Source organism: Ipomoea triloba, chromosome 9, assembly GCF_003576645.1.
Source record: "Ipomoea triloba cultivar NCNSP0323 chromosome 9, ASM357664v1".
Lineage (NCBI taxonomy): Eukaryota > Viridiplantae > Streptophyta > Magnoliopsida > Solanales > Convolvulaceae > Ipomoea > Ipomoea triloba.
The window spans coordinates 29003866-29075954 of NC_044924.1; the positions used below are offsets into that span (position 1 = coordinate 29003866).

At 33.6% G+C, this 72089-nt stretch overlaps 7 protein-coding genes, 1 long non-coding RNA gene and 1 pseudogene across 8 annotated transcripts; 7 read left to right on the forward strand and 2 right to left on the reverse strand.

The window, feature by feature from the left end:
* The window catches only part of LOC116029883, a 21989-nt pseudogene extending 17866 nt beyond the window's left edge, over positions 1 to 4123 (forward strand).
* Positions 4124 to 5836: 1713 nt separating this feature from the next.
* On the reverse strand, positions 5837 to 6970 carry LOC116028586 (eukaryotic translation initiation factor 1A). Its single transcript, XM_031270345.1, has 2 exons — positions 6609 to 6970; positions 5837 to 6217 (listed from the first exon to the last, which is right to left on the reverse strand). Exons 1-2 carry the CDS (start codon positions 6861 to 6863, stop codon positions 6035 to 6037), a joined length of 438 nt encoding a protein of 145 aa, XP_031126205.1. The 5' UTR covers positions 6864 to 6970; the 3' UTR covers positions 5837 to 6034.
* Positions 6971 to 12263: 5293 nt separating this feature from the next.
* LOC116030501 lies at positions 12264 to 13786 on the reverse strand. Its single transcript, XM_031272760.1, has 3 exons — positions 13536 to 13786; positions 12822 to 12954; positions 12264 to 12674 (listed from the first exon to the last, which is right to left on the reverse strand). Exons 1-3 carry the CDS (start codon positions 13694 to 13696, stop codon positions 12618 to 12620), a joined length of 351 nt encoding a protein of 116 aa, XP_031128620.1. The 5' UTR covers positions 13697 to 13786; the 3' UTR covers positions 12264 to 12617.
* Positions 13787 to 18783: 4997 nt separating this feature from the next.
* Positions 18784 to 19844, forward strand: LOC116030914. The gene is made up of 2 exons (XR_004100464.1): positions 18784 to 19528; positions 19641 to 19844. It is a non-coding gene; the product is annotated as an uncharacterized LOC116030914 (long non-coding RNA).
* Positions 19845 to 27433: 7589 nt separating this feature from the next.
* LOC116029884 (RING-H2 finger protein ATL80-like) lies at positions 27434 to 27892 on the forward strand. The gene has a single exon (XM_031271928.1). The coding sequence runs from the start codon at positions 27434 to 27436 to the stop codon at positions 27890 to 27892; it is 459 nt and encodes a 152-aa protein (XP_031127788.1).
* Positions 27893 to 36603: 8711 nt separating this feature from the next.
* LOC116030589 (RING-H2 finger protein ATL33) lies at positions 36604 to 37567 on the forward strand. Its single transcript, XM_031272890.1, has one exon. The coding sequence runs from the start codon at positions 36729 to 36731 to the stop codon at positions 37245 to 37247; it is 519 nt and encodes a 172-aa protein (XP_031128750.1). The 5' UTR covers positions 36604 to 36728; the 3' UTR covers positions 37248 to 37567.
* A 4398-nt stretch (positions 37568 to 41965) lies between these two features.
* On the forward strand, positions 41966 to 42556 carry LOC116029885 (protein PXR1-like). The gene has a single exon (XM_031271929.1). The coding sequence runs from the start codon at positions 41966 to 41968 to the stop codon at positions 42554 to 42556; it is 591 nt and encodes a 196-aa protein (XP_031127789.1).
* Positions 42557 to 43266: 710 nt separating this feature from the next.
* On the forward strand, positions 43267 to 47319 carry LOC116030896 (beta-glucuronosyltransferase GlcAT14C-like). The gene is made up of 4 exons (XM_031273262.1): positions 43267 to 43853; positions 46072 to 46147; positions 46268 to 46383; positions 46613 to 47319. The coding sequence occupies exons 1-4, from the start codon at positions 43343 to 43345 to the stop codon at positions 47125 to 47127; spliced, it is 1218 nt and encodes a 405-aa protein (XP_031129122.1). The 5' UTR covers positions 43267 to 43342; the 3' UTR covers positions 47128 to 47319.
* Positions 47320 to 58098: 10779 nt separating this feature from the next.
* LOC116028777 (dof zinc finger protein DOF5.1-like) lies at positions 58099 to 59728 on the forward strand. Its single transcript, XM_031270593.1, has 2 exons — positions 58099 to 58312; positions 58543 to 59728. The coding sequence occupies exons 1-2, from the start codon at positions 58259 to 58261 to the stop codon at positions 59569 to 59571; spliced, it is 1083 nt and encodes a 360-aa protein (XP_031126453.1). The 5' UTR covers positions 58099 to 58258; the 3' UTR covers positions 59572 to 59728.
* The last annotated feature ends 12361 nt before the right edge of the window (positions 59729 to 72089 follow it).

A 72089-nucleotide genomic window follows, 5' to 3' on the forward strand; every position in this document is an offset into this window, starting at 1 on the left:
AAACGATCGGCGTGCTCACGTCTCACTTTAGTTTCCATTAAGAACAAAAACATTGGCTTCAACTTGGCATCCATAGCCAAGATCTCTTGAACTGTGCGTGGGTTGCCAAGACCACGACAGTTCCAGCATAGAGTACTCATAATGATTGGCGGGCCTGGGACACACCAGGACCCGCCACCAACAAGTTTTTTGAAAGATCATTGGAATTTCCATCAACCTGCATATCAACAGTCAAACTAGGGCTCCCTGTGTCCATGCGTTTACGTTTTTGATCAATCACGGTAATGGCATCATCCATATCGTTAGTATCTGTATGGTCACAATTCACCAACTCAGCCCCGTCTTCACTGGTTTTATTAGGTATAGGAACCTGTCTTGCTATAACAATTGCCGAAGGCTCCCCCAAACCCACAGGAAGTTGTTCATTCCCGACACTCCCCGTACCAAATTCATCTGGGCCTTTCCACGTGCTACGCTCGGCGGTAGTCTCAGGCGCAAACCACCTTTGCCCAGCAGTCGGAGTAGAACGTCTCACACCTGCCCTCAATCCCGGCCCAAAAGGTTTTGTCACCGTGTCTGTAGTCTCTAGGGACTTGGGGCAAAACTTTTCACCATGACCAAGAATTCCACATAGGAAGCAAAAAGTAGGCAACCGCTCATACTTGAAATCCACTGTAACCCAACCACCATTATCAACCTTCAGGCGCATACCCTTCCGTAAAGGCCTATTAACATCAATTGCGACTCGAATACGGAAAAAGGATCGCATGGATCCATCAAAGTTTCGCTCATCAGATTTTACCAGCGAACCAATGAAATTACCCATAGCACTTAGAACAGCTTCAGACCTAAACCCCACCGGGAGGCTATGAATCTGGACCCAAAAATCGGTGATATTGAGAATAACCGATTCAGGATCCTCCGGCGGAATAACAGGCTTCAAAACCAGCAGGCTCTGCTCGAAAGACCATGGACCGTCGTCCATAACACGTAAAACATCCTTCTCATGGAAGAATCGAAACAGATAGAGGTTTGGTTGAAGTTCCTTAGCGTTCATACCCTTCATCGGCCTCCAAACCGTCGCCATAGTATCCTTCAGAAAAGCAAACTTCGCTGGCTTGCTCGAGACCAAGCGGCCAGCAATGTAGAACTCGACTTCAGCAGCGGATCGGTCGACAGGTACTTGCCCCAGATGCTGTACCCCTTCCTCATCATCAAGATCAGCAAGAGTAAGGTTAGCCAACGACCATTCGTAATCGTGGGACGCCATGCAGAAAAACAGAAACAAGAACAGTAAAAAAACCGACGGACAGAAGACCAGAAAACTCGCGAAAAACCTAGCGAGAGAGAGACTCGCGAAACCCTAGCGAGAGAAAAAAATTTAGAGGTTTTGTTTTTAGTTAGTAATAAAAAATTTTGCTTGTATTTATTACGTGGGATTTGTATTTTTTATTTTTTTAGTTTTTATTTATTATTTTTTTATTTCTATTCAAGTATTCAACTACTATGCTTGTTTAAATTGTATTATTTGGATTGTTTGATGTGTTTAGCCTCATTAAACTAAATTATTATTATTGTTATTTCTAACTTAGCAATATGACTTCAACAAATGATAATATGGATGGACGATTTGTGGTCTAAGTTATTTGAAGATAGCTATGCAAATGGTGAAGGTTGTGTTGCACCCACTATGGATCCTCAATTAGCTATGGCCACATTTGCACTACATAATTATATTCGAAAGAATTCACAAGATGACATGATGTTTAATGTGCTTGAGCAACATCCAGATAACATACCGCCCGATGAACTTCAAGATTCAAGTAGTAATATCGCCATCAACGAAAATTTAAGTCAGACCTCTATTAAGATGAAGGAGATTCGCAACAATATTGCTACTTCATTATGGGATGCTAGATCATGACTTGCTAATAGTTTTATTTCAAAATGTTAAATTTTAATATGTAAACAAACTAATTTAAATTTTATGAAGATGTCATTTTTAGATTTTTTACATTTATCAGCTTGTCAAAAAAGCTAATTTTACCAAACACTTTTAAACATAACAATTACTTGTCTACACTGAGGCTCGAACCCACCACCTCCCGTATAAAGGAAAGAGTTTAATGCCACTGGACTACAAGGTCCTTGGCAGTCACCTTATATATTAGCTTCAAACCCACAATATATAGATTGAGTTCACAAATATTAATACCAATTGTGAAAAAAAAAAAAATTGAATGCTTTGATGCGTTGATTCCAAGTTTGAAGTTGGCATTGTGGTCAAGCGGCATACCTTTGACTCTCCTAAGTAAGAGGTCACAGGTTTGATCCCTAGTGGAGGCGTCAATTATCACGTATTGTCCTTAGTTTGGCAACCTAGCTAGCTAGCTGTTCATCATGAGTGTTAATGACTTTGTGATCTACGCTTCAATATATACCATCAAGAAACTGCATCCACAAATTTATTTAATAATTTTAATGTGAGGAATATGAGATATTTTTGTGTAGTTTTCACCATTTGGATCTAAAGTAAGCATCAATTTATTGTTCAAAACGCTGAATTTAATTGAGTTGAGTTTAGACAAATGTTCAATATCAGGTACCTGTTCAAGCAAGTGGCAACCATACGCAGAGCTCTTCAAGAAGGGGCATTGCACCTTCCTCCACCATTATCCATTTCAGTGCCGTGAAGCAACTAATAACCAAAAACTTGAGCTTTGGGAACTTTCCAGCCTTGAAACACAAACATTCCCCTTCATAAGACTTAAAAAGTAGAAGATGTACTAACATGGGCAGATCTTGGAGAAACGGTAGTGAATCTTCAAGAACACAACTATTCCACAACTTTAGTTTAGTTAGGCTTACAAGTGAAGATAACCATTGAGGGATACTCTCTAAACGCTTATCCAATTTTAATGTCCAAAGACAAAGAGGAACTGTAGATAAAGAATGTTGGATATCAAGGGTCCCATTTGGTCCAGACGCCTCATGTCAAGCCTTAAAAGAGATAAGGGTTTTCAACTTTTCAATGGATGAACATAATTCTTTTCCATTTTCTTGTCTCAAATCTATAACTTCAAGTTTTTTTAGTTGTGTTAGATTCCCTATCTCAGACACCACTCTGTTGCCATTAGTTTCATTTGCTTGTATATAATGCAACTTTTGTAAAGACAACAATCCCCCAATCTTAAAAGGAGCATTAAAACCATTGCCCCAATAATAGCCCCAATGAGATGTTGGAGTTTATGAAGTCTTTCAACCTCAACTGGTAAACTTTTCACGGCAATCCGTTTCAGGTCAAGTATCTCTAAGTTTTGAAGACGTCCTATGAATTTAGGAACATTTCTTAACATTGTGTTCCTCAAACTCAAATGGATTTAGGAACATTTCTTAGCTTTCGATTTTTAAAGATACTTACATATCGATTTTTTAAAGATAATTGCAGACAAACGAGTCATATATTATTCAATTAATTGAATAATACTTTTACACTAATCTTATAATCAAATAAATTTACACTTTCAAATATTAGAATTGTTTATAATTTCATCTTTAATTTTATTATCTAAGTATATAATAAAAAATTTCATCCCGCAAAATAATTTTGAGTCAAATTTGTAATCAAGTGGTTACCAAATCAACATTACGTAGAAATAGTAGATTAAAATTGAGTGGGCGTCTAAAGAGGATCCCTCGATGGTTATCTTCACTTGTAAGCCTAACTAAACTAGAGTTGGTTAATAGTTGGCTTCTTGAAGATCCACTACCACTTCTCCAAGATTTGCCCATGCTAGCACAGCTTTTTCTTTCCAAGTCTTATAACGTGGAAGGGTTGTGTTTTAAGGCTGGAAAGTTCCCAAAGCTAAAGTTTTTGCGTATTGATTACTTCTGGGCACTGAAATGGATAATAGTGGAGGAAGATGCAATGCCCCTTCTTGAAAGGCTCAGCTTGTGTACTTGCGAATTGCTTGGACATGTACCTTTTGGTATTGAACATTTGTCTAAACTCAACACAGTTACATTCTGCCAATTGAATGATACATTGATGCTTTCTTTAGATCCAAATGGTGAAAACTACACAAAAATATCTCACATTCCTTACATTCATATTATTAAATAAGTTTGTAAATGGTGACAATGTAGTATGTGTAAATGTCCATGTATGTATATATGTACACTTTGGTATTCGTAAGGCAATAATATTAAATTTGATTATGTATTTAATTGTATTGAATTTGATTTTGATATTCAACATTCTTTATTTAGGGTTCATCTTTGTCTTCGTACATGGTTCATCTTTGTCTTCGTACATTAAAGTTGAGTGGGCATCTTGAGAGGATCTGATCCGATCCCTCAATGATTATCTTCACTTGTAAGACTAAGTAAACCCATGCATATTACTCTGTGCATTCATGTAGTACTTGATTGTTTGCATTCATGTTATATCTCACAATTTCACAAGATGTTGTATCATTTGATTATATATATATATATACACACACACACACATTTACACATATATAAAAATTAATCTAGAAGATGTCTCACTAGAATATATATGAATGCAAGTTAGTTATAGACTGTTTTTCTTCCCTGCTCTTTTAGTCGTTACTACCCTGAGCTTCATGAAATGCAATAGATCTGTTCAGGCTTTCATAGGATGAATGAATTAGGTCATATGACATTCAGACATTCTAGCAGGTTTGAAACTTGAAGGACCAAATGCTTGGAGGTTAAAAACACTATCATTTGGCAAACAAAACATGAATTTCATAGTTTTCCTAATTAGCTTATCCTCATCTAACAACAATGGCATTGCTTCAATTCATCAGCATCCCGGTTTCAGATGCAGACAACTAATTTCTGTTAATATAACGTAACCTTGCAAAATAAAAACCATAGACACAGGCACAAAGCAATTAATAGTCTTAGGTAAGCAACATGCCTCCTGTATCATATGTTGTCTCTATGGACATTAACAATTCCCTCATCATATCCAAAAACTAAGCTTTTTACATAAGCAGACACAGATTTAAGACTTAACACCCACATAACAAACTATGATTGATACGTTTTAGCAAACAAGAAAAATATTGAGCTGACTCTGAATACTCTACTAGGAAAACTATTTATTACAACTACTTATATTGCTTGATAAGCTGTAGAGAAGACCAACAAACAAAACATGCATGTGCCTCAAATATCAAATAAACATCAAAGTTTCAAGTTCAACTCCCTTGGAGCAACCTATTGGCCTTCTTGGTTTGAGCCAATCAACTATGAGCAACATAGGCTAGTTTACCTCCTTGTGGAGTTGTGATCCTTTGCTGGCTAGGGTCACAATGCCGGGTTTACCCGGCGCATACCCTCGGGTAGTGGCTGCAGGTTTCCCTCATCGCCCAAAAAAAATAAACATCAAAAGCCAAAAATATGCCATTGCAGAACAAGACTTAATGGCCTACTCACCTCCTTTAACAAGATCATAAATCTGTGTTCTGAAAAATACATACTACGAAACACCAAATTCTTGATTTCACATCTAAGCAGCCTCCTTAAATGAGGTGAAGAGGATAGACTACAGAAATAACAAGATCATAAATACGCATTCTAAATCATACATACAACAAAACACCAAATTCTTGATTTCACATCTAAGCAGCTAAAAGATAGAACGAATTCACTAAGCACAGCAAGTGTACTTTATGAACTTGTTCCTAAAATCATCTTGAAGAAAGCAGAAAAGGGCACATCCAAGAATTACCAGTCCACAAATTGCACAGAAGACAATCACGAACACGCATACAGTTTTCCATGTCAACCACATAGATAGATAGCTTATAAAGGTAACTCAGTTTTTATTCCATCCATTTTATCAAAAGCTTAACTTCATACTTGAAATTCAATGCACAAGGCGTCATCATATCATTTAAAACATTACAAATTAATTATCCCAGTTCTATGTATATTGAAACCAAACTCCACAGAAATATAACTCAAAGACAAATAAAAATACTTGAGAATTTTCAGCTTTTTAAATCTTATCAATATCCTCGTCCTCAAACTCCAGGTAATCATCAGCAGCACCCTCATCCTCTTCATCCAAACCACCAGCAATACCCTCATTGAGCCTAGTGTTCTCAGGCAACTCTCCATACGCCTTCAACAATCTGGCCTCGTCCGGCATATATTTCAGAATTACATCAGCCTTATCATCCTGTCGTCAGATAAAAACAAAGTTAGAAGATAAACACCACAACATGCCCAACATAGTTAATTCAATATAAGACTAATGAAACAAGGTCATCTGAATCAAATCAGATACTGGAGGAATCATGAACCAATTTCCCCTAGATACAATTCAATATAAGACTAACAAAAATTCATGAACCCTAATAGAATTGAATATAAGTATCCCAGCATAATAGCATCGAAAAAGAGATTTTTCTTCAAATCTCCCTAATACTCCAAACCTTCAGCTCACTTAACATGTATATTGTATAGTAAGGAAAAAAATATTAAAATAAATAAAGAAAACTCGTTTGGGGAAAAGAGGACGGGGTGAGATTGTAATATTAGGAGAAATTTTCATCGGAAATTGATCTTGCCTGATAGTCACGGAGGCCGACGAGGATGATATCGCCGGCGGCGATCCAGACCTTCTTGTGCATCTTGCCGCGGATGTGGCAGAGACGCTTGGTGCCGTCGATGCACATGGCCTCACAGCGGCCGTTGCCGAGCATGCGGAGGACCTGAGCGTACTCCTGGCCGTCCTCCTTGAAGACGAGCTCTCTCTTCTCATCATCGGCTTCGTTCTTCCCTCTCTTCCTGTTCTTACCTCCCTTACCCTTGTTCTTCGGCATGCTGACTCGAGATTGGAAACCCTAACCCAACAACTCTGGTTTTCGTTTCGGAGGTTTTGGATGCTTTTAAAAGGAATAAGGTGTATTTTGTTTATGCCCTAAAATTGTTTTGTCTATAATCTATAATCTATATATATATACATAAAAATAAAAAGTCTTTTCCTAATCATCTTAGGAAAAAATAGAAGTCATTTTCTACTCATCTTAGGAAGATAAAATAAAACTCTTCTCGCCCATCTTGGAAAAAACTTTTGTTTTAGGATTAAATAATAATATATGTTGGCAAAAATTTGTGTGAGGCCGTCTCACCGTGAGACGAGTCAGGTCAGGTCATGCCAAGATAAAAATGTAATATAATACTTATACGCACAAATGTCATACTAATATGCTCAAATGTAATACTAATTAGATATAAAATTTTTGTTACTTATAAGGGTAAATGCAATACTTTTAGGGTGTTTTTGGAAAGCAGGAAAATGACTTCTAGAAAATGTTTTTCGGAAAAATGAGTCATTTTTCGGAAAACAGTTTCATTTCCGGTGTTTGGTTGCATTCTAGAAAACTGTCCTTGTGTGTTTGGTTCATTTTTTGGAAAATAAATTAAATTGTATAATTTTACATTTTCATTATTTTTTAAAATATAAAATAATAATAATAATAATATATAAAATAATAATATTTCTTTTAAAAAGTAACCCCAAAAAAATTGTTGAAGCCAAGTCCGAAAAAAAAAATCCGGAAGTCATTTTCCAGAAAAATGACTTCATTTTCATTGGTCAACGAAAATTGTTTTCCGTTGACTGCATTTTCCAGACACTACCAAACACCAAAAGCCCGGAAAATGATTTCCAAAAATTATTTTCCGGGCTACCAAACACACCCCTTAAGGAAAAATACAATATTTTTACATTTCGATTTAAAAGTATTATATTTTTTCTTATAAGTAAGGGGCACTTGTCAACACTTATTACGGAAAATATGATATTATATTTGAACATATAAGTATGACATTTGCACATATAAGTATGACATTTGCATGTTGCTTCGACCCAACACGACTTGATCCGTGAGGCGGTCTCACATAAGTGTGACCCATATATGTTATATGTAGTAATTTAATTTTTTATGCATGAGTTATATTTAAAATAATGATAATGATTTATGTTTTTAAAAAAAATGACTTGTGCTCAAAATATCTTAAACTAACTGAAATTATAGTAATTAATAAATTATGTTCAAAATAATGGTAACGTATGATTAATGCTCATAATATAATAACAATTTATGTTCAAAATATAGTTTGACATTATCAAATTTAAAAGATTGTTAAATTTAGTATTACTTTACGATTAGTTATAATGATTTCAGTTTAACAATATAATAATTTTTGAATATTAATTCAAATACTATAAATACCCAATTTGGGTGACTTATGAATCATGTTAATCCCCACAATTTCATATGACAATAAAACTTTTTTTATTTATTAGTTACTTATAAGTTAATCAACTCCACTCCATGTTAAAAAAAAAAAAAAATTATTCAAAAAAAATTAATTATCTATTATCACGTTAAATAGGAAAAATGATATACTTTTACTTTTCTCTTATTTAGATTTTTATTATTATTTTAATGGTGTTAGTTGCAGGGTTAGATAAAGAATATATGCTTACAACCAAAGTTCCATTTCAAAAGCAAAAATGTCAAAACAAGCAAGGGAAAAAGTTGGAATTGAAAGATTCTCAAGTAATTCAACCACATCACGTATCCAGTATCCTTAGAAGAACCAAATTCCTAAAATCCCACTTGGCAACCATATAAACACCAACTAGATCACCAAATCTTAGGAATACAAACTTAAGAAAAATGGTACATGTAGTTGTCTAAAATCCCACTTGGCAACCATATAAACACCAAGGAGATCACCAAATCTTAGGAATACAAACTTAGGAAAAATGATATATGTAGTCGTTTAAGTTATATCCGAAATATAGATTCATTCCCTCCATTATTATCATATTAATTATTCTTAAAGTACCATTTTGAGTTTTTATTGAGATTCTGTTAGATTTAAATTTTAAAAAATAATAATAATAATTAAAAAAACATTTAAATAATAAAAGTAAGAGCATTCCCAATAGTTGTAATTTTTAATGAGTTTTTGCATGTGTGATTAGGAGAGAGAAAATGAGAGAGAAGAAAAAACAAAACAAACAACAAAAAAAAACAAAAACAAACAAAAACAAAAACAAAACAAAAAAAAACAAAAACAAAAAAAAACAAAAAAAAAAAAACTGAAAAAAAAAACACACACACACAATTTTTTTTTTTAAATGTAGAGATTTGCGCCTCATGCGTTTTCAATGGCACTGTTGTTGCGCTGTGGTGGCGTCCACTTCACTGCTAAAAACTAAATGCTTGCAGGAGAGCCCAAAATCTTCTCTCTCCTCACTCTCTTTCCTCCACATGGACACCCAAGCCTGCAAAAACTATTGAAAATCTACTATTGGGATGACAAACATGAATATTTAATTACATCTTTCCTCTCCAATTAACAAAAAAAGAACAAAACTACAACTTTAAAAATAACTAAGAGACGAAATAAACAAAAAAGATAATAATTGAGGCTGAATCTATAGTTGATTTATTACTCAAGGACCGAATTTCATTTTTCCACAAACCTATTATTAACATTGCTCAAGTACAAACCTATTAGTACAACTTGCCTACACAAAATGCATTCCAACAAATTCACCAAATCAAAATTTTCCAACTTACACAAACTTGATTTGCATCATTCCATACCATTCTCTAGTCCGACAAAAAGAGCTCTAGATATACAGGGTGCATTTACAATTCGGAGCAATTTTTCATTTCTTGGAGAAATGAAAACTAAAGAAAGGAAAATAGAGAAGTTTACTTGTACATTAGGAAAACAGAAAACAGAGAATGGATATTTCTTAAAAACTGAAGAAATGGAAAATATAAGATTGAAGAAACATAGCCACAACGTTTACAACTCTAAACTAGATGTGCTAGTGCTTGTTACCTTAGTTTCCCTTTTACTTGCTATCCTCAGGCCATGGAAACAAGATTGTAACTTAGGAAAGAAGAAAACAGGATAACAATTTTTTGAAAGTAATGAATGAACTGTTAGTGCTTAACTGAAAGCTTTGCACTAAGATGGAGTGTGCCATTGATGAAGTGTGGTTGTCCACTTGCCCTCATGAAAGAAATCCATGCTATGCCAAACAAGTTCTGATTTCCAACCGCCTTTCCACCATTATAGATATAATAATGGCGCAAAACCTTTTTCCTGCATCCACAAACCTTGTTGATCCATGTTACAAATTTACAGTGTGTGAAATTCTATAAGCAAAATAAAGGGAATATCTTTACTGGCATAGAATCACAAAACTCTAGCAACAGAAATTCTATAAGGCTCTAACCAATATGAACAACATTTGCAGCAAATGTATCAGGACCATGATGGTCTGTTAAAAATGCAACTAAAGTCCAAACATACAACCAAAATGCAATTGACAATGAACATTGACAGCACAATGAGATATAAAGCAGAAATGCAAAATCAATATGAACCCTATAATTCAAACAGATGCATTATGTTACAGAACAAAACCTCATTGTATCAATACTAATTCGTAAGTAGGAAACCCCAGTATGAAACCAAAGGGCATGAATGAGCATGATGTCATACACACCAGTACCTGGAACTTCAAAAAATGAAGACCAGCACAGACATACTACTATTCATCAGAAAGTCTTTGACTGACATCTCCATCAAAATTCTATTACAACAATTGTGACTAGCAGGACTCAACAAAACAGAAGAGTGAAAATGAAAGACTGAAAGAGATACATAACTCTTGGGGGTGTTTGCCTCAAGGGAATGTGAGATTCCCAAACTTTGTTTTTAGTTCATTTTTGGTAGCTTTCATGTGAATCACATTCCCCTCGCACTCTGTTTATGTGAGATTCCCAGAAATGTAATATTACCTTAAAATATCCCTTGAACCAAACACTTAGGAGTTGTATTCTTGTTCCAGTGCAAAAATTCTTTCCAGTATAATTCTGTTGAAAATGACCAAGTTATATTCAGGCCCAAAACTTGTCAATGACTTTCTTGAGCTCACCTGTAGTTAGATGGACTTGATGATTTATACATAATTGTACAGTGTGTAAAGTTATAACATATGGCTACTGATAACAATTGTTGGCAGGTATCCAGACTCAGAAATTATTGAATTCCATTTCCTTCTACTAATGTGAAGAATTTAGAGTTTTCTATTTTATTTTTAATACTGTATAAAAATAAGCTTAAAAAATCAATATTTACTCTTCATTTCTCTCCCTCTTCTTTTTTCCTCCCCATGTCCGATATCCAAGGTAAAGCACTCAATATGTTATGAGTCAGTTTCAGTCATTGTTATATTTGCATTTCCATTAGTATTTGTTTGTCACTTATTTTTTCAGCAGTTAAATTTTTTCATTTTTACATGAAGAAAGAAATGCACAAAGAATAGGTTTTCCAATTACTTGTATGTTAAAATAAAATAAAATAAAGAAAAAATAAATAAAAAGAAGAAGCCTAGACATACTTTCACACATACAGAGGAGATGGAGAAATACGAGACAAACCATTTATGCTCTTGGTATCCTCATTCCAGTGCTTGCAATGTTAAGCCTAATCAGCAAGGCTCTGACAGCCTTAGGAATCATAAAGCTGGTCTGCTGAATCGGCAAAACTCTCAATCCACATGAGGTGGTTATAAAAGTCGCTATCATTGAAGACAAAAGTGAAATCAGGGTGGTGGCTACATGTATGGCAGTACCCCATTGCTGCCACTCTCAGGTAGAACATGTCTAATTCCTATCCTTGATAGTATCCTCTCACAAAAACCTAGTTCTTACTGCTAATGATGAGTAGAACAACTAATTGTTGCTAAGCTGCCACGAAACTAATCAGAGAAGACAGAGATATAGAGACTAAAACAAGATACATAAGATTCCAGTCTCAACTCTCATCTCATCAATAAGAGATAGGGAAAGAGGACACAAATTTTAGTTTCACTACCATTTACCTTAAATTTAGAAAAAGTGCATGTATAAAACTAATGGTTAAAATTCTTTAAAATGAAAATAAAAATTAAAAACAATAATATTTTCAAAATGCAACACCTAAAAAATTTATATTTGTCATTGTTGTGGCTTGTGCCTGGTGATTTATATACTCTCATGTGTTCATTCATAATTGTGGCATAATGTCTGGTCACTGGTTCAAATACTCTCTTTTCTTTGTTTTTGTCTTTTGGCAATAATTTTCAAAATAATTTAAATAAATTACAGAAAACTTAAATGCTAAAATCGCCATCATTCTTGTATGATAATGATAACATCAATAATAATAATAACACTAACAATAATCTACTAATGCTCTGCAGTGAGTAATAACAAATTAACAATGATTCAATCACAGTACCCCAACACAAAATTGTACTAATCCCTAACAACATGATTCAAATGAGATAGCTTCCAAAGAAAATCTCAGATGTTTTCAAACATCTAATACTCCCCGTGTTGTCTTCAGGTGCTGTCACATTGAAGAAAATATAAGATGTAAAAGCTAAAACTACATTTTATTTTTATCAGACCAGTACTTTATCCAAAATGCCATAATCAGTTTTCTCCTTGTGTTGCTACTAACCACATGCTATATGCTCTTATTTGGCAACCTCAGACAGGCTCATAAAGACCTACCATGTGGCCATCAACACACTTCACTGCAGCAACCTAATAGAGCCAGAAAAATGCATTGGCATTCATGGAGATCATCACATGAATGGAAGCAAAGAAACAATCTTTCAGAAAAAGAAAAATATATATTTCAAGGGCTCAAGGCCAACAACCAGAACATAGTCAGTGAGCAGCTGACAGTACCTTCCCATGAATCTCATATCTGATGGGACCATCCAACTCTGCGCCTAATGCTAACAGCTTTGTCACGGTATTGTTTATGTCAGATACAGTAAAGGATAGGAGTGACGAATATCCCTTCTGCTCAACATGATTGCTGTAGAAAACAAATATTAGAGTGCTGATCTCTATAAGCACAAATGAATAACAATTGGCAAGTATATACTAATGAGCACTCACTGTCAAATATTTTTTTAAAAAAAAAAATTTATAGGTTCTAAGTCATTTCCTGAATGAGGATCATAAAACCACACAACTGAACATCATCAAAGCATATAGAATTAAATTCAAAATAACATAATATGAGCATAGATGCCTAAGTTCAAGTTCATAACAGATGAAATGTCTTGTATCTCAAAATTTTTTATTTTTTTTAAATTACTCTTTTGAAAGTATATCTCAGCAAATTAAACCAAAAAAAAAAAAAAAAAAAAGATGCTTGATCGACAATATGATCATTGAAATTATGAAATTATAACACAATGAAATAGCAAAAGTAAAAAATCATAATAAACGTCTTAATATAACACTATCAGGTTCATAATTTAACGCAATGAATAACAAACTAGTGAATTTAAGCGCGAGCGCACACACACAAAAGTAATAAATTGTATATTTAAAATTTGGATTCATAGATGGTCAACGAATTAGGGCAGATAGGTGTGGATAGAGAGCAACCTGGGGGATTGCATGAGAGCGAGTTTGAGAGGACCGGATTCGAGCTCGGCCCAACGAAGAGTGCAGACATTGACGGTGAGGCCCAATCCTTCTGAGTAGAGCTTGGCAGCTTTCGGGACGTCCTTGTGCAGCTGCAATATCCATCTGAATGAGGCCGCCATTTCCGTCTTCCCTCAGAGCTCAGTAAAACTATGCCTCATCAGCTTCCGCCGTCGTGCGGCGGTTTTTGTTCGTCTAGATGGCACCGAATGCTTGTGGTCAGTCAAAATGGGTTTAACATTTTTAGGAATTACGGAGTATTACTAATTTACTTTTACTCCATAAATAAAAATAGGAAATATGTCAAATAGACCAAAATTCTTACTTTTGTGTAATTGTATCATTGAACTTAAAAAGTGTGTAATTGAACCATCAAACAAATAAAATTTGTGTAATTAAAACATTTTTTGAAAATTTTTCGATAAATCTGATTATATTACTTACATGTATGTATTAAGAGCATTTTCCTTTATCATACTTAGTTGGGAGTCAGTATTTAAATGTTTTTTTAATTCAAATTAGATTTTAAAAAAAATTAGAAAAATATTCTAATTGCACATATTTTACTTGTTTGATGGTTGGATTGCACAGTTTTTAAGTTCAATGACCCAATTGTACAAAATCGATAAGTTTAGTGACATATTTGACATTTTTTTCTATAAAAATAGGTTAAGGATCCGTTTGGAAATGAGTCATTTTTCAGAAAACATCTTCCCTTCCCGTGTTTGGTTGCATTCTAAAAAACTGTCTTGGTGTGTTTAGTTCATTTTTCTGAAAAATGAGTAGAATTGTATAATTAAACATTTTAAATATTTTATTTAGAATATAATAATATTAAAAAGAATAATATCTATCAAACTTTAAATTTAAAAAAAAAAAATTGGTTTCCACCGAAAACCATGTTTTGAGTGTTGGCGGAATTCATTTTCCGCCAAAATGCATTCATTTTTCCCGGTCAACATAAAATATTTTTCGTTGATTGGATTTTCCTATTGTATACGAACACTGAAAACCCGGAAAATATTTTTCATAAGTCATTTTCCGGAGTTTCAAACAGACCCTAAATGTTTTCTACGCACACTGATGTGACAAATAAGATGATATGTAATATTCAGTAAGTTCCCAAGCGCAATTATTTTCTAGTCTCCCAAAATACCCTCACAAACATTATCCGGCATGTAGATCACAAACTTATATAAAAGTCTGGAGGAAACACATGCAAGGAATCCAGCATGTAGATCACATGTCCTCCATTCACCGGTCACGATGAGAGCAATCCATATAGTTCCATGTGTTCTAAGATTTCTGACACCAGCATTATCATGATGTGCTAACGTTTTATTAATCCTTTAGTAATAAAGTTCGGTGCTTAGGATGATCTTCCTAATCAAATTTGATCGGGAATTTCATCTTAGAGTGCAAAGAGTGTCTTCCACTAATCACAAGGGATCATATCTCGACTAGGCTCAAGTCAGGTAAAACACAAGATGCATGCTCGGATATGCTCAGGAAATGGACCTCTCATTCAAACCCAGAGAAAATCGCTACTCTCTCCCTCTTCATCCTCATCGCCATCATTGCGGCTACCAATCTAAAAACTGAAAATTGTTTGCTGCCTCCCACTAGTTGCATGTGTGCCCAAGTAACCTCACAATCAGTGTTGTAAAAATCAACCTAGTGCCCCTTGTAATACACATTTTTTTTAGAAAAATAAATATACTTATGTTTATTAAATGAAGTCAACAAGTCAAAGCTTCTTAAATTTGACATTAGAAAAAATTACCAAATTACCCTTCCTTACCCTTAAAGGTTAAGGAATCACATGGCCTTGGATAAATACCTCATTTGAAAGAAAGTAAGGAGATTGACTAGAGAGATAAGGAAAGGAAAAATCTTGAAGCTTTGATCTCCATCATCTTCAAGCTTAGGTCTCAAGTTATTGGAGTGTTCTAGGTAATTTTGACCTCCATATTTCACTCTTTTTGAGTGGGGTTTATCATTGGAGCCTTAAGATTGATGTTTTGAAAATATTAGGGATTTTGACAATGAGTATTTGGGTGAGCTAAATAGCTAAGATTTGGATGTTTTAGGTAAGTGGTTAACTCTTCTCTCCTTATTTTGCAAAACTGCTAACCTATTTTGAAATATCTACTACTTTGAATACTCATTTTAGGGTTAGTTTGAGTTATAAAAATATTTTGGGCTTTTGATATAGTATGACTCAAGCTATTTACGATTGTTAAAGTGTGATTTCACTATTATTTGATGTATGAGTTATTATTATTAATTATTAAGTATATGTTTGAAGAATTACTATGATATGTTTTTGGAAATATTAAACTTGATTAAAGATATCATTGGGCATGCCTAAGTATGGATTTTATGAATAATCAAACATGATTGTTTTTATTATAATTGTATGTGTGATTTGTACTAAGTGGTTTTGCTCTAAAAGAGGATCAAGTAATTTATTTAACAATTATTAGTTTATGATGTCATATTTGTTTTGTCAAGTTACGAGTTATATGAATTTTATATTACCTTTGCATAGGTACTTTGTTATGTGATTTTAAGGAAATGATTTTTGCTACGGTGAGCTATTTGATTATAATAATTATTTTGAATGTTTGACCAAACTCATGAGGCATCCTACATTTTATTGTTTGTTTTGTTTGGCTTGGAACGTTCTTAATTGCTCATTCCGAATCGTCGAGCTTGACTCAATTCGAATCGTCGAGTTTTTACTTTTGAATTATTTGTTGGAGCGTTTCATCCGATTCATTCTGAATCGTCGAGCCTGACTCATTCCTAATCGTCGAGTCTTTTTAGACCATTATACCGACAATGGCCTGTGCCACAAGGTATAATGGTGGTTGTAGGTTGTCAATGAGTCATAGGTTAAAGAATGATTTGAGCTTTTGAAAGTATTGTGTTATGAAGTAATATTGATGCCCATGTACCTAAAGCTAAAGTTTCTATTTTGGAGAACCTGTGTATAGTATGATGGAATTATATTATGACTTCGATATAGTTTGAAGTTCGTAATTTGCATATATTAATTACTCTAAAGCTTATTGTATTTTGTTAAGGTTACTTGATCCGGGGTTGAGAAGAGTATCACCTACTGGCATTAGCTCATTAATTTTATTTCCTAATGTTTCAGAGTAGTTAAGGAGTACAGTTGTGAATAGCACAAGCACAAGTGGTGGGGTCTTGAAGGTGACTTTTGAAACTAGGAGACTTAGTCCTAGTATTGAAACTTATCATGGATCTTTGCTTGTGTTGGATAATATCTTTGACCCTTTGTAGTTTTGGTAACCTATTACGCTTGGTTTTTTGTGCTTGTGATATATTTTGGACATATTACTCTTGATTGTAAATATTTAATAGTGGTGAATTGATGAGTTTTTGGGAATAACTAGTTCTTTATATTTTGACATTTTGGGTTGTAGAATTATGATGTATTCAAGTGTTGTTATGAAGGTTTTGAGAGGTATGTATGGTTAGGCTTCGCATTGTTACAGGTTTTCATGTAACGATACGGCCAGGTCATGTCTTAGAAGTGGGGCGTGACACCCCTAGACCGTTCCGTTTTCACTATTAGGCGGAAAAATATCGATCGGCCGATTTCTGCCAACTAGGCTGATTTAATTCGATTTTGACCGATTTATTAGTTATTTTTAATAGTTTGATACTTTGAATCTTTGGATGATTGAAGTATTTGAGTATTTCATATTTGTGTATTTTTATTTTTTAATATTGCTATGATGTTATATTGTTATGATTTGTGAATTATCATTATTTCATTTATTTAGATGTGTTATTTGATTGAATGTTGAAAATAGTCTCATTAAAATTGTCAAACTGCAAGTCTGTCATTGTTTTTTTTTTTGCACCCGCCTAGATTCCGCCTAGGCGCTACCCAAGCACCCGACTAGCGCCTACTACAACCATGCTCACAATATCTTTAGTATGTTGTCGCTGAAACTTTCTATGATTGTATGATATGTATATGCCTTTTCATGCTTTGCTGTAGAGTTCACTACATCTCTCATGAAACGTTTCGCCGCCTAATTCTTGAACATGCTCGGAGGCAGAACTTATTTATGGCCTTGCGCTCCTGGTCACAATTTAGAATTTCATTTTTCCTATTTCTTTTAGCTGCCTCGGTTGAGCGTGCATCAACTGTTAAATGTCCTATAATATACGAGGTGTTTGAAACCAAATTTGCCAAGAAACTTTGAACTGGACAGCCAATGAGCGAATCTATTATGTTCATAGTACAACTAAGATCCAGTCATATATACACAACAAAGCAAATCTATAACTTCCTACACCATAATCTCATTGCATGACACAACCTTATATGCTACCACCAGTAATCAAATTGCACATGACACACTACAAATAAAAAAGAAGAGGACAGAAGATGAAGACAATGACAATGCTACCTAAAAGAGAATTAAGAAGACTTAGGGAAATTGAAACCAAAAGTAGTATTTATTTAGACTATCGTTTTTAGACTAGGTATTTACACTAGTGTTATTACAAAGTTGCAAACATTTATTTTAGTGACAATTGTAATTAATTTCTTATACATTATCTTGCATTTATATACTTTGATATACTGATTTAAATAAACAAATTCAACATTCAATTACCTATGCATGATCATCTCATATATAATTTTACATTGATATACTTTGAACTACTTATCTAAAAATAACCATTGGGCATTATCCATTCGCACAATGCGCGCGAGAAACAACTGTAATGATAAGACCGTTATCCTAAAATTTAAAAGAGCAAAACTACAAATCACTCTTGTATTTTTCCTACAAATTTGCCCCTCTTGATATGTCATTATGCGATTAGTGATTAAATTTATTTATTAATTAGTGATGCCTTAGCTAATTCATTGACATTCAATCAATGAAAGTCATATCAGAAAAAAGAATTGGAGGTAAAAATAAAAAAGAGATGCGAATTTTCGAAATTTAAAATTAAATAGTATACAAATTGATGCACCCTCGGAAGTCCACATATTTTGTACGTTTTCGAAACCTTATTGGCTCGTTAAATAAAAATTAAAAAGATATGGAAATCGAACAATCCAGAAGCGTGGGATACAGTCCAGACGGAATAGGCTTTGTCTATATATACCTTTAAACCCTACAAAACAAAGACATTCCCACATAGCCGCCGATATCATCCGGAAGTGGTCCGCTTCATTTCGCTATACAAAGAAATTGCGATTGAGGAAACAAGGGATGAAGTCGCCACCTTTCCTTTTCAATCGCGTTTCTTTGTATAACGAGATGGATCGGACCGCAAAATTTCTTATACCTTCGTTTTCTGTGATCTATTTCCGCGTGCGTGTGTATATAAATGCATTTATTATATTTGTTTTTTATGGATTTATAGAAGACTAGAGATTGAATATGCTGGCAGATCTATTAAGTGATTTTGGAGTTTTTTAGATTTTGTTGCGGAGTTATATATATATATCTGAGGACAATTGTTCTTGTGCTATGTACCTGAAATCTCATTTTAGATTTGTTGGTAGTGAACAAATTGACAAATTCGGAGTTGAACTGTTATCCTACTTTATTAGGAAAGGTGCATTTTCAAGGAAGTGTTAATGGTATATCAAAATTTTCTATAAACCGCATAAATATCAGATCTCCGTTTTTTTTTTTTTTTTTTTTTTTTTCAAAAAATCTGGAAAGGTTTCCAATCATGTATTTACAAGAAGGTTCTGTTGGTTAAAATTTGCTTCCGCAAAATATATTTTGATTCTCAGTTTCTTTATTGAATCTGTGATGTGTTGATTACTTTTGTTTTGAGTACTACGTACTCTATTTTTATACTTTCTCAACCTGGCACAAAGAGTATTGTCTCTACTGAGGTTCTCAACCTGGCACAAAGAGTATTGTAGTATTGTCTCTACTGAGGTTTGATGATCTTCTATATGCATTATGCGGAAGTCACTACATATTGTTTGTGCTTGGCTGATGTGTTGATTACTTAGTATTCTATGTCTGTTTGTTTTTTATTTTTTTTTAGTTTAAAATGATAAAAAGATGAGAGAAGCACCCGCGGGAGTGCAGAGCAGGTTTCGCCATTGAAGAATACGCCAAGTAAAGAGCAGGGCAATGTAGTGTTTTGTGAAGATGATGTTTAGCTACTTTGTGTAGAGCAATATTATTTTTTTGTGAAGATGATGTATGTTTGTTGTGATTTATTATCTAGAAAAAAAAATGTAGTTCCTGAAAATCGTGAAATTATTAAAAATAAAAACAAAAATAAAAAATAATGTTTAATTATTTCAAAAGCCAAACTGCCAAAGCCACAGCTTTGGCAGTTTGGCCTTCATAAAAGTAAAATGGCCAGTAGGCCAGTAGGCCGCCTAGTGGCCTGGCGCAAAGGCCAGGCTCTAGCTTCCATGGCCTTTGCGCCAGGCTTTAATTTAAAACAAAGCATACAATATTAATATAAAAAAATACCGTTGGAACCGGCGGTTCAAACTAAAACTGTCGGTTCAAGAACTAGAATCGAAATTTTATATTATGGTTCTTATTCCGGTTCGTTCATTTTTGGAATTAGAACCGGCGGTTCCGAATCGGAACCAAAACCGTGGTCTAGCCAAGCGTGAATAAAAATAATAATTTGATACAACTAAATAAATTGGGTTGGTCTCTTAGAAGTTCATATATATTTAATACTTTAAGTCTTATATATAAAATTGTACTCTGTAATAGACAATTGTAAAGAATAAAGTAATAATACTTCAAACTTTATATATATTATTAGTTTTTCGCGCATTGCGCGAATGAGATAATGTTAAATGTTTTTTTTATTATTATAAAATAAATATTTCAAAGTATATCAATGCAAGATTATATAAGAGATGTTCATGCATAGGTAATTGAATGTTGAATTTGTTTATTTAAATAGATTATTTCGATAATTCAAAGTATATTAATGTAAGAAAATATATGAGAGATTAATTATAATTGTCATCAAAATAAATGATAGTCTAAATAAATACTACTTTTAATTTGAATTTCTCTAAGTTTTCGTAATTTTTTTGTTGTCATTGTCATCTTCAGTACTTGTCATCTTCTTTTTTATTGGTAGTGCGTCATATGTAAGAGATTATGGATTATGGTGTAGGAAGCTGTGTATTATAGATTATGTAGTATGAAGCTGTGTGGATTATGGATTATGGTGTAGGAGACTAGATATGTCATGTGTATATGACTAGGATCTTAGTTATACTATGAAATTTTGATTTTGCAAGCGTCCGTTGGTATTTGACAGTGATAGTGTTTTCCCTACATGTTTCATGTATTGTGTGGTGTGTGTTGTAGATTCTCATGTGAAAATATTAAACAAAATATTAATATTTACTCTCTCTGTCCCATTTTGCCTATCATGTTTACTATTCATTGGTCAAACCAACTCTTTTTTCAATGAATATATTCTTTAGTACGGAGTAATTTTTAATTATTTTTAAATTTATTTTTTTGTTTAATATACTTTTAATGTAGTTCCTAAATATATAAATGTTAAATACTAATACTAAACTTTTTTTTTTTTGAAAGTAAACGTAGCTATTCCATTAATTCATAACATAAAACGTTTACATCAACGATCAATGAAATGGTAAACCATTCCTTACAGTTAGACATATAAACAACTTTTCTAACTATGCTATAGAAAACTTGAATCGCAGACTATTTCATAACTAGGAAGCTATGTTCCTTCAAGGAGCTTAAAGCTTCATCAAAGATCTGGGTCTTCGTCATCATTCTTTTTTGCTCGCCCAGGATAAGATCAACACTTGGCGAAACCAAACTAAACGATTTATGCTAATGATAATGAAAAGCTCGTGAAAGTAACGAGAGGAAAAATGCCCGTGAAAGTAACGAGAAGAAAACACAATAATAGAGAAAATAAAAAGTGGTAAAGTCAAAGTAGGGTTGGGAGTTCAAGACTACCAACACAAACCCCAATACCTACCTACTATTATTTTATTCAAAGTGAAAGAAAACGGAAGAAGAAGATCTGTGGCGGTGGTCGGAGGCGGACGGAGCTGCGACGGTGGTCGAGGCGGAAGAAGAGCGAGAGCAAACGTAGAAGGTGATCAAAACCGCCGGCTCAAAGCTCCATTAGAGCTCCGGCCGGAGGCCGGTGGTGAAAGCCGAAGTTGAGCAGCAGAGAAAGGCGTTTGGTTTTAGAGAGAAAAGGAGGCAGCATTAGGGTTTTTTACTTAATATTATGAAAAATTGAATCAAAAAATAACCTCCAATTAAGCATCGTTAATCGAACAAGACAAACAAAATGGGATAGAGGGAGTATTATATTTGTAGAAGGTTCATGAGTAGTACCTCTTGTTTTAGTTTCATAACTTGTTTACTTAATATTAACAATAATGACTTTGCAAGTAATCTAGATATTGATATCGTAATGTGTCTAGTTTCATCAACAATTTTTTAATTTATTTTGCACATGTTCATTTTGAAGTTCATATTTTTGGAATTATTATGAAAGAGTATAATATTTAATTTTGTGTGTGTTTTTTTGTAAATTTTTTTTGTTGAATTGATACTAACCTTGTAGTACCCACTGTTGTCTTTTCACCATAATCCATGCAGTTAAATAGTTTGCTACTTTGTGTATAAACCTTTTTTAAACAATGACAGCATCCTATATATCAAGTATTTTTATTGTCAAGGTTAATTCTGATTTTGGCTTTAATCCAACCATGTTCGGTCTAGAAAATGAAATGAATTGTAAATTTATATGAGTTCTAATATATTTAAAGGATGAACAATAAACCAAGTACATTGTGCTTGGTTATATATCAAGTATTTTTATTGTCAAGGTTAATTCTGATTTTGGCTTTAATTCAACCATGTTCGGTCTAGAAAATGAAATGAATTGTAAATTTATATGAGTTCTAATATATTTAAAGGATGAACAATAAACCAAGTACATTGTGCTCAGATGGCATGTAATGACTTTTTCATATGGAAGGTCATGAGGTCGAGCTGCCTAAAAAAAAAAAAGGATGCACAAAAATACTGGTGGCTATTTTTTTTTTTATAAAAAAAAATCTCATTCTTTAACAAGGCGTTTGGTTCAATTGGAGGAAGTTGCAATTTCACCGAATTAGGGATGACAATGGATTCAGGGTGAGTCGGGGAGGGCTACATCCATTACCTAACCCACCTTACATTTTTTCCACCACGTCACTCCCACCCCAACCCGCATCGGGTGGACTTTTTCAAAATCCACCCCATCCAATCGGGTGCGGGTGCGCACTACGGGTACCCACCACTTATCAACTTATTATTTTTTAATTAACTATATATTAGTATTACTTATTTTACTATTATATATATGTATACACACACATGGTGGGTCGGGTGGGGTTCTAGGCGAGTTTTGTACATAGAACCCGAATCCAACCTGACCCATCGCGGGTTTACTTTTTTTAATACCCACCCTCGACCCACCACCCACTATCACCCAAAAAAACTCAATCCATGTGGGGTGGACTCGGGTGGATATCCGCGGGGTGGATTGAAATTGCCATCCCTACACCGAATTGCAATTCAATGCTTGTGGGAAAGGGAAAAATAGAAGAAATGACAAAAGTATCATTCGTGATTGTTATTTTTGATGCACTCTCATTTGTACCTATTTTACTTGTGTTTTTATGTAGGTTTTATAGTTAATTGTGTGATAAAATGTTGTGTCCAATGCTTATTTCCTTGTTTTCATATTTTAAATGGTATAATGCTTGGTTTAGATGTTTTTGATGTGTTTAGAAGTGCATTAGAACTATTTGGGAGCAAAAGCCAATTCAAAGGAGCCAAAGAGTTGTAATTCCCGCTACCATGGCGACATCTTGGTAATCGGACCATATCTCTTCCTATGAATATCCAAATGAGATGATTCTTGAGCCATTGGAAAGAAGACTTCAAGGGCTACAACTCTTATGAAGACATCAAAGTGTAGATCAAAAGGAAAACTGGTCAAAAGATCAAAGAGTTGTAATTCCTGCTAAATATGGCGACACCTCGGTAATTGGACCATATCTCAGTCTAGGAGTATCCAAATGAGGTGATTCTTGAACCATTGGAAAGAAGACTTCAAGGGCTACAATTGTTATGAAGACATTAAAATGTTATTCAAAAGGTAAAAGGCTCAAAATCAGGCTGCAAGTTGGAGCTTCGTCACAGGCGGATTCTCGCCGCGGCGAGCTTCATTCTCGCCGTGGCGAGAATCCCAAATTTTGGGCAGTGACGCTCTCGCAGCGGCGAGCCTAATTCNCCGTGGCGAGAATCCCAAATTTTGGGCAGTGACGCTCTCGCAGCGGCGAGCCTAATTCTCGCCACGGCGAGAGTTGCAGATCTGCGATTTTGCAGTTCTTTGAATTGCCATTTTTGCCCCCCATTCTCCACCCACTATAAAAGCATCACTTCCTATCAACCCTAACAAGCTTGGCTGCGGATTTGGACCAAAAAGGAGAGCAAGGAAGAAGATTCGAAGCCGCAACAAGAGAGGAGAAGAGCTTGGAAGACATATTCGGGAGAATTTCTTCATCTCTTCTCTATTTTAAGCTTTAGTAAATCTTCCTTTGAATTGTTTGTTGTTGAATCTATTTTAGCCATGATAGGCTAAGCTTTCCTTTGGGATTTTTGGATTGATAAGTGTTTATGAACCTATGTGCCTAGTTCTTGAATTGCTTGAATGAAATATCTATTTGGGTTTATTACTTGTGTTGTAATTGTGGCTTAATTTCTTGATGCTTGTAGTTAAGGATCCTAATTACTTGTTTCATTGCTAAATTTGTCTATGACTTAGAGCACCCACAATTGCACTTGATTCTTGTACCTCGAGAGACGACATGTTGATTAAGGGATTTAATGTGAATAGCTCACGAGAGTGAGTATTCCAATTGTGAATAGCCCACGAGAGTGGGTATTCCATTTATTGCTTGTTCTTGATTATATGTTGTGAATAGCTCACGAGAGTGAGTATTCCAATTACCTTATTTCGGGATTGAATTACGAGAGTAATCTTTCCCTTTTAGATTGCAATCATCCACACTTGTTTAACCCGAATGATTATTTCACTTTAGATTGGCACTAGGTGATTAAACACTTTGACCTCCAAAAATCCCGCTCTTAATCTCTTGTATATAAAAATCCGTTTGCCTTGCTTCATTTATTTTGTTTTCATAATTATAGATAAATACACATTGTTAACGTAGGAATAGCTTCTCGTGAATTAATTAGTAACTAGTGCTTAATACCCCGCTTCCCTGTGGATCGATAACCCCGGAATACTCCGGGTATTTGTTTGTACGTAAAAAGTCTACGACCAATTTTTATTATTACACAATGACATTTTAGTCTTTAACTCTTTAGATATACCACTTTTTTCCTTCTCATTCCCAATAATCCTATCCCTCCCTACCAAACAATGTAATTTGAATTCTTCCATTATTCCTACCTTATTCTTTTCCCATCGAATTGCAATTCCTTTCCTTCCTAATTCCTTCATCCCAACCAAACACCTCAGTATCAAGTGTGTCCATTTCAATGCGAGCTCATCCGTTACCATTGATCTTGGAATGATCATTGGCTCTAAAGCAAGAAAATCTAGAAAAATATGTGGTGATATTTTGATAAATTTTTTAACTCTAAAGTGTTGATCAATACTACAAAGCGCAATGACTAATAAGATAAAGTGCATCCAGTGATGTGTGAAGTGAAAAATCTTGAGTGCACTTCTACATATCATCTGATACACTTTACAATTGCGCATAATGCACTTCAAATTTTGAAATATTTATCAAAATTCTACCACATTTTTTTTTCTAAATTGTTTTACTTTAGAGTCATCGATCTTTCCCATATCAATGGTTGAGATCAGTTCACAATTTTTACCTGAGAAATGGTTTTCACAAGATCCCATCTCATATATATTTGAAGGTAAGGCTATTTGCATAAATGAAATTTTATCACTTTCAAAATGTTATATCACTAAATTTAAACTATTCACTCTTCATCTATGCAATGTTCTCTCATCTTTCAAAAATAATGGTCCCACTTTCATAATTACAAGGGTGAAGATAGCCTAATAGAATGTACATGTAATTAGGGATGTCAATCGGGCCAGTCCGCTCGATTTCGGACTAGCCCCGTCGGGTTGTTGGGTTAATCGATTATTTTATTATTTTATTTTCGGGTTCGGTTTTGGCCCTAACCCTAAACTTCGGGTTGTCGAGCTAATCGGGCGAGCTGAACCATCTAAACTAAAATTGGAAACTGAAAGTGAGTATCCACATGGACCACATTTAGAGCTATAAAAAGAAGTATGATTTGCCGAGTTGAACCCATTTAGCCTTTGTCTAAGCATGTTGGGTTTTATATTTCTCCGATCCAAATGGGCCATCTCATTTAGCCCCTAAGGAGTACCCGTATTATACAAGTTGGTCTCATGACCTATGTAACCCGCGGGCACACCCGTATAACCCGCCAACCCTAGTTATACCTCCCATCGTAAATTTATTTAAATGATTATTAATTTAAATGTGTTTGTAATTTTGTATTAGAATTTAAAAATAATATTAATAGTAAGAATTGAACTCTTAATTTCTTATTTATTCTTAACCTAGCAAGATCAATTAAATGCTAAAGGTATTTATTAAACTTTTTTGCATAACAATATATTTATTTAAATCATTTGCTAACATTATATAGTTATATAATTATATAACACGCACACACATTAATGATCAAATGAGAACCAGCCCATAGGTGAGAACGTGAGAACAAATATAAATGTACACAATCTACTCCAAGGTAGATTGTGTGCTTGGAATATTAGATTGTGTATATTTATATTGTAGTTCATAGTTCTCACCTAAGGAATATATATATATATATATATATAATCAAAGGCAGACGGATCATAAAGTCGAAATATTTTCTAATCATACTTGATTTGAATATCTCTTTTGTCATAATTCATGTATTAGTTGTATATTTTCTTACCTAAAGTAGAATAGCAATAATTAGTGTAATCAGGGTAAATATTTTCTTGTCTAAAATAGGTTGTACACCAATCATTATTTATAGGAAAGATCATCAAAGTTGAGGCATAACCCAATGGGGTATAGTAGCTCAAGTGGCAAGTGAGACGATTCCCCCTGGGCAGCTCCATGTGCCAGCCTGGTGGATTTTGTTGGAAGGATACCTAGCTAAGGAGATGTGGGATTATCTGCAACGTATTAGTCTCCCTATTTTTGGGTTCTTGGGCTGATAGTAATCGGTACTATTATTTTTTCCCTATTCTCGTTCTACATTCTATACCTATTTATGGTAGACTTGGTCTCGATAAAATCATTAGTCATTGTACTATATTTGATTATATGTGGATTAATTGATCATGTTACGAGTTATATTATGTATACAGAATAGTGTATTAACAATAATAACACGTCTAAAGTGATTTTAGCTAATGAATATAACTTGATTATTAATATATATATATATATATATATATATATATATATATATATATATTTTACCACATTTGGATAAAAATTCAAGTGATTTCACTCAAAAGAATCCAAAATTAAGGTTCAAATGGCTCCAAAATAGAAGCCTGCAACCACTTTCATGCTAGCTAAAGCGTGCAACCACTGCAAAACATTAAACATATACACATTGTAAAAAAAAAAAAAAAACACAAAAAATCAAACTCAATGCACACCAAATCTATATTTACAATCAAATTCCTTACCCACTAAGCTCCGATCGATCCCTCCGTCAATCATGGACGACGATGGCGGCCAGCACCACCGCGGGAAACTCGAAGTCAGCAGCCCCGTGGCAACCGTGTTCGGAATAGGTTTCGCTTTCGTTCTCCTCGCAATCTTGCATTTGATCTACGTGGGCTGGTGCAAAAACACGGGTAATAATAACGGTTCTAATAATGGGACTCGAACTCGCGACCATCGGCAGCGAGAGCCATCGCCACCACCATTGCCGTCGTCATCGTCGTTGAATAGCAGCGGCGGCACGGCGGTGCAGTTGGTTGTGACGGTGAGGTATGGGAAAGAGAGGAAAGAGGATGAGTGTGTGGTGTGTTTGAGCCAGTTCGTGCAGGGCGAAGAAGTGAGGGTTTTGGTGCAGTGTGGTCATGTCTTCCATGTTTCTTGCATTGAAACGTGGCTGCGTTCACACCCTACTTGCCCGATTTGCCGAGTCAATACGGTTGCCGGAGGCCGGTGAGTGCCTCGCCGCCGGCGTTTTGTAGGATCGATCTCTCAGAAAGTGATTGGTAGCGGAATAATATAATGGTGCTGTTTTATTATACTCCGTATGATACTTTAGTACCAGTGTGAAGTCCTATTCATTCATGTTTGTATATATTATAGTAGCTAGCTACATCTAACTATAAGTATGAAGTGAATTTTATGTTGAAAAATTTAGTTACATTTTAGGAGTTAATTTCATTTTTTATTTTAAATTTATAGGTGAGAGTTCTTTTTTAGTCTTTTATTTTATTTTATTTTATATTTAATATTCTCATTTGGTCCAGTATTATTGAGGCATAACACTCTCATTGGAAAAATAATTCCGATGGTGGCAACCCGCTTCTGCATGTGCTATATATCTTTTCAATCCTTATCTGTTGGTGGGAAAATGAGAAGGCATATTTAATGCTATAAAACCCCTAGCACGCATCGTGACATAACAGACTGTTTGATATGGAAATTTTGTTGTTTGCTTGGAGGAATTGCAATTTTTCATTTTATTAAATTCTAATTACAATCATTTTTTGAGAAATTTCTATTTTATACTGGATAGAAAAGAAAAAGAAAGATGATAAACAGACAAATTTACCATTACATTGTTTGCCAAATACTATTGCTCCATACTCTTACTCGGGAAGTGGCTAGATACTTCTCTCTATTTTCTTGTTGATTGTCTTGCTATTGATTTAATGAATTAAGTTTTCCCTTTCAAAAAAAAAAAGACAAATTTACCCTTACATTGTTTGCCAAATACCTGTGTTTGCTTTGTCTTCAAAAAAAAAAAGAAGACAAATTTACCCTTAATTAAGTTTACCCTTACATTATTATTATTATTATTATTATTATTATTATTATTATTATTATTATACGACGGTATTTCAATCTTTATATTACTTCTTCCCTTTCAATCCCCCATATATACCAAACACATACTATAATTGAAATTTCTAAAAATTCTATTCATTCCTACCAAACAATGTAATTTGAACCACCTTATTTATTTTTCACGGAATTACAATTTCTTTCTCCCTAATTCCCTTATTGCAACCAAACAGTCTATAATTGCTCTTCTCTATTCGTACTTGCCCATCCAAAAGGCTCAAAAGCAAAGGGGAAAAATCACTCACACATTGATTCGATTTCTTAATATACTGAAAGTTTATTTTTAATTTATTACAAGTTTATTTTTAGTATATTATTTGAATTGAACCTATATTATATTAAAAATTAACTTTTAATTTATTAAAAATGAACATTAATCATTGATTCACTTTGTACTAGGGATAATTTTGCATGATATAATTTGCCTTAAGCAAGTGGCATTGACTGGACTTCCTTAATTTTGGCATCTTGGGCTATATGGATGATTGGGCTGAGGCCCCATGCATTGAAGTTTTTTGGACAAGTCAACATGCTCACATGTACTAATGTTTTATGAGCAAAGTCAAATTTAGATAAAATAAAAGAAAAATTCAATGTACTAACATTTATACTTGTAAAGTATACAAAACTATTAGTTGAGCTTACATTGATTCTTTAGGCGGAAAGAATTTTAGATACTACCTTGTAAAAAATTATGAGTATTTTCAGAAAAAAAAAAAAATCTTGACTTGAGCAATTTAAAATTTATAAGTCAAGAAATTAAGCTCAAACTATAGAAATTTTTTGAGAGGCGGAAATTCTCTTGCACTTTAATCTTGCTGAAAAATTTTCATAATTATTTGAAAATAATAATTTCCCAAAATGCTTCCACCCCACAAATCAAAAGAAAAATTTAACACGTGCGAAACACACTTTCTTGAAAATTAATTCGCTTCATCCCAAAAATGTTAGAAGTATTGAAACATCGATTTTTCAAGTTATAATGAATTACACTAATATATTTGAGCACTCAAATATATTATTTTCAATGAACTTGAACAAAGTGAACACTTTGAAATTTAAATAAAAAGTGTTTGTTGAAAACAAGAATAAAAGAGAGTTTTTGAGGGAGAGAAAATAAACATTTTGATGATACTAAAATTGTAAAAAATATTCCGCTAAACACAAGACATTTATAGGAGAAATGAAATTCATTAGCACTAATGACATTTAAAATTGAATTTAAATTTTAATTGTGTAACTCCCAAAAAATGACAAGTTAATTATATTAAATATGATGTTACAAAGCGATGAAGCCATGGGACCCCGAGGTCCATTTTATTGGATAAATTTTGGCCCAAGTTGTGGTGGTGAAAGAGGTTGGCCCAAACCTTGTTGGGCTAGAATGGAAGGTGGAGTGGAGGCTATGGAAGGTGGGGGTATGCATATGGAAGGTGGAGTGGCGACTATGGAAGGTGGGGTATGGATATGGAAGGTGGAGCGGCGGTAATGGAAAGAGGGGTATAGATATGGAAGGTGGAGTGGCGGCTATGGAAGGTGGGGTATGGATATGGAAGGTGGAGTGGCGGTAATGGAAGGATGGGTATAGATATGGAAGGTGGAGTGGCGGCTATGGAAGGTGGGGTATGGATATGGAAGGTGGAGTGGTGGTTATGGAAGGAGGGGTATGGATATGGAAGGTGAAATGGCGAATATAGAAGGTGGGGTATGGATATAGAAGATGGAGTGGTGGTTATGGAAGGAGGGGTATGGATATGGAAGGTAGAGTGGCGGTTATAGAAGGAGGGATATGGATACGGAAGGTGGAGTGGCGGCTATGGAAGGTGGGGTATGGATATGGAAGGTGGAGTGGTGGATATGGAAGGAGGAGTGGCGGCTAGTATAGAAGGAGGGGTACGGTATGGAATTGTGGCTATGGAAGGAGGGGTGCAAGGCAAGGAAGACAGGTGTGCAAGGTGGAAGACCCACCGGTGCAAAGTGGAGGAGGGGGGTCGCCGGGCCGCCGATGCGTCGAAGGCGCCCTGGTGGCATGCCCAGTTGCCCAGGGTGGCGGCTGGTAGCTGCGCTGGGCGCAGCATGCCTACCTGGCGCGTTGGGAAGTGCCCAAATCTTTGGTGCCAAATTTCAGTATTTACACAAGTCATAACAACACTTTTAGGAACAAAATTAGCAATATGCATAGATGGTTTCATCAACAAATATAGGCTATTCTCCTGCTTAGCTAAACCAAATGTCTTCCCAAGTGTCTCCTGAAACAAGCATTGATTAGATGAGAAAACCAATTTAGAAGATGTGCTTTGAAGGAGCTTATTGACAAAAATGATATTGAACTGAAATGATGGAATATGCATGACATCTTTCAACCACAAATCATCACCAAACTTGATGTTGCCAGTTTGTCTTACTTTAACTTGCTTCCCAGTAGGTACGCACGTTCACTTTGTTTCCTTGAAATTTGATGCCAAGGTGACTGCTACGCTAGTGCTTGAGCTGTTATTACATTGCGCTTGGGACTGGACCAAGCTCATAATCTTCTATAGTTGTTTAGAGGTGACACCAAAATCACTCACGCTGCTGGTAGTTGCCACCTTGCTGCTTGTTCTTAGATTTATATCCCGGTATCCACCCCGGTGGATATCCGTGCTTTTTGTAGCATTTTTCAACAGTATGTCCTGTCATGCCACAGAAAACACACTTTGCATTTTTGGAATTATTATTACCTGCGTTTCTTTGTAGCCATTGAAGGCTGCTATCATATCATCATAGTGTGGTTGCATGTTCTGCACAGCGTTTGCGTGGTTAATATCTAGGCAATTTTGGCTAAATTTCTCCAAATTCATCTGTCTCTCAAGCTTTTCTACCATAACAAATACTTTGTACACTTCAGGCAATGGATCTAGCACAAGTACACTAGACTTTAGGCTGTTGTAATCCTCATTCAGTCCTTGGAGAAATCTTATGATCTGATCAGTCTCATGTTCTCTTATTATTTGATCAATCACATGACAGGTGCACTTCGGATCACACTTACACGTAGGAAGATGCCTCGGATTATTCAATTCATCTCCTCCCACAATGTTCTACACTTAGTGTAGTAGTCATTCATAGATGCATTACCCTATTTCAGTGTATAGATCTCATTCTATAGGATGGATATGCGATGAGGATCTCCATGAGAGGATCTTCTCTTCAAATCTTCCCAGCTTTGTCCATGTGCATAGTGCATTGCGCAATAGATGGGTGAACGGACTTGAACAGCCACGAACACACCATCAGATTGCATCTCCTCCACATTACGAACTTTGGCTGGTGCGATGATGGATCTGTTAACTACGCCCCACTTATTCTTCACTTCGAGGGCGATTCTCATGGATATACTCCATGATCCATAGTTTGCACTGTTAATTAGAGGTGGAGATACTAGAACAGCGCGTGGATTCTCATTCACACTGAGAAACAAAGGATTGTCCAGGTCGTCTGTGCTCTGGATCCTTTGAGTGAAGATGTTGCGTTGCAGACTTGCTGTAGGAGCAACGCGACTTGGAGATTGGACGATCGGTGAATATGTGCGAGCTCCCTGAATCGTGTCGCCGTCGCCGGAGATGGCAGGGACGTAGTTCCTCGCTAGACGCTCTGATACCATGAGGAAGAAGCTACTGGAAATGAGTGAAAGATATTTTCATTGTCTAGTGAATCATACAACATGCGTACCTCTGAACCTTGACAGCTATCTTATACCCAACGGTTATAACCGAAGGTAAGAGAATGGAAAAATACAAAAATGTCCTCATCCCGTATTTTCTTTATTTCTATCCTCTAATAGAAACACTTCTTAAACACTCATGAGTCATGATAATTTCCCTTACAGCATGTTTGGTTCACGGAATGAATTTTAAGGGAATAGGAATACTATTCTATAAGGAATAAAATAGGTAAGGAATAGAATAGAAATTGTATTCTATCGTTTGGTTCGCAGAAGGAATGGACTTGGGAATTGTATTACCACGTTTGGTTGGTTAAAGGAATAGAAATGGAATATATATTTGAAAGACATAAATGCCCTTGTACAAAATTATTATTATTATTATTCAATAATCTGCTTAAAACATGCCTAAATAGTATATCATATATATACACACATAAAATAGTGAATGGATAGTGGGGGTATTCAAGAAGCAGATTATATATATATCCAGAAAGCAAATTATATAAGCACAAGGTAACCACAATTAACCATAAAAAACATAAATAGTTATGAATAATTAAAGTCTTTTATGCTGAATTAAATATCATTAAATCAGAATAGAAAAGCAATCTCCACGCAGTTTTGATTTACAGAGAACGAAACCTCCACCGCAATCGCCGCCGGAAGCGCTCCGTCGCAATTGCGTGCGAGAACGAAGACGCTCGTGTGCTGCCTGGAATACGCTACTGCGATCACCCTCGTCGTCTGCAAAAACCCAGTTACCACCATAAGTGGGGATGTCGAACTGGATTAAGGTCCGATGGAACGATCAGCCGCTACCACACCGAAGGCATCGCCGCCGCCCCTTTCTTCGTCAGCCTCTCTATTCGAGGCATCGCCGCCGCCCCTTTCTTCGTCAGCCTCTCTATTCGTTGGAAGATCGCCGGCTGCGCAACGGATTCCCTCTCTATTCGTTGGAAGATCGCCGGCTGCGCAACGGATTCTGGAACCTCCGGATAGCTCCAATCGGCAATCTGATCGGCTGGGGACGTTCTCAACGCAACCCGAACACCATCTACGCCCTCCGATTGGCCATGCAATGGCCGGACTGCCAACAAAATCTCGTCGCTGACAAAACTTCCTTCGCCGCTGCCCAGACGTCTCGGACGCATCATAGTATATCACAGTATATAATCGGATCGGACAATCCAAGGGCATATATCAATTAATCATGTATAAGGTACTGTATAAACAACCATATAATTGCAATGCCATAGAAGTATAAAACAGAACATTAAAATACTTTGAAGAAGAAGTCCAATTTGCAATGGCGGAGGTGAGATGTGTGCGATGACTGAGAGAGAAAGGTGATTAAAAAAGCGAGCCTAAAAAAATTTAGGTTTGAAAAGGATAAAAAAGGAAATATATTAAAATAACTATTCCTGAGAGGCCAAGAATAGACTAATACCAAGGGGGGGCCCTGGTAATAGCTATTACCCTTGCAAGGGTAATAGTTCATTCCTAGGAACATTGTTCCTGGGAATACAAATGCGAACCAAACAACGGAATAGGCTATTACTGGGAATGTTATGCCATTCCCTGCCTATTCCGTGAACCAAACACCCCGTTAGTGTTTTAAGAGTGTAGAATGACCTTGAGAAATGTTTCCTCCTGGTTATATGACATCATTTATCTAATCAATTGACTCTTTCTCTTAATTGCTCCCAATTCGATTGTGTTTCATTCTCCTAATCGAAGTTCCTATTCCATCTATTTTCTCTTTTATTGTTATCTATTTCCTTTGCTAGTTGTTTTCATTGTTTGTCTCATAAACCCTTTACATAGGGCTAGATTTTCAATAGAAAATTTAATACATTGTGCTTGAAAGACAATAGCTAGACTCTTATCGCCAATTCTTTGAGAATGATATCCGGGTGTGAAAATACTCTCTCACGCAAATCTCACCCCTCTTCCATCAAAGCACTAAAATGATCACCCTAGAACACAAAAGCAACAAATACAAAATCACAAAAGTTGCAAACACTAATATAATCACCCAGATAAGAACAGAAAAATCACAAAAACTACAAAAAATGATCAAAAGGAAAAAAAAAACGAGATAATAACGCGCGAGAGAGATCTCAATATCCAATTTTTAAAATAAAAGTAAAATGTCAATAAAGCTCTTATGCGGTTATGCAAAAACAAAAAAAAACAAAATTTTCAAACTAATTCCCATCGTTAGATTAAAAGAAATCAATAGTGGACAATTTTTTGAGAATGATATCTGGATGTCTCTTGCACAAAAGTTCTCATTTAATCCAATTTTTTTCTGAGTCACACTTGTGTGAGACAGTTTATTTGTGAGACGGATTAGATCGAGACAAAATGTAATACTTTGTTCATGATTTAATATTGCATTTACTAGTATAAGTATTACATTTTATCTTGTCATGAGGAGACGATCTCACACAAATATTTGCCATCTTTTATATATAAGTTATTTGACCAAATCTAATAAAGTCACCAATGAAAACTCTATAACCAATAANCTTTCTTCGTCAGCCTCTCTATTCGTTGGAAGATCGCCGGCTGCGCAACGGATTCTGGAACCTCCGGATAGCTCCAATCGGCAATCTGATCGGCTGGGGACGTTCTCAACGCAACCCGAACACCATCTACGCCCTCCGATTGGCCATGCAATGGCCGGACTGCCAACAAAATCTCGTCGCTGACAAAACTTCCTTCGCCGCTGCCCAGACGTCTCGGACGCATCATAGTATATCACAGTATATAATCGGATCGGACAATCCAAGGGCATATATCAATTAATCATGTATAAGGTACTGTATAAACAACCATATAATTGCAATGCCATAGAAGTATAAAACAGAACATTAAAATACTTTGAAGAAGAAGTCCAATTTGCAATGGCGGAGGTGAGATGTGTGCGATGACTGAGAGAGAAAGGTGATTAAAAAAGCGAGCCTAAAAAAATTTAGGTTTGAAAAGGATAAAAAAGGAAATATATTAAAATAACTATTCCTGAGAGGCCAAGAATAGACTAATACCAAGGGGGGGCCCTGGTAATAGCTATTACCCTTGCAAGGGTAATAGTTCATTCCTAGGAACATTGTTCCTGGGAATACAAATGCGAACCAAACAACGGAATAGGCTATTACTGGGAATGTTATGCCATTCCCTGCCTATTCCGTGAACCAAACACCCCGTTAGTGTTTTAAGAGTGTAGAATGACCTTGAGAAATGTTTCCTCCTGGTTATATGACATCATTTATCTAATCAATTGACTCTTTCTCTTAATTGCTCCCAATTCGATTGTGTTTCATTCTCCTAATCGAAGTTCCTATTCCATCTATTTTCTCTTTTATTGTTATCTATTTCCTTTGCTAGTTGTTTTCATTGTTTGTCTCATAAACCCTTTACATAGGGCTAGATTTTCAATAGAAAATTTAATACATTGTGCTTGAAAGACAATAGCTAGACTCTTATCGCCAATTCTTTGAGAATGATATCCGGGTGTGAAAATACTCTCTCACGCAAATCTCACCCCTCTTCCATCAAAGCACTAAAATGATCACCCTAGAACACAAAAGCAACAAATACAAAATCACAAAAGTTGCAAACACTAATATAATCACCCAGATAAGAACAGAAAAATCACAAAAACTACAAAAAATGATCAAAAGGAAAAAAAAAACGAGATAATAACGCGCGAGAGAGATCTCAATATCCAATTTTTAAAATAAAAGTAAAATGTCAATAAAGCTCTTATGCGGTTATGCAAAAACAAAAAAAAACAAAATTTTCAAACTAATTCCCATCGTTAGATTAAAAGAAATCAATAGTGGACAATTTTTTGAGAATGATATCTGGATGTCTCTTGCACAAAAGTTCTCATTTAATCCAATTTTTTTCTGAGTCACACTTGTGTGAGACAGTTTATTTGTGAGACGGATTAGATCGAGACAAAATGTAATACTTTGTTCATGATTTAATATTGCATTTACTAGTATAAGTATTACATTTTATCTTGTCATGAGGAGACGATCTCACACAAATATTTGCCATCTTTTATATATAAGTTATTTGACCAAATCTAATAAAGTCACCAATGAAAACTCTATAACCAATAATTTTTTGTTGCCCATATTATATACACACACAACCAACTACTCACCAATCTTTGTTGTATGCGAATAGAGTAGACCTGCAGATTGAGATCATGAACAACTCCACCACTACACCCGCCGCCGCCACCATCAGTCAAGGCTCCCCTCAGTCTTCTCCGGCGATTCCATCTCACAGCTCCGGTGACTCCGCCCTCACCCCCATCCTCTCTGTACTGGCCTTCATACTAATCCCCATCTTGATTTACGTCGTGATTTTCTCCATAAGATGCCCTCGCAACCCTTTCCGAAGCGCCGACGAGCCCTCCAAGGACCCAAAGACCAAGAAACAACGCCCGGAATTGATTTCGACGGTGAAGTACAAGAGAGAGTCGCCGGAGAATGAGAGCGAGTGCTCGGTGTGCTTATCGGCGTTCGTCGACGGAGAAGAAATCAGCGAGCTAAATGATTGTAAGCATACGTTTCACGCCAAGTGTATTGACACGTGGCTCCGTTCTCACTCCACGTGTCCGATTTGCCGGAATTCTTTGCCGGTGAAGCGTTCGCGGCGGCCTCCGATCAAGAACGATGACGACCTCCGACAAGGTTTGCCTGACGCTTCTAATTTGGTTTGATAATTAGGCAGCTTTGACCAAATAGTGGTGGCCCCATGACACGTGTCTTTTGCCACAATTGGGGCGGCAAAATGAAAGGAATTTTTTGTATGAAAATTTGTTATTTTTCTCTAGTAATTTCTATTTCTTATGTGACAATAAACTTTTTCTTTTTTTTTTTGGGTTTATGAGTTAATTGGTCCTATTTGAGTTAAAGAAAACATCTACTTGATACATGCTATCTCCAAGCAATTATTATACGATGTACCATGATCCACTTTGTATGGTGAATTACTGATGTAAAATTTATTTTAATATATTGAATATTCATTTCTTGTGTATACATTGTCATTAAAATTCATGACTTTCTATATGAGAAGTCATTGCGTATTACTAAATCACAATGTTACATATATGTATTTTTAATATTTTTTATATTAGGTATCATTTTTTTTGTAGTATATATATAATTTTAGTGCAAGTATTGTTAGTGTGTTGTTGTTATTATTATTATTATTATTATTATTATTATTATTATTATTATTATTATTATTATTATTATTATTATTATTATTATTTTCGTATTATTGCATATTTGCATATTTATTTTTAACACCACTAATATGCAATTAGCTAGGTATCCCATATAAAATACAATTAGAGTTTTAAGTTCTTAGTTTTAATTTGTATAATTAAATTCCACTTTTAAATTTTTAATGTGCAATTAAACTTTAATCTTCACAAATATTAATAATAATTCGTTTAATATATCATCTTTAGTAAGTTAGTCATTGTTTTGCTTGTGGAAAATATGTGTGTTGGAATAATCGGACCGTTATACTTTTCTCACAATTGAAATCTAACTGTGCAAAATTTGTCAATGTTATAATTTAAATATTCCAAGAAATTAGGACGGAGTTAAAAACTTTAATTGGAATTTCTTTTAGTCAAAGTATCTATTTGCAATTTCTCTAAATCTAAAATGACATATTTGACCCTTTTTATAGTATTTTGACTGTGTTTGGCAACATAATTAGTTTATCAGTCACTTATGACTTATTTGACCACTATTAGCTGTTTGACTTGGTTAAACAAGCAATATAAGTGTTTGATTAATTAACTTTTTGTAACAACTAATTGCTCAAAAAACACTAAATTTTAAAAAGTTGCTTAAACCAATTTTTTCGATCAGCTTTTTGAGAAAGTCATATTACATGTAATCAGCTATCAGATAACAGCTAATTTACCAAACATATTTATATAATCAGTTAATGCTATCAACTAGTCAAACACACTAACATAATCAACTAACAACTATAAGCTAACAGTAACAGTTATTTACCAAAAACATCTTTTATCTTCATATGAGTTTAGTGAGAATCGGCCATGGATTATTGAGGGCTGTTTTAGATATTTCAATTACTAAGCTATTTTCGGGCATTATTTATATTATAAAAAGTTGCAGTCCTTTTCAAATTAATATATAAATTAATTAGGCCAACTACTCATCAATTAGTGGGGCAGAAGTCATTATTCTTAGTTTCTTACAAATATAATTGGAATGACCTCGAAACTTCGAGAACTCTTGATTTTGAGTATTTTACAATTTTTATTTCAAATGAATAATACTCATTTAATCTCTCAATTACATCGATATTTTCTCGAAGTACTAATTTAGTTATTATTGTACTAATTTTTTTTAAATCAATCAAATTCAATTTAATAGATTAAAAATAACTTCATTTTAATGAAATCATACATTTCTTCGTAAGATGAAATTTTTGAATATTTTTAATTACGTTTAAGTGATATGAAAACATCACGAGATTAAAAGTGATTGAATTGAGAATAGAGTAAACACTTTTTTTTATTATTAAAATTATACAATTAGTCTGTACCATTAATTTAAAGAAAAGTGTTAGTATCACACACCTTGAATTTCTGTTAGTTATTTTCAAATTTCTTGTGAAATTTTGTATAGTAAGAAAAATAAGAGATTGAGTGAAGGTGAAAACAAAGGAGAGAAAAATAAAATGCATAAAGTGAGTTGCGTGCAAAGTGATGTGTGAGTGGTATGACTGTGAGAGATAAAATTAATATTAGCAGGTGTAAAGTTTTGAATTAATAAAAACCTTTTTGTCTTATAATTGTTCAACATTTGGTACTAGAGTTTAATCTTTGCTCATAAAATATTATGGCAGTGGGTTAGGGATCATAGTGTGAGCATTTAGTAATTGAGAAATATATTCTAATACGTCACTGCTGGAAATCAAGGGATTTTCAACCACTGAAAGTGATCGAAAATGATCCAAATTCAATAAAAAATGCTTGTTCTGATTACCATTAAAAGTGATCGAAAATAGCAACCACTACTCAAAAAATGTTCGAAAAAACGGCCACTAAATATTATAGTGTATAAATTTCCAATCACCAAAGCTGGTCGGAAATTAGTTTCAGTTTTAAAAAAAATCATTTCAGTTAAGCCTGTACTAGTGTATAAATTCAAGAGTCAGGACCATGAAGTCAATTGATTAGGAATTAGGCTTACTTGGTACATGGGTGAGTTTTCAACTCTAATTAGCAACATTGAGAAGCTAGCTTACTAGCTCCTATTATGGTAATTGCAGTGATTGAGTTAAGCTTTACGAAATGCAAAAAAAAAACCGCCAAAGGAGGCTTGGGATGCTTTGGCATCAGCATTTGTAAAAAAAAAAAAAAAAATGATGTAAAGTTGCCAGGGTTGAAACATAAGTTGTTGATTCACCAAAAGATACGACAATAAGTTAATACTTCTCTAAAGTTAAGTTTTTTATGAAGAAGTTTCTAAATTAAATCTAGAAAATGTTATTATTGAAACATGAATGAAGAGGATAATTATTCATAAGTTGTACAAGGCAAATTATAGTGTGCACCATAGATAAATATTTATTTAAGAAAATACTGAAAGTTTATTATTTGGGTCCATTTATATTGTGGTTAAATTGAAAGAGAATTGTTTGGAGGTCAAACTAAGGTGAGGATTGATTTTAAAAATAGAATAAATTTCACTTTTGGTCCCTAACTATTATACATGAATCATATTTGGTCCTTAACTATTACAATTTTCTAATTAGGTGCATGACTATGTAATTTGTTATAACATTTAGTCCTGTCGTCCAATTCTCGATAACTATTACCGGAAATACCCCTTCCGGGAAGAACACTTCTAGATGGAGCATTTCTGTAAGGAGCACTGAATTTGCTTCTTTTGGAAAGAGCATTACGTTTGCTCCTTTCGGAAGGAGAACTTCCGACAATAGTTAACCAAGAAATTGGACGGCAGAACTAAATGTGATACAAGTTATATAGTCATGCACCTAATTAGAAAATTTTAATAGTCAAGGATCAAATATGATGCATGCATAATAGTCTAGGAACCAAAAGTACAAACTTGAAAATTTGTAATAATTATAAAATTGACGCAACTATTTTTTTTATTACTAAAACTCTCAAATATTGATAAATTCTTATGGATGACTAAGATCAATTTTCATTTTTGACCATGATCTCATTTGATCGATATATATATATATATATATAGGATCAGGTATTCAGGTGCGGTAATAGGTTGCAGGTGAAAGATGTGGTTTAATCTTAGCCTTTAATCTAGCCAAAATCAACAGCCTAGATTAAGAAAACTTAAAAAAAAAACACACAGTGACATGCATTATGATAATTTTGCATAAGTTCAAAACTTAAGGTTCATAGTTTTATAACTTAAGGTGTGTGGTTTTATAGCTTAAGGTGCGTATGTTTAATGTTTAAGGTGCGTCACTTTCTAGTTTAAGATGCATTAGTTTAAAACTTAAGGTGCTTAAGTTTTAAGGTTAATGTACGTTGTTTTATAGCTTAAGGTGCGTAGTTTTATAACTTAATGTGCGTTGTTTTATATCTTAAGATGCGTAGTTTTATAGCTTAAGGTGCGTATGTTTAAAGTTTAACGTGTGCCACTTTTCTAGTTTAAGGTGCATCAATTTTAACTTAAGGTGCGTAGTTTTATATCTTAAGGTGCATCAGTTTGAGACTATTGATCATTTGCATGTATGTTGGCAGGAAGCACATTTTTTAAAAATAACTTTTCTTGATTTGAGATCAATGGCTCAGATATCACCTCATCTTTCACCTGAGAGTGTCTTCGCACGTGAACTGATATATATAGAGTAATGATCAAATAAGACCACCTATTCTTGTGAGACCCAACATTAATACACATAATCTAGTACATAAATGTTCATAAACTAGATTGTGTGCAATTTGTCCAACATGAATGCACACAATCTACTATGGAGTAATTTCTGCGCATTCATGTTGGGTCTCACAATCTCATGATAACAAGTGGTCTCATTGGAACATTAGCCAATATATAGAGTTAATACCCAAAATTGTCCTCGACTATAGTGGTTTTTCCCAATTTTGTCCTAAACGACTTTGATCTCATAAAGTGGTCCCATACTTTAGTGTTATCACCCAAATTTGTCATCCATTAGTGAAGCTGTCAAACTAATGTTAAGTTCAGGGGCAAAATAGCCATTTCATCTTTAAGCTCCCATTATCTAAATGTCTCAATAAAATGACCCAACCTCGTCCGTTTCCCATATCCGGATAAAAGTTCCGTTAAACGGCTAAACCTAATTGCATATGAAGTTCATACACTTTACCCAAGGGGGAGGGGAGAGCTGGAATCGCAAGGAAACCTTAGGATGGAGAAGGAAAAATCCAATCGCAAAGACGGAAAATCAACAAAGGAAAGAGAGCACAAGCACCAAAGTTCCAAGGACAAGTCTAGAGATGCTGCCAGCTACGAAGATGATAATCGCCATCACCACCGCCACCGCTCAAAGCACTGTGGCGGAGACGAAGAAGACAACCGCCGCAGGTCGGACAATTGCCACCGTCGGCATTCCGAGGAGGATTCCTTCGATCGGGAGAGATGGATTGAGCGGCACAAGAGTGAGAGAGAGGGAAGCTTAGACAAGCGCGAGAAATCTCACGATCGGGACAAGCGCGAGAGATTGCACGAGCGCGAAATAATTAAGAGAGAAGAGTATGTGGAGAAGCGGCAGTTTAGTAAGAGGAAAGAGAGAGGAGACAGTGAGGATAGAAATGCTGGAGCTGAGAAGAGAGTTATGGTTTCCAAGGGAAAGAATGAGAATGGAAAGGAGAAGGAAGATAGAAGGGAGAGGAGGAGATTTGATGACAGTGAGGTGAAGGATAAAGAAGAGAGGAGAGAAAGTAAGAGATTTGAGGATAAAGTGAAACAGGAGGATATGGGGTTGATGAAGAAAGGATGAAAACTTAAAAATGAAATGGCTATTTGCCCCTGAACTTAACACCAGTTTGACAGCTTCACTAACGGAGGACAAATTTGGGTGATAACACTAAAGTCTGTGACTACTTTATGAGACCAAGTCATTCAGGACAAAATTGAGAAAAATCACTATAGTCGAAGACAATTTTAGGTATTAACTCCCAATATATATATATATATATCGCAATCATAAATTACAATGTCAAACCAAACAATAAATACAAATAAATATGCCACTATATGTCAATTAGACAATTATGATGAACAATTTATTGTGATAGTACACATGAGGTTTGAAAGTTGATAATGAAATTGGATAGACTTAATTTACCTATTTATAAATTTTGGGGTGGATATCAATTACTCCAAAGAAGCTGGGATAACTGATTAAAAAAAAACATCAAAATTTACACAAACCAACAAAAGTCAATCATTATTGCATGGACTATGGTCCACACAGCTGTGTGGACCAAAAATAAAAAATATATTATTTTTGTATTGTAAGTACATTATTTTTATATTGAAGGTACATTATTTGATATATATTATCAAATAATGTACCTACAGTACAAAAATAATGTATCTTCAATACAAAAATAATATACTTTTTATTTTTGGCCCAGCTGTGTGGACCATGGTGCATGCAATAATTTGCCAACAAAAGCCACTGCCAGGCTGCCAGCAACCAGAAAATCCAGCGACATAGCGAGTGCTGGCCCATTCCTAAATCCTTAACCAGATTGATTGTCGGAACAAGAATATCTATCTAATGAGAAAATCTAGATTCACCCACAGCCAAAAATGGTCGATACCCATCCTTTTACTCTCCATTTTCCTTCTCCTACTCGTCTCCACGCTAATTTTCACTCACCCAAATGCCCAAAACTCAACAACTCCAAATCACGATGGCGTCGCCGAATCGGAGCTGCCAGAGCTGCCGCGATTGGCCTACCTGATTTCCGGCTCCAGAGCCGACGGCGCGAGGCTGAAGCGGCTTCTTCAGGCGTTGTACCATCCTCGGAATTACTATGTTTTGAATCTGGATTTGGAGGCGGCGGATGGGGAGCGGGTCGAGCTGGGAAAGTGGGTTAGATTGGATCCTGTGATGAGAGAGTTTCGGAACGTTATGGTGATTGGGAAGGCGGATTTAATCACCCACAGAGGACCCACGGCGTTGGCTTCCATGCTCCACGCAGCGGCGATTCTCTTGAAGAAGGCTAAGCGATGGGATTGGTTGATCAATCTTAGTGCGTCTGATTATCCCCTCATGCCCCAAGATGGTCAGTGTGTTTTGCCCTTTTCTCTTAAGCTGTGAAATTTGAAATGATTTTCTTAATTGTAAGGTGTTTGATCTGTTGTGTATGTCTGCATAGATTGCATACTGTTATAAGCAAATATTATATTGATGGGTTCATTGTAATTTTGATGAACTTTTGAGGGACTATGGAAAATCGCAGCAATTATCCAGGGCCGGGCATTAGGTAAACATCGCCTCCTAATTGTAGTCGGTAAAGGACAACCAGCCTAGGTTGCCTAGTAAAGAATCACAATACTAGGTTGCCACAGCTAACTGACTCAAACCAAAATAGCTGTTGGGAGTTGAACTTGTAACCTTAATTACCAAGTCAACGACTAACTTGGTTGAGGTTGTCTACTCGTCTCCAATTTTGATGAACTTTTGAGTAGGGAAACCGTAGTCACTACCCAAGGTCTGCACCGGGAAAATCGCAGCCATTATCCAGGGACGTGCATCAGGTAAACTTCGCCTTGTAAGCTTAGCCGGTAAAGGACCACAAAGAAGTAAACCAGCTTAGGTTGTCCACAGCTGATAAAGAATCACAATGAGGTAAACTATCATAGATTGCCCACAACTGACTGACTCAAACAAAGATGATTGGTAGGCCGCTTCTGTTGGGAGTTGAACTTGTAACCTTAGTTACCAAGTCAACAGCCTGACTAACTTGGTTGGGGTTGTCTCCAATTTTGATGAACTTTTGAGTGATGAGGGAAACCGTAGTCACTACCCAATGTGTGCACTGGGTAACCTTGTCTTGTGATCTTAGTCGGCAAAGAACCACCATGAGGTAAACCAACTTAGATTGCCCATAGCTAATTGGTTCAAATCAAGATGGTCAAATAGGCCGCTCTTGTTGGAAGTTAAGCTTATAACCTTGTGGTTACAAAGTTAACAATATGGTGAAAACTTGAAATGAGGCTCAACATACTTTTAGAATTAGCTACATGATATCAGATTATCAGGGGCTAGTTGGTGAATGCATTTGTATGATTTGGACTTTTAGTTGGATTATGAATTGATCAATGCTTTTAGCAGATTTAAAACATTGATTGTAGATCTCCTAAACGTATGGAATTTAAATGATTTTGAGTTTTATATAATATGATTTTGGAGGTAACTTTGGTGGTGCATTGGATACATTAAAATCTGATGACTTGATTATTTGGAAGAAAATGTCGTCCTAAATGGATTTGATAGTATGAAAACTAAATTCATAGTATGAAACATGGTTGAAAAAATCGCTAGGCGCTCCCTAGGCGCTCGGGGAGCGCCTAACGCCTAGGACGCCTAGCCAGGGATTAATCGGCGCCTAGGCGCCCGTGTATTTTTTATTTTTTAAAAATTTGTTTAAGTATTTTTTATTTTTTAAAGACTAATAATTATAAATTATATAATACTTTAATTGTTAATACTAAAATATATTAAATATTAACCTAAAAAATATCTAAAGTTTGTACAATTTAAAATTATTTCGCTCAAAACGATGTTGTTTTGAGTGAAATAACCCATTAAAAAAAAAAGAACAATAGTTAATCGACCGACTAGAAGGCCTAGTCGGTGCCTAGTCGGTCTAGTCGACGCCTAGGCGGTGGTTTGGCGGCCTAGACAGAGCTTAGGCGGCCTAGGCGGTCGCCTAGCTGGCCAGCCGCCTAGACCACCATTTAATGTGATACGCTAGGCGGTCGACCAGCGCCTAGCGCCTAGGCGGGGATTAATCGGCGCCTAGGCGGGATTTTTGCAGCACTGGTATGAAAACTACTTTGTTCATATATTCAGTTTCTATGTAGTGCTTATAAGCATGTATGTTCTGCTTAGTTGGTGAAACAATGAATTTGTGAGACTCTCTCATCATCACTTTTGATTAGTTGTTTGAACAAGCCCTGTTTTGTGTGGGGTTAAATTGGTGGTCAATTACATGATAGTGCTTGACGGGATATTAGCATGGCGATAATTCATCATTAGTCTATGTTCCTAATTTGTATTACAACTGCTGTATCTATATACCTATTGCCAAATGCCAAGATTTCCATTTTGGTTTCGGTGAGTTAGTATTGATCACGGAGTCATTCTACTACTTGTACTGCTCATCATAATTCATGTGGAAGGCAATAATCACGCCCATAGTTAAGATATTGGAATTTCTTAGTTTTTTAGGTCATTAATGTATTATTAATGAAGAAATCTTGCCCTATTTGTTCCAGATATACTGCACATTTTCTCGTACTTGCCTAGGGATCTGAACTTTCTCGAGCACACAAGTAACATTGGTTCGAAGGAGTGAGCACATTACTAATTTACTGAATTTTGTGATCGTTGCATATTTTCAGCACTTAAAATGGATTTTTGTTCTCACTGTGGACATTAATAACTCTGAAATACCTTGTACAAGTTTTGCAGGTATCATCGGGCAAGGCCTATAATCATAGATCCTGGCTTATATCATTCTAAGAAATCTGGCGTATTTTGGGCCAAGGAGACGAGGTCATTGCCTGCTTCTTTTATGCTCTTCATGGGTACTTACTATTTTCTTCGACTCCTCCTTGATCAGTTCTTCTAAATTGTGGGCGAGATGTAGCTTTTAATTACCGTTTCCACATACTATTGATTAGATCGTTATTAGTCGTCTTGCAAGAACTGCTTACATTGGTGATGAAATATTCGGTCCATTGCTAGGGGATTTTTTATTTTCTATGCTATAACAAAATACTTAAACTTCCAACGCTGCGGTTTGTAAATTTACAGGGTCTGAATGGGTCGTTCTCACGAGGCCATTCTTCGAGTTCTGCATCTGGGGTTGGGACAGTCTCCCCCGCACTCTTTTGATGTATTACACGAATGTCCTGTCCTCCCCCGAGGGCTACTTTCACACCGTTGTCTGCAACCACAAAGACTACCAGAACACGACTGTGAACCACGACCTGCACTACATTAAATGGGATAATCCCCCGAAGCAGGACCCGATGAATTTGACAACGAAGGACTTCAACGACATGCTTCTGAGCGGTGTACCATTCGCTCGTACCTTCGCAATGGATGATCCGGTTCTCGACAGGATTGACAGAGAGCTCCTCGGAAGATCTGATGGCCAGTTTACCCCTGGAGCTTGGTGTGTAGGGAGACGTGATATAGGTAAAGATCCTTGTATAGTTTATGGTAGTTGTGATACAGTTAAGCCTTCTGCAAGCTCAACTAGGTTGGAGAAACTTGTACTGAAGCTCCTGGACTCTGAAAATTTTAGACCAAGACAGTGTAAATAACTTTCTAGTGCTTATCGTCATAGTTGTGGCTCTCCCAAGTGAAATGTCACAGGTTTGAACCTCTGCTTCAGTAGGTTGAGAAAGTATGTATGGATAGATACTAAATTGTAACAGAATAAGTAGTACTGAAAAAAAAAGAACTCTAGTGCTCCTTTTACACAAAAAGTCTTGGTTTTGTTTTATTCTTTATCATCTTGGAATGTTTCTAAACTGCTTCTTCTTCTTCTATTATGGAGAGTGAGTACAACTGGTATTTTTCATTCATCTATAATCACTGCCCTTAAACCTATGTAGTGCTTATTAACTTGTAGAGCACTTATATATATAAAATATCAACCATTTGAATTGCATAAATAAGGTTTGAGGTTTAAGTACCATCACAATTAGAGTTGGCATAATTGTTGAACAGATATTATGAATAGGTTAGAGTGTACTATAAAAAGTACATTAATACAATGTAATAGAGTTAGTTGTATTAAAAAAAAAATACATTAATACTTCTTTACCAAAAGGAAAATTACTTTCCTAGGATTTTATTGTGTATGCTCTACTGAGGATCTAGGGTAGTGATGGTGCATTCATTTCTTGAACTCATCCCCTGTGAGTGATTTGAAGAGCAATCATTATTGCATGGACCATGGTCCACACAGTTGTATGGACCATAAATAAAAAGTACATTTTTAATATACTAAAAATATATTATTTTTGTATATAAAATACATTATTTTAGGGTACATTATTTAAGTACTGAAGGTACATTATTTTATATATACTATCAAGTAATGTACCTTCAGTACAAAAATAATGTACTATTAGTATAATAAAAATATACTTTTTTTTTGTCCACACAGCTGTGTAGACCATGATCCATGCAATAATTTGCCTTTGAAGAGTCTCTAGGTTCTTTTGCTTTGAGTAAACTGCTGTCATTGGACAATATTGTCATCACAAAACACATGGTTGGTCTGACAAGAACTGAAAAAATAATGTAGGAAAACGGAAATGATTCAATTTTTGTTTGCGGTAACAAACAGTCTAAGATGAGTTTTACTTTCTTCCCCTTCGAGCTGACTTGAGATTCCTATGTAACATGAAATTTTTAATCATACCCAATGTCTTTAGAAGAATCAAATATGCTGTAAATAAAAATTGTATGTATTCTTACAATCTTACCTAATACCTCAAAAGAAATCAAGTCTAATGTAAATGTTTTGCTCGTTCCGAGATAGCAATCCAATATCAATAAAATCATTAAGCCAAATCAAACAACCATTCCCTGTATTACTTATATCGAACATAAAACTCCCTGGTATTCATGTACACTTGGAAGATGCTATTAGGTTCAACTTTAGTTCTTGTCTGATCTCATGATAAACAAATAGCCAAATTCCTATATGGTATTGATAAATGTACTGTATAATGAGAACATCTTGAAAATAATTTTTATTTGTTGTATTAGTGAAAATATATCATTTTTTTACTATGCAAATGTGTAATATGTAAGTGAAAAATAAAAATGTCACCGTTCTCAGTATCTCATATATCAATCAGGTCATGTAGCATTTTTCTTTATCATTAGTGAATAATGCCTCAATTTGCCAAAGATGTTGAAAATTTGAGAGATTTGCAAATATTGACCAAATCTTAAGATTCCATGAATTGTATTTCTACTTTATGCAATGCATAAAGAAACATCTATGATTTTCAAAGAATTCAACTTCAATTATTGTCTCTTGATATGCAAATTGCCAAATTCCTATCTTGTACAGATAAATGGACTGTATGATGAGAACATCTTGAAAATGATTTTTATTTGTTTTATTAGTAGACATGTATTTTTTTTACCATGTAATACGTAGGTGCGGAAAATAAAAATGTCATTGTTCTCACAGATCAATTAGGCCATGTTGCATTTTTCTTTACCATTTGGGAATGGCTCCACGATTTATAGGTGCCAAATTAAAGAAGTTTGAATTTTGAGAGATTTGCAAATGTTGACCAAATGTTGAGATTCCATCAAAATAGTATTTCTCCTTTATGCAATGCATAAAGAAAGTTCCATGATTTTGAAATCTTAATTCCAAATTAAATGGATGTATGCAGAATATTTTACCATAAAAGTGTTGCCAAATTCTTGAGATATTTCTATACAAAATTCTGTTTTCAGCCGCTTGTTAACCACTCTAACTTTGGAATTGAATATGGTATTTTGACAAAAATTTCACTTAAAAGATTCGTTAAGAAACCCAATATATATATATATATATATATATGAGTCATTTCCATTTTTGGTCCTACTATTATTGGGGCATTGCCAATTTTAGTCCACTTCATTAATTTTTGCCACATTGCGGCCAGTCTTATTTAGTCATTGCCACTTTTAGTCCACCGTTAAAATTTTCGTCAAATAACCCTCCAAAACAGGAGTATTTTGATCTTTTCATGCTTTGATCATCTCCTTTACCCTTTGTAGTGGTTTTCTTTACAGATTTTCATCTAATGAAGATGTCCGGCGAAAGCCATGGCTTTGTAATGTGGCTCACATGGCTTTCGCCAGACCTCTTCAATGGATGAAAATGTGTAAGGAAAACCACTACAAAGGGTAGGAGATTACCAAAGCATGAAAAGACAAACAATACCCCTATTTTGGATAGCAATTTGACAAAAAATTTAACGGTGGACTAAAAGTGGCAAGGACTAAATAAGTCTGGTCACAATGTGGCAAAAATTAATGAAATGGACTACAATTGGCAATGCTCCAATAACAGTAGGATCAAAAATGGAAATGACTATATATATATATATATATATATATATATTAAATGAGCTTTAAAAAAATGCATTTTTTAGAAAATATTTTTATTTTTTGGTGTTTGGTTGAAAAGTTAAAAAATAATCTTTAATTTTTTGTTTGATTAAAGGTCCGAAAATTGTATTTTTTTATTTGGTTATTTTTAAAATAATGAACATAAATTTATTACTAAGTTACATTATTTCTTATAAAATATTAATTATTTTAATAATTATAATTATTATTATTTATATTACAATAAAATTATAAATTAAAATTTATAATAATTATAAAGATTAATAATTATTATAATAAAAAATGTAAATAAATAATATTTCACTTATAACTTATTATAATAAAAATAAATACATAAATTATTCAATATAATAATTCTAAATTAAATAAATTTTATTGTTTGGCTCGTCTCAGACTGACTTATATTTAATTTGGTATTGATAAAGGTAATAACTCTGAATTAATGAAATTCAATATTTTTTTCAAAAAATTTTTGGCGCTGCGAATCGGGCCAAGATTTTTTAACTCATTAAACTAGGTCTTGCTCTTCCCCTGAAAGGTTGAATCCCCAACCCCAAGGACCACCAACATCCCGGCCCAACAGAACATTTGCGATGATGTAAATCACGGTAAGTCAGTGACTTAACAGATATGATCAAATGCCAGTGCGCACAAGAGATCTGCCCAATCTAGGTCTTACTCTTGTTCCATTTGTAGTATTAACTCATTAGTAATTATTATTATTGTTGTGGTTGTTGTTGTTGTTATTATTATTATTATTATCATTATTATTTGTTGGGGTATTTTGGAGAATTTTTTATTTTTTTCAAATTGTCAATTTTTTTTTTGTTTTTTTTTTATAACCCAAGTTTTTCAAAATGTATAGTTTTGCGCACAGTGAGCCAATTCAAACTCAAATTCTCAATGTTCATGGGAAGAATCAAACTATGTTTTGCCATTGGAAGCAAGTCTTTTGTGAGGTTTTTCATCTACTAGAGCAATGCACTAGCTAGAGGCACTATTCTTTTTTATACACCATCTAATATATTCACCATTGCAACACTAATTTGAATTTGACGTACATTGTTTCTATAGAGATTAACTCTTATATAGTGCTTTAGTGTAGAACTCTTTAACATAAAATAAAACATATATAAGAGTCGATCATTTGTTTGTTTACGATGGAATCAACTATTAATTCTAATGATGGTGAAGTGATGGCCTTTTAGCGCTGGGCTTGCTAGCGGAGTTGGGTTTCCAATTGGGTTTGGGATTCGAAGGAAAATGTTCAGTCGCTACAAACCTAACATGGAGAGCTTGTTTTTATATTTTGAGATATTCTTCATTATTGTAAGCTTGGAATATTGATCTCTTTAATTTCTTCAATATTGTTTCATAAAACTTGAGTTACGTTGTTAAAAGGCAAATTATACCTTGGACCAGAGTCTACCTTGCATTATAGATCTTGGCCCCATAATAACCTTCAGTATATGTAATTGACACGTTCTGTACCTGTAATTAACATTTCCTGTACTTATAATTATCATATTATGTGTCAGCAATTATCAAGTTATTTGTTTACATGTACAGAAATTGTTAACCATATGTATAAAATGTGTTAATTGAAGGTAAACAATTTTTGTATCGGGTTCACAATGCAATATGAACCTTGGTCCATGGTATAACAATTGGTTATTAAATGTTTAGGTTTAATTTAAGATTTTCAAGATTTTTTAGATTAGTTAGAATCAAGATTTAGCAATTTAATTTCACAACACTGATTACAGTGGAAAATATTATCAACACATTTTCGAAATTTGTTATTTGTTTTAGAGAAAGTTGAGTGCTTGAAAGTAAGTGCATAATGTAAATAGAAATTGAGGTTTTATTTTTCCTTTTTTTTAGTGGGTGGTCTGAGGATGGTATAATTTTTTTACTCCATTTTTCTCTTTTATCCACTATAAGTTAATTCACTATGTAATGTTGTCTCTAAAAATTACAAGCGAATCTAAAACTTAAACTTTGATCATAAAGCCAATTCCTAAGTCCATTAGGTTCTCATCACAAGTGTTATAACTTGCTACTCTTACTCTTCCTTTTTCTATAGTTTGTACGTAGAGTACTTCTTCTGATCTCATATTACAACCAAAGTTGAATATATTTTCCTCCAACAATATTGACTCCATGCCATGATTTCTTGACTTGTCTTTGTTGCCTTGTTTTTTGGTGTGAAAATTGGCTTGATTGATCATATCGAAAATTAGCTCTTTGATTTCTAGGTTATGTTTCACTTGTTCAGCACTTTGATCTCTCCTTCTTCATTCAATCTTTACCCTTTGTATGCCGGAATTTTAAGTTTGATCTTCAAAAGAAAAAAAAAAATTTCAAAGTTTTTAATTTATCTTTTTATCCAAGGGCGGGATATTGCTTCTTAAAGATTTTAATGTCAACTTATTTTGGCAATGATAGGTTCGCACCAAGTTGCTCGATCTTCTTACAACTTGTCCCTCCCCTATATGGTCTTTTGCTATTCTATATGTAACTAATCATATTTAGAAAAAAAAAATTGTCATGTGCCAATTCAACGTCCAGAAATAGCAGTAAGATACATTTTTTGAACATACCTTAGTCCTCCCTAGTCCTAGGAATCAACTTGGATTGGACTTATCTTTTATATCCATATTTATTCAATTTACTGCTTGATGTCTTGTTCTTGATATTGAGACTATTATACTACTTTCATCAACTTCTAGCACTATAGCTTACCACATCAACTTACTGTCAAGTGCATCTCTATTAGTTGTCTTTGCTGTTATCTTAATTATACTGTACTACCTTCATCTTATTGTGGCCCTGACCTTACTGCTTAGATACTCACTGCTATATCCACTTCTTTGCTATGCTTGCTTGGTTCAAGCTAATTAAGTATCATTTTAATGCTTTGCAGATCAGACTTATGAAAATTACGCTCTATGAAATTGGGAACATGTAAGCAATCATTTGGAATTCAAATAAGATTCAATATTGTTCACATAACAAACATCTCGATCCTTGGTAGACCATATATATGCATGCAATAAACTTTTAAGAAAGTAATTTTTCTTTTAGTAGATGAAGTCGTGCACTAAATGTGATAAAAAATGATACATAAAAATCGAATACAAAAATAAATTAATAATCGTGAGAGACTAAAATTGAAAATAATTCAACTTGTGTCAATAAGACACGTGCATCTCAAAATTCGAATTCATGCAAATTAAAGTTTACGAAAGAGGATCTTAAGTCCCTTCTTTTAGTGGGAGCATCCATGGATGAACATTTGAATGAATATAATGAAACAAGTTTATCAACACGTACCAATTAGTGACATTAAACGCCTTAGCTTTTCGTAGTTGTTTCTAAGATGTGAACTAAAAGCAATAGGACATGCATGAACATGTCAAATTCTAAGTATGTAGTGCAGAATCCCTCAAATATTATCTTATTTCCCTTCTTAGCTTCTAATGGGAGCAATAATGGATGAACAGTTGAAAGAGTGAGACAAGTTATCACGGTGTTAGTTTTGCATTGATATAATATTTGAGATCAGATCCCTTCAAACCCAATATACTGATGAAACATTTTAAGTTGTTATTTTGTGACACAAGTATCAGTGGTAGTATTCATTTTCAATTTAGGTCATGTTAAAATATTCAGATCCTTCTATGTGATTAAGACGAAGGAATCGATATATTGCACACTCAAAACACAGATAATGGGTGATTTTCAAAATATTCTCTTTGAGTTGGAAAAATGGTTATGAGAATGCTTGGAAAAAGCCTGTCCCACATTAAAAATAGGAAGTGGGTTTCCACTAGTATAAATGTAAATCACTTCTAAGGGAGTCTGAATTGTGTAGTGCAAAGGCGCTCTCGCTCTCTCATGTGCTCTCACTCAATTTAGAATGGAGATCAAATTTCGTAATAGGCCAAATTAAAAAAAGACTTTTTTTTGGCAATTCCAAAACACTTTAGAAGGTCCGTGGTTTCTGTATGTGCTTAAAGTGCGTCAGTAATAAGACACATTTTTTTTGTTTGCAGTCCCAAAGCACAACCACTATCCTTTTCCAATCATGTTTCAGCAATCAGTTAATGAACATTGCCAAAGTAACATAGAAGAGATGAGATGAGCGCGAGTAACAGATTCTGGATATGCCTTTTTTCTTTTTAATTTTTATTAATTTAAATCGTTGATCTAGATTTGACCAACTACTCAGATCTAACCCATCTATCACCTTAGAGATCTAGAAGCAGGCTTAGTACACATTGTGGGTTATTTGTGGCAATGCAAAATTGAATTTGTCATAGTTTGCTAATTGCCACCATGTCATAGAACATGGGCCCCACAAGCGAGGGGTTGGCTGGAGGAGGGGCTAGAGGGAAGGTAGGAAAAAAAGTTGATTTGGTCGGGACACTTTGAGAATGTGTCTACTTAAAGCACTCAAGACTCAACTTTTCCTTAAATAAATCATAAAAATTCCTAGCTTAGCTAGCATTTCTTTAGTTCAGTCCATGTGAAGTAAAGGCTTGTTAAATTTGGTACAAGAGTCAAGACAATTATTCGTCTCTAGTGAATGAATTCTATGTTTCTTTACTATGTTTACCCCAAATGTTTGGATAGATCAGATACATACACTCTCACACCCCCTCTCCATCATTTTTAAAAGGGAAAATTGTATCTTTAGTCCCTGAGCTTTAACTAAGTTCCGACTCAGTCCCTGAGTTATGGGCGTATCCGAGTTTAGTCCCTCAGTTATGAACGAAGTGGCGCATTTGGTCCCTGGCCGTTAAAACTAACGGAAAAATTAAAAAATAGTTAAAATTTGAGAGGTAAAATAGGAAATTCACATTTTATTCTTCTTCTTATATCAAAATCACTTTTATAACATTATTTTTTCACTTCTTAGCCTCTTATTTTCAATATTTTTAATTCTAAAAGCATTTCAATAACTTTAGTATGACTTGTTAGGAGTCTGACTCCCGTATAACAAACTTAATTAAGACCTAGTACAAACAAAGAAACACTTGATCATTGTGTTTAGGCATCTGAAAACACTACCTAATGATTTTTTATTTTCTTTACTAAGCAACAAAGGTAATCAAACTAGAACTTTTGAGATACAAAACTCTGTTTTCTTAAAACCAGAGTAATGAAAGAGGAACCTAAGAATCAGTTATGAAAATTTTAAAAACTTTTGTAACTTCAAAAAACGACAATTGACTAAACTATTGCATACAAAATATTTTTTACATACTAAAAATCTCAAGTTATTCTTTTTGGTGAAATTCTCATAAAAGCAACCTAAGAAATTTGAAATCATTTTGTATCTCAAGTTCTAGTTTGATACCTTTGTTGCTTAGTAAAGAAAACCAAAAATTATTAGGATAGTGTTTTCAGATGCTTAAACACAATGATCAAGTGTTTCTTTGTTTGTACTAGGTCTTAAGTTTGTTATACGAGAGTCAGACTCCTAACAAGTCATACTAAAGTTATTAAAATGCTTTTAGAATTGAAAAATATTGAAAATAAGAGGCTAAGAAGTGAAAAATGATGTTATAAAAGTGATTTTGATATAAGAAGGATAATAAAATGTGAATTTCCTATTTTACCCCTCAAATTTTAACTATTTTTTAATTTTTCCGTTAGTTTTAACGGTCAGGGACCAAATGCGCCACTTCGTTCATAACTGAGGGACTAAACTCGGATACGGCCATATATAACTCAGGGACTGAGTCGGAACTTGCTTAAAGCTTAGGGATCTTGGACCAAAGATGCAATTTTCTCTTTTTAAAATTGCTTTGGTTATTTTAAATCAACCGTACCGACCCCTAAGTCCCTAACATCATATGATATTCCCGTCCATAAAAATGTTATCCATTTTAATCAAACATACAAATTTAAGAGAATATATTTCTTATATTGTATTAACGTACTAAATAATATATTTTCATTTTTATCTATAATAAGTGTATTGTAAAAGTTTCTCCTTAGTTTTACTTATAATAAATGCAATAGGCTTAAAGGGTACTTTATCAGATAATGAAGGTATAAAAATTGTTGTATTTATGAAAATTAGCAATGTTTAAAAAAAATCCAATGTAGTTACATAGGAAAATTTTTAGGGATAAAGAAAATATTAGTTAGAATGGGTTAAATATGAGATTAGAGATTGTTGGGTGTCGGCCGCAAGTTCGGCCCCTGCTCGATTTGAGACGTAGTGTTGTGACTTACTATGGGGGATGGATATGGTTAAATGGTTATTTCCACATACTTATCACTAATTAGTTTTAAGTATGATATGACAATCAGGTAACTAAAGAACTCTATGATCAAGCGCCATGGTTAAATAAACGTAAATATGTATATATATTCAAAATAGTAACATTACATTTCTCTATAAAGCTCAATCCTCAATATTCATTATATCACTTATATGGCGTGTTACTATTGTATTTGATTCTTTTTTGTATTTGATTATTATTACATGTATGGATTCTTTATTTATTCTTGAATTCAATCAAGGGTAGTTAATAAAAATAAATAAATAAATAAATAAATAAATAAATAAATAAATATATATATATATATATATATATATATATATATATATATATATATATATATATATATATATATATATATATATATATATATATATATATATATATATATATATATATATATATATATATATATATATATATATATATATATATATATATATATATATATATATATATATATATATATATATATATATTTACTGTCATGTGAGGAGTGAATATTATTTAGTGTTTTTAGTGAAAAAATTTATCATTTTAACTTCCATTCAAATTACAATTTCGAATGAAACAATTTAAATAATTTAACCAAATAAATAGTCGATTGATAGCCCAAAGCAAACAAGAGATTGACGATAATTAAAATGATATAGTTATAGAGACTAAATTTTTTTACCAAAATCTTTTACAATATATATGGCATGACAATAAAAATTATATTATACGTTGGTTTCTATGAATTGGACAACCCTACCTCGCGTTAAACAAAAAATTTATTTATATTATCATGTTAAATGATAAAGAATTTTGGTGAAATTTTTTTATACATATAACTTCCTTTTATAGGAAAGTCTGCAACTACTACCTGAACATGCACTTTGGATGAAACTCGCATTGTGATTCCTAGCCGGCAAAGAAGCTGTATAATATGGATTGTGGCATTATTGTTGCCACTAGAAACTCAATAATCAATATAGACTAGTGACATGATTTATTGAAATTACATGCATTTAATATTTTCGTAATTAAAATGTATGACATGGATTGTGGTATATACTCATTAAGAGTACATTTCACATTTTCCTATTTAAAATGTAAGACGTGTATTGTGTCATTATATATTGTTGCCGGCAAAAACTTGTATAATACTGTCTCACGGGTTTGAATTTGTGAGATGGGTCGGATTTGATCTGACCTATTAATCAAATATTTGACCCATTAATTAAATATTCGACCCATTTTACACAAGTGTTATCCGTTGTTGCCACTACAAATTTAATGCCAAAATTACTACTACATTGTTGCCACTACAAACTTAATGCCAAAATTACTACATGACAAGAGTAATACTTGTTGATAATATACTTCATAGTTTTCAAAATTAAAACGTGTCAATTAAGTGTTTATCATTACATTAAAAACTATAACTTGTAGTGAAAGACATAATTTTATATTTTTATACTTACATAATGGTCACCACCACTTTTTATTAACAAGATGTTAGATTCGACCTTCCAAATCACGTGTAACTGAATTAAAAAGTCTTGGGCTAATTTGATAGATGACGGCCATCCCCTCTCTCTCTCTGCATGCATTTCTGTGAGTCATGTGTTAGATTAATCCAAAGCCTTAAAGCTTAAGAAAGAGAAGATTTGCCATCTAAAAAGCAGTAAAACAGAAATACAGACCACAGTCTGAGTAAGAACAAATCAATATACCTAATATATAGATACATCAATACATGTGTGTGTATATATATATATATCTTTGCATCTATAGACAGACATGTATGTATGTATATATGCATGCCACTACTATAAAGCCCTCACCTTTATTTTTGCTTCTTATTCTCATTCTCTCTTGCTTTATCTCTCTCTCTCTCTCTCTCTTAGCTTGGCAAAACTAAACCCTCCTCCATTTGATGTGATTCTCCACTAAGATCCCCCAAAACCAACCCCAACTTTACAAAAGAGAAGTAAAGATCATCAATTCAGACCTCAACACTATGGTTTTCTCTTCAATTCCTGCTTATCTTGATCCCTCCAACTGGCAACAACAGGTTTGGGTTTTTTTTTTTTTTCAATTCCTTTGATTTTATGCTTCCATGGCAAAAGAGAAAGCTCTAATTTTCAAAAGATAAATATTCCCTTATATCTTCTCACCTTTTTCTTCCTTTCTTTAATTTTCAACCTCTCTTTTATTATTGTCATGAATATACATACTTTTGATCTCTCTCTATACATATAAATATTCTGATTTTTTATTTTTATTTTTTATTTTTTGTTGTAGCAACTGAATCATCATCTTCAAGGGGGGAGTAGTGGAATTCCAACTCCTCACCTGGCGGCGGCGGCTGCGCCGCCGCCGCCGCAGCCGGTGGTTGGCGGTGGAGGAGGATCGATCCGGCCGGGGTCGATGGCGGAACGGGCGCGGTTGGCTAATATGCCGACGCCGGAGGTGGCGCTAAGGTGCCCTAGATGTGAATCCACGAATACGAAGTTTTGCTATTTCAACAACTATAGCCTCTCGCAGCCGCGCCACTTTTGCAAGACGTGCCGGCGATACTGGACAAGAGGCGGCGCGTTGCGGAGTGTTCCGGTGGGCGGCGGCTGCCGGAGGAACAACAAGAGGAGCGGCAAAGGCGGTGGCGGCGGCGCGAGTAGCAGTAGTTCGAAGTCTACTTCCTCCACCACCACCGCGAGTAACGATCGCCAGCAAAGCAATAATTCCGGCACGGTTTCCGCGGTGTCGGGGCCCACCACCGCCCATAACTTACTCGGCCTTTCACCGCAAATCCCGCAACTACCTTTCATGTCGTCGTCCCCTATCCCCCAACTCTCCGACCATCACTACGCCGCCGGAATTTCTCCCGCCGCCGATAATCTCCTCGGCGGCGGCGGCGATAATCTCCTAGGCGGCGGCGGAGGCGTGGCTTCACTTCTATCCCCCGGCGGCGGCATTATTGAGCCGTGGCGGCTCCAACAACCGCCGCAGTTCCCGTTCCTCGATCCAATGTACAATTTCCATGGCGGTTTTGAGTCCCCAACCGGCTTCATTGGCGGCGCTCCATTTAGGCAAAGGATTTCTTCCGCCATGTTAGCTCAACTCGCAGCGGTGAAAATGGAAGACACTAACAACAATCACACCATCAACAATCAAGAATCGAGCTTGCCGAGACAGATTTTGGGGATTAATAACAATATTATTAATCCAGGTGGGAATGAGCATTGGAATGGCGATAACAATGGCGGCGGGGGAGCTTGGAGTGACATTTCTGCTAGTTTCAGTTCTTCTTCCACAAGCAACACTCACTTGTAAAACCCTAGATCCAACCGGTAGCTTTAATTTTCTGTCTTTTAAGTTTTAATTCCATTGCTGCTTTCATCTCATCTTCTGAAATGTTTGGAGAAATATATGTTTTTTTTTTTCTTTGTCGTGTAATTTTTTGTAACTTTTTTATTTTATGTTAGACGTATTTTATGTGTTCTCGTTTTCATAATTATCCAAATGTGTTCTAAGTTAATCGTACTAACGAGTAATGCATGTCTTTGATCATCATATGAAACTATGAATGATATTTAATTTCCTAGAAATCTTGGATTAGTCCTTACAAAATTTGTTCTAATGGATGCCTCCTGCCTATGATGAATGTATTTTTCTATTCTCTAATGCATTCAAATTAGGGTTTTTTTGGGGTTCCGAGGGTGTGCACCAGGTAAACTCGGTCTTATAACTTTAGTTGGCAAAAGACCGCAAAAAGGTAAACCAGCCTATGTTGATCATACACCACAAGAAGGTAAAGCCGTCTATGATGATCATAGTTGATTGGCTCATACCAAAAAAACTGAGATTCAAACTCCTAGCCTTGTAATTACAAGTTTGTATTCTTAATTAGCTAATTTGGCAGGGTTTACTCTCACATGTCATCTTTTTAGTTGGGGGTAAAAAGATGTTAGTAATTTGATTAAGTGGAGTTGAAGGTGAGTTTGCATGTATATTTAGAAATGTATTTAACCCTAAGGTTTGAACAATTGAATCTTTAGTTCATACTTTAGTACTCATTTATTTCCAACTAACAACCTCATTATTCTAAGTTCAATGTGATAACATTTTATTGAAGGATATCGATCTTCCATTTCAATTTAAAACTTAAACTTAATTAAACTATACTAGCTATAGCTCCTTACGTAGTGTATACAAGCGAAATAGGAAATGCACATATTCTTTTTATTGTAGCAGCACATGCGTTCAAATCTAGAACCCTTTGTTTGTTATGATACCAGTATATATATATATATATATATATATATATATATATATATATATATATATATATATATATATATAAACAAATTGTACTAAGATATATGCTTCTAATAATTTCGATGCACAACTAAACTATTTAACCAATCTAAAATAGCTTGATAAACTTTGTTTTGCTGGCAGTTACGTTGTAGGGTGCAGGGTTTGAGCCCTACTAATGGTCAAACACGTGACATAGATATGGATTTAGCCTTATTGTAGGCACTAACTAGTGTAAAAGTATTTGGGGTCTGAAGGAGACACATCCCACTATTTACCTCATCCACTCGTGCTCGTGACAGGAGCCGCAAGCTAGGGACTTATATATGCTTTTCTAATAACAATTTCTGAAATTAGGAAATTGTTTTTGGTTAGTTTAATTTCATGGTGAAAATTTGTTAGTGAGTAAAAGTGGGATGGAAATTGAAGACTTTAGTGCTCCAAAGTTACTAAAGCAAATGAAATTTGTTCCTGGACTTGATCTTTAGCTCGTAAATCGATGGCATCCTACATACATGAGAAATCCAGAGTGGAAAGAACATTCGAGCCAAACTTTCAATAATGATTTTGCCCCAGCCAAGATTCTATAGAAAATCAGTTTGCAATCTATATATTCATACACACACATATATATAGAGAGAGATTTTTCCTACTTTTGATCTCAATTTTTTCCTTCACTTTTGGTGCATGATATTTATTTTTTGCCACTTTTGATCCCTCTAGTCATTAAGGGCATCCCCAATTATTGTGATTTTTGGTATAGTTTTTGAGGAAGCCAAACTTAGGTGGAGGAGAGAGGAGACTTGGGTGCACGCTGCAAGCACTCGATTTTTGACAGTGAAATAGGCCCACCACAAGGCAACAACAGTGCCATTTGTGATGTGTGAAGCGCAACGCAGCGCCCAACTGAGTGCGTTAATCTAAAGATTTTCTCTTTTTTTTTTTTCAGATTTGTTTGGTTTTGTTTTTGTTTTTGTTTTTGTTTTTGTTTTTTTTTGTTTTTTGTTTTTTTTTTAACTTTTTTCCCTTCACTCCTATCTTCCATTTCCTAGTCATCACATCTGCAAAAACTATTCAAAAATTACAACTATTGGAGATGCTCTAATGTGGCGAGAGTTTGTCAGAATTCATCAAAATACTATCATACGAGAATAATAAGAGCATTAATTTATTTTTTTCTATTTAGGTTCATAAGTAAATTTTTAGTTGAAAGAAAACATAATGTAGAGCAGCAGCTGGGAGGATCGAGTAGTTCAACATTTGTCATGGGAACGTGGCGCTGACTGTTACACAAATATAAGGAAATGAAGTTGCGACTTCACTACTAACTATAACTTTTAACCTAGTGAAAAATGCTTGATCGTGATAAATAAAAAACATGTACTACCACAGCGGCATTTTCCATTAATACATTTTCTTCTAATTAAGAATTCTTTTACAGATTAAACAGAAAAAAAAAAAGAAAAAAAAAGAAAAAAAAAGAGGTCCCTTAAATATTCCTAGATGTTAGGGTTTTGGAGAATACTGGTGGACAGTTTCCACCATTATTGGTCAAATGGACCAAAAGTGTAAAAGATAGAGAAAAATGATTATGCACCAAAAAGTCAAAAATGAAATTTATTTGTAAAAAATGCAATGGGTATAAAATTGAAGACTAAAAGTGAAAAAAAAAATCTTTATATTTATGTATTGAAACCTACAATAAATTTACTTAATTCAGCTCTACTTAAGAAATTAGGAAATGAAAAGCTTATTAGTAGTTTAATTTAAATTAAAGAGAAGGAAAGTGTGGATATGTATTACTAATATTTAATTAAATATGTTATAAACTTGAATTATTAATAATTTAAGTTAATTGTTGTTAATTTCAAGCACCTTGTGCTCAATTGAAGCCTCTGTGGCTCGCCTTGAGGGAAGGTTACAATATCGAACTTCAGTGGTGATATATTGGCAATTGATTGAGAAAGTATGTTGAACAAATACTACACTGTAATAGAGTCGATAATACTAAAAAAAAGTAAATTGTCATTAATAAGACCATTTTAGACAGTAATATTAAGGGGATGTTAGGAGGTGAAAAAATGAGGGAAAATAATATATATATATATATATATATATAAACTAATAAGAGCAATTGTCATTTTTCTCCGAAATGTTTGTAGTAACATTTTCACTATAGATGCACATACGATTATGAAAATTATCACTATAAGAACATGACTTTTGTACTTTTTACTCATATTCAATTCTCGGTAAGAAATCTAGTTAAAATCATATTCGATTCTTTTGATAAGAAATCTTGTTAAAGTATATATACTTTCAAAATTACAAATAATATTTTTTCCATTTACAAGTGTAAATGGAAATTTTTTGTACTGCATTTAGCATTGATTAATCATGTTGGGCTCAAAAATCAAAATAAATCAGCCAATTTTTATTTTTTTTTACTTTCAAGTTTAAAAACTCCATTCCTTGGAATCATAAGAAAATCTACCTTGATTAAATGTACTCGTTGGTCCATGTGAAAGTGAGGGGGGAAAAGAGAAAGAGATTCTTTGGTCATATCATTTGATAATTATAATTCGACAATAGGCCAGGTGAGAAGCAATCATGTCATAAGGGTCACAAACGTTTATAAACGTTTAATAATAGTGAATTATTAAATATTTAGGAATAGTGTGTCGGTTGAAATGTTGAATGGAATAATTTTATAAAAAGTGATACTATAAGTTCTCTTTCTAATTGTTTTTTTAAACAATAATATTGTAATTTAGACTTTAGAGGTTCAGTCAATTTATAATTTGTCAATAAATATAAAGACTTATATAGCTACATTAATAAATAAATACTGAGATAGTAAATTTAAAATTTAAAGTGTCAAGTAACTTGTAACTCAATGATACTTCTGTAGCTTTCTTAAATGGGAGCTCACAAGTTCAAACTTTAGTTGATAGATATTATATTGCAATAGAGTCAGTAATATTTAAAAAAAATTGAAGTAAATAGAGTCCACTTTACATAGTGAATTTTTAGTTTCAAACGATGTTACTTATATTAAGTCGTTAATAGCATCAACTAGTGCATCATGTTTAATAATATATGTTCATAATATTTATTCTATGTGTCCATAAACTTAAACCCTAATATGCACAAACACTAAATTGTATATACATCATATATATATTTTTATTCACCTATAGTAGGTTCATAATATTCCTTCAATATGTTAATAAAAATAAAGTTTAAAGTACATAAATATTACAATAAAGTAACGTCTTTATGTACATACAAATTTATTTATTAAAAAAATATATCAATGTCGGTTTCATTTAAAAGATCTCAATTAGAACTTTTAAATGATACTTTTTTTATACATTAATTTCATTTCTACAAAAATAAACATGTGAAGCTTAAAATAATAGCTTAAAACTTTTTTTTTTATTAATTTACAAAAACGACACGATCTACATTTCATTAATCAAAATCCTAATATCTCAATATATCATTTTTAACATAGTTAGATTTTCAGCCAATTTTAGCTTGTTTGACCACTATTAACTATTTGACTTGATTAAATTGCCAATATGAATGTTTGATTAATTAGCTTTTTGTAATAATTTATTGTTTCAAAACACTAAATTTCAAAAAGCTACTCAAAACAAACTATAAGCTTTTTGAAAAGTTCATTTTGCATGTAATTAATTAGCTAACAACTAATTTACCAAACACCTTTTTACAATCATCTAATACTATCAACTAGTCAAATCCACTAACAACTATTTACCAAACACCCCTAAATCTTTTTTACACTTATAATCTTATTATTATTCAACCATTAATTTTACTAAATATTTTAATTTCAATCAGTTAGCTTATTAGCTAATAACTTTTGAATTTTCAACATTTAGCTAACTTTTTGGTTAGGTGTATTAAATAGAGCCTAAATACACTATTGAATCACTCAAAATTAAATTACAATTGAACTCATCCGACTCAAGAAATATAATTGGATCATTAAATAATATAAAAGTATACAATTTGATGATTATTTTACCCTTATTCCTAAACATAGTAGGATGAATTATATGTAGTAGCATAGATACGGCCTAAAAAGACGGTAGACAGTAGACATGCCCACCAAAATCCGAACACACAAACTCCAAGGTTTGATCCAAAGGGAGTGGAAAACTCAGAATTGGCACTAATATAAACAGCCTCGAGAGTTAGACTGATGACTTCTCGATTTGTGCAAGAATCACGTAAGACAAAGACCAGATTTAATTTGAGTCAAAAGACATACAGCATCAAAAACAACATTCAATTCTGATGATAACATGTTTTTTGTAGGAAGAAAAAGGGTTTTACCGTCTTCAGATAGAACAAAAAGCACACCCAATGTGTCTTGTTGTCAGTCAGACCAGATGGTGCATCAATATTGATGAAACAGTACTTATAGTCTCATCTCTTGTTGGAACGTTATTGCTGCGCCTCTGCTCCAACTCATATCATTCCTTCAAAAAGAAGTTTCTTTGAAAACTTCACTTTGAAATTTACTTTTTTTTTAAAAAAATAATACTGAGGAAATATTCACCAAACTATACCCGGATTATATGAACACTCTTCAAGATCCGGAAAAAAGATAAATCTCAAATTGTTCAAATAATTTAAACTTTCTTATTGCTTGTACATTTTTGTACATAAGATTTCTTCACTTCCACGAATTCTACCGTAGAAAGCAAGACTAAACGTTATTAGTAAATTCAATACCACCTATATATTTTACATTTTTATTTTTATTTTTATTGCTTTTTCTATTTAAACTACATATGACCATCACTAATTAGACTCACATAAGTCAGCCAAAGCCCACCAACATGGATTAACCTAGACACAATCACATATTCCACATCTTATAGTACTGCCTTATTAGTAGACTTATTGGTCGCCTTATCAGTAAACTTACTGATCGCCTTATCAAGTGGGCTTACTGGTCGCCTTATCAAGTAGACTTACCAGTAGCCTTTTTAGTAGACTTCCCCACTGACCCCGTCAATAACTACATAACGACTGCCAAGTGTCCGCAAGATCTACACGGTCTAACCTTCAGTTAGCTTCCCACTCACACCACTCGACCTCAGTTAGCTCCCCAATCGCATTTCTTCTTATATTTAATTTACATTTTAATAAGATTATGTCTTGTAGATCTGAATATGTACTATTCAATTGTATTAGTTGATTTTGGCCTAGTCCAACCCAAAAAGGCTCGTGATTTTTCGCTTTATGAATTTCCACGTAAAATGTCTTGCTCCATTACTCTATTTGTACGACTCATCCTCGCTCTATAGGCTAACCTGAAAGAAATTACACTATCAATACCTATAAATAAATTAAAGGTAAAAGAATATGTTTAACTTCATGTACATAATTTATTTACTAAATGTGCATAATATGTTTATTGTAGTAATTGTAATAAGTACATAATTTATTAACTGCATGTAATTAACTGCATGTAATTACATGTTAACTATATTATGTTAATTGTAGTAAATGCATAATTTATTAACTAAATGTACATAACATGTTAATTGCATGAAGATAATCTAAATGTAATTTTGTACCAAGGTCTACAATCCAAGATAGACCCTAGTTCACAGTATAAGAATTGGCCTGCCTAAACAAAAATTACTTTAATAAAAATAATGAAGGAAAAAATTATAATGGTATGATTTTTTTCTACCAACAATTGAACTTATTTCCAAGATCTCTTAAACAAAGTCTTGCAGTAATGCCAAAAAAGTATAAGATTTTTTTTTGTATAGTAATTTATATTTATTTATTGTAATTAACTTATTGGTTATATTAATTTTAATTTCTAAAATTTTAATTTTTTTAATTTTTAACATATATTTTATAAGTTTATAAATATACAAATAATATACAATTTAACAATTATACAAATATACAATAAGATTAATATTTTATAATTGTAAAAGGTATAAATTATATTTTATAGATGCAAAAGAATTCTTTAATATCTTATAAAGATGATTTACATTATCATTAGAAAAAATATAAATATTTTATTTTCTCAAAATTGTTGGAATTAATAATTTACCACTTTAATAACTTGTAAAATATAATTTGAATTCAAAATTTTAAATAATTTTTACATCATTATTATTTGGGGAAAAGGTCAAATAAGCCCCTTAAACTCTAATTGAAAAGTCAATTAGGTCTCAAAACTTTTAAAAAGTGCAATTACACCACTTAACATGCTATTACAGGTAATTTCAATTCAGACCATATCTCTGGCGAATGAGCAGTTGGTCGCCTTCTCCGGCGGAAGGAACTCAGTCGCCTTCTCCATAGAAAGCGACCAGTTGCCTTTCCCTGGGGAACTGCACACATACAAGGTAAATTGTGTGCATTAATGCTCGGACGAATTGCACACAATAATCTAGTCTGTGTGCATTCGTCATTCGTATAGTAGCTTGTGTGCATTTACGAAGGGTCTCACGAGACACACGGGAAGAGGTGGTCTCATATGATTACTATTCTCTCTCTCTCTCTCTCTCTCTATATATATATATATATATATATATATATATATATATATATATATATATTATTGATAAATTATTTATTTTAATTATTATGCTAATATTTAATTTCATGGAGTGAATTAGAATTGCATAATAATATTTAGTTAGCCTAATTATTTGATCAAAATAATTAACTTCGGTCTGAATGGCTCAAACATCTCACATTCTAATGTGGGCTTAGTCGGCACAATAGTGCTGGATTTGCTCATTCGACATTAATAATTTACAACACTATCTACTTTTGCTATTTATTTATTGAGTCTCAATATTTTAAATTTAGTGAACTCAATTTTTAAACTTTTCAATACACACATATACGTGCATGGATGTGTATTATTATGTGGAGCATGATTCACGCAACTATGTGGATCATATTATCAAATAATGTATATTTAGTACATAAATAATATAATGTATGTTTAGTATATTGAAAATGTACATTAATATATTGTATTTAAGAAAAGTACATTATTTGAATAATGAAAATACATTATTTTGTATAATATACCTCCAGTACATGAATAATGTACTTTTAATATATCTAAAATGTACCTTTTATTGTGGTCCACACAATAATTTGTCAAGATCTATTGATCGAGTACCTTCTTAATTACGTGTGATATATAGTTCATTGAGAGATCATTAGATAAAGTCATATCATCATATAAGTATATTATACACTGCTAGCTCGCATGGGATTAATTATCTCACTAGTTCATTAGGCAGTATTTGGAAGAAGAGATTAAGGTTTAATTTGAATCTTGGCAGCGGCAGTGTGGGGATTATGCCCAAAGTGGACAGCCATTTTGTCTTATCTGTTGAGCCATTGAACTACCGTGACTTACATACTCCCGAATGTTACGTCGAACGGAGTGTATAGAGCCCTTGAGGTTGGAGATTTAATCTTTTGGGAGAAGTATATTATACACTAATATAGCAACAAGAATATTACATAATACTAATGTCCGTATAAATCTTCAAATCAAATCGCAAATAAAAGCTATATATGGATCCGTCATTGTCAATGACACCATAATTCTAATTAAAACCATCTATCTTTACTAGCACCTAAATTAGATACCTTTTTTGGTCATTGTGGGGGGTGGCGCTGTTCGAAAGCTATGTACGTAGCATCCTATGATACATCTTTTCATTTTTTATTTTTTTTTTCTAAAGTGAGAATAATTGACCACCATATATAATATAATATAATACGATATAGAAGATACGTTAATTAAAAAAGATTACAAATTGTGACTTAATTCTTTTCTAGATTAATTATAAGATGTTACGTTAGCAGAAAGTAAGAATGTTACTCACTTAAATGTTTGTATCGAATATTATATCAAATGATATAAATTAAAATAAGCGGAATATAATGCCTAAAGTGACTAACACCACCATATATTAATCAAATAATATAAAATGGGTGTGTGTCTTCTAGAACAGGTCTGGTTAATATGAAAATGTAGTACTTATGATAGAAAGTCCAATACTAATCAAAGATAATTTTTTTTGAAAACAATCAAAGATAAATTGATTTACTTATCAGAAAAGTGTAATACTTTTAAGGAAAAACGTAAAACTTGTAGGCTCCGTTTGAAAATCCATAAAATAACTTCTGGAAGTTATTTTTTTTTTGGATTTTTCAGTGTTTGGTTACTCAAGAAAAATGAAGTCAAAGGAAAATATTCATTATGGTCAACGGAAAAAAGGTCCAATTTGGCGATAAATGCCTTCCTTGTTTTTTAGTCAGAAGACATTTTCCGATTTATTTATTTCTCATCTTTCTTCCATTTCTTCCTTTTTACGTTAGTTTTCACATTATTATTACTATTATTACCACCACCACAACAGAACCACAACATCACCACCACCACCACTACAACAAGGCCACTAGAACCACCACCAACAGCACCACTACCACCCCACCAACACCAACACCACTATGACACCACCACCAATATCACCACCACACCACCACTACCACCACAAACATCAACACCACCAACACTACCACAATGGCACAACCACCACCACCATTACCACCAATACCAACTCCACCACAACCACCACCACCACTACACCACCACTACCACTTGCCACCATCACCACATATTATTATTATTATTATTATTATAAATAATATTTTCATTTTTAGGAAAATGAACTACATAGAAAAAAAAATTAATTTTTTAACTTTCAGCCAAACAGAAAAAGATAGTTTTTTACATTAAGCCAAACACAAGAAAATTAAAATATTTCCTGGCAAATGAGTCATTTTCTGGAAATCATTTTTCGGAAAACATTTTCCAAGTTTTCAAACAGACCTTATAGGGAATATACCCTGGTCTTACCTCCCTATACCGCTATACGGTCACGCTATCGTTTTGTAGTCGGGTCGAGGTAAAACGGTTCGGGTTAAGGCCAAAGTCAGCGAGTCAACTTTTTGGGCCTATATAAAGGACCTTAGTCATTCAATTAAAGGACTTTGGACTTTTTGCCTTTTCTTCCCCTCTCTAGAATACGCTGGAAGTCTTGCTCTCTCCTCTCTCTAAATGAATGAAGAACAATCAATAAAAGGGATAGATTGAGAGCCAATTTCGGATCGACACTATACTGTGCATGTGATTGCTTTACATATTTTGTAGACAGGAGTACCCAAAGGCATTAATGCATATCAGGACCCATAAATCAAAATATAATATTTAGGGCTTAAAGAGTTATTTATGAGAAAAAAGTATAATACCAATTAAAGATAAATTGATTGATTGTTAGAGAAAGTGTAATACATACGATGACTTATGAGGAAAATGTGATACTTTTGATAAAAAAAATGTAATATTTTAAAATCAAAATGCAATATTAAGGGTTGAAAAGTAACGTATGAAAAAAAAAATAGAGTTAATTTCATTTTTTGTCCTAGATTTATAGGTGACAATCCAGTTTTAGTCATTTTTTATTAGAACATCCACTTTTTGTCGTAGTATTATTGTGACATGACCATTTTTGGTCCTTTATCAACAAATCAGTTTAAATATCGTTAAATACAAGGATATTTCGATCTTCAATTATGAAAGTTTTCAAAAAAATAAATATAAAAAATATATACCGATTAAACATACTTTGTATAAAAAAGATTGAAATGTCTTTGTATTTAACGATATTTCAACAATTTTGTTGTTGAAGGATTAAAATTGGTCATGCCACAATAATACTATGACCAAATGAGGATGTTCTAATAAAAAAGGACTAAAAGTGAACTGTCACCTATAAATTTAGGACCAAAAATGGAATTAACTCAAAAATAAATATTATGAAAAACTCGACCCGTCTCACAGATCAAATCTCATAAGAGATTTTTCCATATAAAATTTATAGAAATTTTATAATTTTGTGTGACTTGTAAAGTTTTACCTTACACTTTGTAAGAAGTATACACACGTACACACATAATAAAAGTCAATGTTGGTAAGGTCATAATGAGAATAAAAATTATTTTGGTATAATAATTAATGTGCATTGGTAACTTATACATTAATGTGCATTGGTAACTTATACGTTATGATTTATTCATTGTACAATGATAAGACATTTTCAAAGTTACCATTGATTTCTTTTTAGTTTTCCATTTATCTACAAACTATAATAATGAAATATTCCATTAACTTTTATTATTCTTAACTTACTCATTACAAAATATTTTCTAATCTTTTAACGTAACAACAACAACCATGATATACATTTTGTTTTTATATTATTATTATAACAATTAAATTAGTGTACACAAAATGAAACTTATGTCATTTTTAAATTTTTTATTTTTCTATTATTTATGTAACTATTTTCTTCGGTAATAATTAAACTATAATAATATTTACTTGATTTGATTTGTTTCTTTCAATTATTAAAATAGTGAAAGCTATTATTGTTTGAATATTTATCCTAAAAGAATATGAATGTCTTTTTATAATTATATTATAAAAATACATTGTCTTCTTTTTTGCTTAAATCAAACCTTTTTTGTTGTAGCACAAATTTTAATTTTCTATTCAAAATCTATATTTTTTAATTAAAATGTACATTTTATTACAAATTGATCTACTAGGTATGAGGCAGAATTTCTACATACTTTAAAAATTTTAATGCAAAAATTTCATTATCTAATCAATCTTATTGGGAAAATTAATATTTTAAAATATCAATGAAAGTTTACAAGATGAATAGTTTACATATAATGACAAGTAAGGTTCCAATCATATTCACAGCGAAAACTTATGAATTTGTACGTTACAACTTCATTGCATAACTCTTTAATTACTATTTGATAATATTAGTAAACATAGAATAATCATGTCACTTTTAACAAAAAAAAAAAAAGGTAAGTTTTGTTGACTCATCAATAACGCATTAAGAATTAATTTATTTTAATATGAAAATTATTAGGACATGATTTTTATTATTGATTATAATTAATTATCTACAACAATACTCATATTTACTTCTACTTTTATTACAAGTTGAAAATATTTATTTTTATTATATTTAAAATTATTATTTTTATTTTATATTAGAGAAAATTGTAATTTATGCCCCTCCATAATATGTCAATTATCAATGTCACCCCTGAATTATTAGTGGTGTAAATGTTGCCCATCAATTTTCAAAATGATACATATATTGCCCCTCCCAAGTGTAAATGTTGCCCCTCAATTTTCAAATATATATATATGTACGGTACGGGAAGGGCAATATATGTACCGTTTTGAAAATTGAGGGGTAACATTTACACCACTAATAATTCAACGGTGACATTGATAATTGACATATTATGGAGGGGCATAAATTTCAATTTTCCCTTTATATTATTTAACTTTGATATTTAAAAATTGTACGGAGTACTAAATATTTACTTATTTTAATTTTAATGTA

Coding starts and splice junctions, on each gene's coding strand:
- LOC116028586 (XM_031270345.1), bottom strand. CDS start 6,863: ATGCCGAAGAACAAGGGTAAGGGAGGTAAGAACAGGAAGAGAGGGAAG. Junction 6,218..6,608: donor TCGGCCTCCGTGACTATCAG/GCAAGATCAATT, acceptor ATCTGACGACAG/GATGATAAGGCTGATGTAAT.
- LOC116030501 (XM_031272760.1), bottom strand. CDS start 13,696: ATGGCGGCCTCATTCAGATGGATATTGCAGCTGCACAAGGACGTCCCG. Junction 12,955..13,535: donor GCTCTCATGCAATCCCCCAG/GTTGCTCTCTAT, acceptor TGTTTTCTACAG/CAATCATGTTGAGCAGAAGG. Junction 12,675..12,821: donor GATATGAGATTCATGGGAAG/GTACTGTCAGCT, acceptor TGGCTCTATTAG/GTTGCTGCAGTGAAGTGTGT.
- LOC116029884 (XM_031271928.1), top strand. CDS start 27,434: ATGGACGACGATGGCGGCCAGCACCACCGCGGGAAACTCGAAGTCAGC.
- LOC116030589 (XM_031272890.1), top strand. CDS start 36,729: ATGAACAACTCCACCACTACACCCGCCGCCGCCACCATCAGTCAAGGC.
- LOC116029885 (XM_031271929.1), top strand. CDS start 41,966: ATGGAGAAGGAAAAATCCAATCGCAAAGACGGAAAATCAACAAAGGAA.
- LOC116030896 (XM_031273262.1), top strand. CDS start 43,343: ATGAGAAAATCTAGATTCACCCACAGCCAAAAATGGTCGATACCCATC. Junction 43,854..46,071: donor TCCCCTCATGCCCCAAGATG/GTCAGTGTGTTT, acceptor TATTTGTTCCAG/ATATACTGCACATTTTCTCG. Junction 46,384..46,612: donor TTCTTTTATGCTCTTCATGG/GTACTTACTATT, acceptor GTAAATTTACAG/GGTCTGAATGGGTCGTTCTC.
- LOC116028777 (XM_031270593.1), top strand. CDS start 58,259: ATGGTTTTCTCTTCAATTCCTGCTTATCTTGATCCCTCCAACTGGCAA. Junction 58,313..58,542: donor CCTCCAACTGGCAACAACAG/GTTTGGGTTTTT, acceptor TTTTTGTTGTAG/CAACTGAATCATCATCTTCA.